We start from the raw sequence: 72,089 nt of genomic DNA, 5'->3' as shown, positions 1-72,089 counted from the left end.
CAGGCTTTCTGCCCCTTCCTCCAAACCAGGCTGTCTGCTGAGGCCCCGGAATCCCGTGGAGCCTTGTGGTTTCCATGGGGCCTGGGAGTTCAGAGGGGCCTGGGAGCTCTGTCATCCTTGCTCTCAGCAGTGACTCGGTGGTTTCTAGGCCAGGAGACGCTTTGAGGTGAAGTCAATCTTTTTACTCTTCTTCTTCATTGCCCCGTTCATATGCATGGGGTGAGGCCACATGCAGACGTACGGGGCAATGCAGAGAGCAAAACACTCCAATAAGTACCCAGAGACAGGAGCTCACTTTTGGTATCTTTAATAGAAGTCACTCTCAGATTGTGCTTCCTCAAGGGCAATGACGAGGCTGATGGAAAGAGATGTTAGTCCCAGTCTGAGACGTGATCCGATTGACTGCATGTGTTTGTCTGGCTGTCTTGTGTGCCTTCTCGTTGGATTGCAACCTTGTCGTGGTTGGGAAGCTTGTGTGTCTCAATGACCCCTAGAGCTATGCCAGTGGGAGATTTATCTCCTGATAGGGCCTCCCATGCTAGGCAGGTCGAAGGGTAGAAGCGAGACAAAAAGCAATCCACTGGTCCTCCAGGTTGGGGGTTGAGCACAGGGCTAACAACCCTGTCCCGTAAAACAAACCCTGTTACGGAAACAGCAACTGAAGGAATCAACACTACTGGGTGTGATGGACTTCCAGGGCTATCGACAGATGCCAGGATGAAAGCAATGGTGAAAGCCGAAAGGAAGCCACTGGCAGGAAGGTGGAAGTTCTGAATGCCAAACTTAAGACTAGGGTAGGATTTTGGAATGTACGAACTATGTATGATACAGGGAAACTAGCACAAGTAACAGCTGAGATGAGACAATACAACCTAGACATACTTGGAGTAAGTGAAAGCAGATGGACAGGATCAGGGAGCCTTAGGACTAGCACAGGAGAAGCAGTACCGTACTCGGGGAGGGATGAAGAACACCACAGGGAAGGAGTAGCCATCATTCTAAAGAAAAAGAGAGTAGAGAAAAACTTGATGGAGTGGGAACCTGTCAATAGTAGGCTTATGAAGATCAGACTGAAAGGGAAACAAATCAACACAAGTATAATACAGTGTTATACTCCAACGAACGATAGTGATGATACTTTTAAGGACGAATTCTACGAGCAACTGCAAGCTGCATTGGAAGCTACACCTTGGCACAACATGAAGATTGTGATGGGAGACATGAATGCCAAGGTTGGAAATGACAACTGAGAGTATGACAGGGATATGAAAGAGGGCTGTGGTACTATGAATGAGAATGGAGAGAGGCTAGGAGACCTTTGCACCACTTATGAACTAGTAAACATCCACAAACTGACCTGGTACTCTCCAAATGGAAGGGATCAGAATCAGATAGACCACCTGATGATAAACGGCACCTGGAGACGCTCATTACTTGATGTCAAGGTTAAACGGGGAGCTGATGTTGGCAGCGACCATTACCTGGCCATAGCTGTGCTCAAAGTAAAGCTGAGGAAAACGGGGAATAAAAAGACAGGCAGACAACAGTTTGATGTTGGCAAACTTCAAGACCCAAAGGTGAAAAGCTCCTTTGTGCTACAACTGAAGAACAGGTTTCAGGCATTAGCAGATATGGCGGATCATACAGAACCAAATGTAAGTGGTATTGATGCTATTTGGGAACAAACCAAAACAGCCTATGTGAAGACCAGTGATTCCTGCCTGGGGTACAAGCAGAAGACAAGGAAGGACTAGGTGACGGAAGACACATGGCAAACCATAGAGAGCAGGAGAGCATTAGAGAAGTAAGTAATTGGGACGAAGTCTGAACGGCTGAAGGAAAGATACAAGAAACGGTACCAAGAAGCCAACAAAGCAGTTTAAAGAAAAGCCAGAGCTGACAAACAGGCATACATAGAAGATCTTGCTAATCAAGCAGAAGAGGCTGCCAAGAAAGGTGAACAAGGAAAGATCGACAACATTCACAAGATAGTCTGTGGCAAACATTGTCGAACCACTGAGACGCCAATAGTAGACAAACATGGCCGACTCCTGACAACTGAGGCAGAACAAGAAGCTCGCTGGGGTGAACACTTCAAAGAAGTATTGAATAAACCATCACCTACAACAGAAGCTGATATCCAGTATGCACACAACGATCTGGACATTAGCGTTGGGTGATGCGTTGGACAACAGAAGACCAAAGGAGAGGCATACGATGGACCCTCTTCTCGACATTAGAAGACCTTGATTTTGCTGATGACTTGGCTCTGGTCTCCCACACTCACAAACACATGCAAAAGAAAACCTCGTCTCAGTGACTTTGCACAACAAGTCGGCCTGAAGATAAATCAGAAGAAAACTGAAGTTATGACACTAAACATCCCAAACCCCTTAACAATCCAAATAGATGGAAAAGATCTTCCTACAACAGAGAAGTTCAGCTATCTTGGAAGCACGGTAAGACATGATGGGGGAACACACAGTGATATCAAGAACCTAATAAACAAGGCTAGGAATGCATTCAGAATGCTCAGCAATGTATGGCGGTCTCAGCAATACATCACCAAGACCAAACTCAAACTATATCAGAGTTGTGTCCTTTCCACCCTCCTGTATGGCTCGGAATGCTGGAGAATGACAGCAAGTGACATCAAACAGTCGATCTTGCACAAAAAAGTCTGAAAAGAATCTGTAGGATTTTTTGGCCCAACACAATATCTAACCAAGACGTACTTAATAGATGCCAGCAAGACAGTGTGGATAATATCATTGCGAGACGGCGCTGGAACTGGATTGAGCATGTGATGAGGAGAGAGCCAAACAGCATCCCAAAAGTAGTCCTACACTGGACACCAGATGGAAAAGAAAGAGGACGCCCAAAACTACCTGGCGTTGGATGGTCGAGGACGAAATGAGAGCTAAGACCTTGACCTGGGGAAGTGTCCAGAAAACAGCCCAAAGCAGACAGGAGTGGATAACCTTCGTTGCTGCCCTACATGTCAGAAGGCATAATTAGCAGTTAATAAGTAAGTAAGTCAAAGTCAAAGTAAGCCTTTGACCCGATGTCATACTACCTCCAAATGCTATGATGTCCGGTTACAGACTAGGGGAGCGGGACACCCCTGCCTGAGAGCGGAACAGGGGGTCTGGTGCGGTCTGCCTGTATTGAGAGCTTGAAATCTCAACAGCCATAATCAGGAGTTCTGTCCGTCCTGCATAAAATAACCTATGGGCCACAGGAATCAGGAATCGAAGTGGCAGAATTTTAAATAAAGTGAATAGCATTAGCATAAATATGAACAAGGTGGACTACTTACAGAAAAATGTATTCAGATGGTAGGGCAAAACAGACATTCTCTGTCTAGGATTTGGATCCTAGTCTCCACAAGCTAGCTTTGTTAGCTATGTTCATCACATTAGGGTGTATTTCTCCACTCAGTTGAGCAGTTCTCTATTCCAGAAAGCCAGTTAGCTGATCACCTGGCAGACACACAGGTGGCTTAGCACAAGTCAAGACCAACCATTTTGTACCAGAACCAAAGATTATTTTGGCCCATACTTGTGTGCACTTAAAAATGGAATCCTGGGATAGTGGTTTTTAAAAAAGACTGGTCATAGCTTCACGGCTGTAACATGGAGAGACTTTGAAATAAATGTATCTAGCCCTCCCATTTAATCTTGCAACCAACCACAAATGCTTGTTTTGGAACATTGCCACAGCAATACTATTATTATCCCCCTCGTAATTAATCTCCAGGAGTCAAATAGATGGAGCAGTGATCTGGTTCAGGTGCACTGAAAGGTCAAACAGAATTAATCTCTCTGTTTACATCCTCGATGACACAATGCAATTTTAACTAACAACGTATAACGATCAAAGATTGAACAACACCTAAACGATTGAAAGGACAGACAATTACAAATCAACCACAAATGTTTGTGCATGATAATCAACATAAGGATTTGGCAATACCTTGCATAGGTAGCACAAGCTAAATATTTTATGCACAATTGTAAGAAACAGAACTCTTTAAGTACATATTAAACATGAAACTCATTGAGTTTTTCGATAAGTTAGTATATTATTTTTACTGACTCAAACAATGCAACTAGCTTATAGTTCGATAATATCTATACCCCTGCAGCTAGCATGTAGTTCAATGGTCTTGTCAGGGGCAAGTGGTACTATTGCTACAGCTACAGCTCTTTGTTAAGTATAACATGCTCATATAAGTGATGTGATTCTGTAGCTGCTCTTCTGCACACCACTGTTGAAATGCATGGTTATTTCAGTTACTGTTGCCTTTCCTGAAAAAAATGTTTTTGCCCACCTGAATGCCGATCACTGGATTTATTTTGTTTTTCGCACCGTTCGCTGTAACCTCCAGAGACTGGAATAACACTACGATCATTTGTTAGGCTGCAGTAATGAAAGAGAATAGCTAAAGCAATGGCTAAAGCTGACAGGAAGACGACAGTAACTTAAATAACCACGCATTACAAGTGGCACGCAGAGCATCTCTGAACGCACAAGACGTTGAATCTTGAAGTGGATGGGCCTCAGCAGCAGAAGACCATAACAAGTTTCACTAGTGTCAGCTACTGTGTGGTTATGCGATCATGTCAACATGGACCAAAATCTCAGAGCAATGTTTCCAGCACCTTGTTGTATCCGTGCCACAAAGAATCCAGGCTTCTCGGGCAAAGGAGAACTAGAAAGGTGTATCCAATAAAGTGGCCACTGTGTGTGAGTGTATACAGCATAAGTATGTGTCTGAACATGTACAGTATGTGTGGCATTTTCTCGTGAATGCTAATATTGTTTGAATTCAGTTCATGTAACGCGAGTCAGAAGAATTGGCTGGAGTTGTGAATGGAATTTTCTGAAGAATCATTTCATTCTGTCAAAATTATTAATTTTGGTGTAAAGTGTAAATCACTCACATTCAATATGAATGTCAAATGCCTTCACCTTTTCACACACCTTAATCTAATCCTCTAATTATTTTCTGGTCACCGATAGGAGATTCACTTGCTTGCTCTTTCTCTCACCCGCTCACCAAGCTTGTTGGGCACACTGCTGGGCTTCTGGCAGAGACGTGGCTCGCGATTCACAGCTATCATTTGCGAATCAGTTCAGGAGCCATTGCCTCTTTTCAAGACGCACACATGGCTCGTGACTGTTGGCTGTTGGCTTTTTTCATTCGTGAATTGCAAATAAGAGTCTCAGTGAATGCCTGTATGCCCAGCTGCAGTTTCCGAGTTGCGAAGAACACTATTGCTGACTCCTGACTTGGATCGATAAGTGGTTATGCGTCAAAAATAATTCCGACAGTAGCTGCATTTTAAACAACTAAGATCGGACGCCCCAGTGGTGAGGGTAAGGGGTAAGATGGAGGAGCCAGCAGTGTTTTAACTTGTACAGCACAGCTGTAGGGGAGTTGCTCTTCGGTGATAGTGAAACTGTATCTTGACTCCGGAATGTTGATCCCGATAGATTACAAGAGACAACACAGGAGACTAATCACAGGGCTTAACTTCTTTATCACACAGACACAGTGTCAGGATCCTGCCCTTTGTTTGATTTTTATTCTTTTTGTTTGTTATTCTGTCCCTCTATTGCTCACTTTGTCCCTCTCTAGCTCCCTCTGTCGATCTCTTGTTCTACATCCCTGCCACTGCACACCTGTTCTCATTCAGCAATCTCACCACCTGTCTTCACCTTCCTCGTCACCCCCCTTGTATGGTGACAATTTACATGTTTTTCTTCACGGAATTCCAGTGAAGGTAAGCTTGACTGAGTTTCATTCCTGCCATTTGTGATGATGGGAATGCAACGACGATCACATTGTGTGACCAGAATGTCCCTGCACAAAGTGCTGACCGGAAGACCAATGCGATTAGGTCTGTCTTTTGTCGACAAAAGCCCCGTACAAATTACATTACGTAAACCAGTAGTGATCAGATTGTCCAGTTAGTATTTATCACTTATTTATTTAATTTTGTAGATGGGATTTGGTCAGGCAACATTCGAGAAATGCAAAGGATAATGTGAAAACCCTGCATGATTATTGATTGGAAAACATCTTAATTTTGTAGTCTAATCGATATTCTATGGACATTACTCCTACATATTAAACATTGTGATAATATTATTCTGTTGTTACACTACGGTGCATGCATTTATTTTGGTACTGAGACTGTAATTGCCTATTCAACATAACTGTTTGGGAATCACAAAATGATTCCACATTCCCCACTTTTACAATCGTGGACCTAGACCAAACAATGTTGTCATAATGTGTATCTCTCACCCAAGTGTTTAAGCCTATGTGCCCAGGTCAAAGCAACCCTCCCCATCCCGCTTGATGGACCACTACACGACCAGGTGACTGGGTGGTGGTTCGTGACTTCCGGAAGAAAAGCTGGAACTCTGCCCGATTCCTGGGACTTTCAGATCCTCCTCACCAAACGCTCACAGCAGATCTTACACTTTTTGTGGATGGCTCCTGCTTCAGGGATGTGGCCGATCATCATGGCAGACAGCTACAACTGGAAGGACACCTATGATCACCATCCCACCCCACACATACCGGCCCCTACTATGCCCACCCCTGCGAACCAGAATGCTGGCCCCCCCCACGTTCAATTCATGCCCGTTGTGATGGAGAAATTCTCCTGCATGGTCGGTGAGGTTAATCTGCCCGCTAGAGGAAATCAAAACTGAGAGTATTCAAGATATTTATTCTGCAGAATATAGAGAAAGATTCAGAGCTGCTCCAAAGCAGTGTTCTGACCAGTCTACTCCTACTACTGACAAAGAGGGCTTTATACTGATGACAGGTTGTGTAACATTGATTAGCTTGTCATTTACAGGATAATGCCAACTCAATCATCAATTGATCAAATCAAATCAATCAGGAACTCCAACAATGGTTTAACAGTCAAACTCAGGTCACAGGTACAGTCTGACTATGTCATAAAACACACACACACACAATGCTCTGTCAAGTTACCCTTATCTCCACACAAGGTTGAGTGAGGATGGAACGGTATCTGGTTTTTCCAATCGGACAATAGGCATTGTTTAGAAAACAGTCACTTCATATAAACTCAGAGAGACTCAGAGGGTGTTGTGACTAATTAGTAACCTGTTATGGTTAAATTAGTTACCCCACATGAAACATCTACTATATGTTATATGTCAAAACCTTCCACAATACAGAAAGATTAAAATATTATCTCCCAAGGTCAGTCAGGTTAGCCGAGATTGCAAACTCAGCAAGTCAGCTTCTCTGTTTTTTTGGAAGCTGGCTGTTTTGAAAGTTACAAGCAACGCCCTCTCCAAGAGGAGGGAGGGTGATCAGCTATGAAGGCTGCAATTGGCTGGTTGAAAAGTGACATCAGAGGACAGGTAAACAAAGGTTCAGGACTGTTATTGGCTCAAAACAGGATTTAGATGATTTCATGATATAAATTAGATGGGATATGTAAATAAACAGAGCTTCTCCATGACTATTAAGATATGAGAACGAGGGAGATAAGCCAGTTGGTTTCGCGAAGCCTCCGAGTTTGTTGTAGTGTTTGTTTTTTCCAATATGCAATAAAACTACGCATCAGATTTTGTTTCGTTTCAGTGATTTTTTTGAAGTTTTGAAGGTCAGAAAAAGATAAGAATGCCGTGCGGAGAGCCAGCCTTTTTGGTTCACAGGCCCCGGCCTGAATCTCTTTGATTACGAAAATGGCCCAGACATCACAGTGGACCAGTTTTTCGATCAACCCGCCACGTTGGCAGCTATGTCTATGTCTGCTTTCCGGTCCCTTCTGGCCAGGGTCAGAGAATAACGGCAGCTCCAGTCGCTAAGGGCCCGTCTCAAAGCTAATGCTCACCTTTATCAAATGGCATTATACAAAGATCAAGTGGCAATACTCAGTACTGCCAATGACAATCTGCGCCAGCAGGTGACCACCCTCAATCAACAACTGCAGCGTATTCAGCGGCTGCGAAGGGGGACTTGGTGAACTTCACCAGAAAATGCTACCGCAGATAAATCGTTTCTTATGTACCTGTTATATTAAGGTTGTTGTTGTATTAAGGTTGATATTTGGTAATCTTTTTCTGCTTATACCACAGAAAAGATTGTTTCGCATATTTTTAACTATTATCGTGTATAAACAGTTTTTTCTGATAACCCATTATGACTGCTCTAAATTTTCTGCATAGAAAACTTTATATCTGTATTTTCTCATATTTTTCACTGCATATTATTGGACTACATAGATCCTTGTAGTATGCGTGCACTCACTACAGTTGTTTTATTATGCATTTGCTCAAAGGTACATCTATGTTTTCTGCTTGTTTGCATACAACATATCCAGCATGCTCATTGTTACCGTCTAAAAGCCATTGTTATCCAGCATACTCATTGTTATCATTTAAAGTCATATGTTATCCAGCATAACTATTGTTACCATTGTTAATTTGTTAGAATGTCACTTTAGAAGTCACAAAGGAATGTTGTGGTTAATTAGTAACCCCACATGAAAAAAACCATATTAAATGTTATACTAAACCACCAAGATATATGTATCAAAAAAACCTTTTATAAATGTATGCTATAAAACATAAAAAAGGGAAATAATGAAATAATACAAATAACTTAAGTCTCTTACAAAATGTATCAGAAAAACCTTTTAAAAATGTATATTTTAAAACCAAAAGAGGGAACCCAAGTTTTCTACAAAAACAGGAGGAAAAAAATGCAGCTGAAACAAAGACAAAAGCTCAAGGTCATGTCCGACAGTAGGAAAGAGAAATGCCCATATATGGTGAAATCTGGCACAGGTGTTCCATGAACACTCTTTCCAGGAAAGGAGATGTTGCCCAGTAACAAGGCTGTGATTGGTTCCGTGGAAGACCACTCCAAAACGCCTGGTGACAGGACTGAGAGCTGTGATTGGCTCAACCCCACAAGGAATGTGAGTGTGGTTATTCAACTACCCAAAGCAAGCCCGTGCAACAGGATTGTGACTGGTTCACGGCGCTGAGAGGGGCAGAACATGTAATAGGAGAAGGGTGCTTTTCAGATATAAAGAAGCATGAAAGGTTTGGTTAGTCAGTCTGTTCTACGGAGCCTGCTCAAAGTTAATTGATGTATTTGACTCTGATATACAATAAACTTTTTCGCATCAGACTTTTTTCGGTTCCAGTGTTTTTTCTTTCAAGTTTTTTAAAGCCAGAATAGACAGAAACGTCGTCCAGAGATCCATACTTTTTACCGGCCTGGACCTTTTTTAACCACGACATTCTTAGCAGAATATTTCAACAATTTGTCTGATTTAATAGTACTGTCTACCAGACTGACTTATCTCTTGGGAGTGGCATTGAGTGAGAAAGCTATGCCTAAAACACTATTTAAATATCAAAAACAATGTGTCACGCTTAGCACATTCTGGAACTTTAACACTGCATAATTCCCCCAGTTTTGGCCTGCCAAGTCCCAAAGATTAATTTCCTGCAAAGCAATTGAGTACATATCTCCTGAAGCAAGACTTCAGGGGCTTCTTTGCTTACATGATGACCAAATATGAACCTCACTGATGGCAGGTGTGTGTTTACAATCCTTAGAATATAGTGAGTACAGGCTGGATCTCTTTTGAAACATGTCTTCTTGAATACAAACTGGAACTATTTTGACACTTGGTCTATGGGATGTAGAGAGGCTATATCTATACCGATATGAGGTTTCCTGTAAGATTAATTAGTCCATAAAATCTTGATTTTACTCGCCGTCGGCATTCCAACACAGATCCATCATTGATGACACAGGATGTCTGTGGGAGTCTCTGTCCACAGGTAAGGGTAAAGGGAGGGAGATGGAGTATTTCTGGCCCTGGTGCACCAACATGGCGAGAGTTTTTATTGTAACCTTAAACAATAAGGTACGCTGGCCACAAGTATCTATAACAAATATAAATGATGAATGATGATTATTGAAATACCGATGATGATGGGGATGATAATGATAATCTCGGACACGTTTAACAGCTGGGCTGCTGCTGCGCTGACCCCCTCTGCAAGACAGACAAACATCAAGAAATCTCCCTGTCTGTCAGTCGGACCGTTCAAGGCATCTTGGCGGCCGCGGGAAAGGGAATTGTGTTGTTGTCCGCAGCCGGTGCTTGACCACGCCCCTTTGTCCACAAATCCACACAATGTCCTCACAATGTCTTCCTGAATGTCACTTCGTTGGAGCTTGGCATGCTACTGTCAGTGTAGGACACTGCTTCCATACTCATTTGGTTCCAATGCAGCTGTAGGCTCTACAGTGGGGAAATGTAGATTTCTTTACTGTAGAGTGGGGGCAGCGTTCAGCGTTCACCCACCGTAGTCTTCCTCAATCGTCCATTGAAGACTAGGAAATCAGTATTATCCAATCTCTGGATCCTAAGGAGTATAACTCCAGGTAGGGTTTACTGCTCCATCATGAACGGTCTAATAAGACACTATTCTTTAATCTTAAGGAGTTGCCTTCCGTCAGGAATATCTGTTGTGGGGTGAAAGGAATCCATCTGAATGGTTAGGTCACTGGATCACTTCCAGGTGAGTTTTGTAACCATGAGTTGGAAGTCAGTCCACACGTTGAACTAGTCGTATTGGGGCCCGGTGCAAAACTACTGGGTTTTCTCCGTAGCTCCATCTTCTACATGTTTTTCCCACTTTCTCCATGGGCTATTGCCAACTGCTGCAGTTGTTCAGGTGGAACTCTGCGTATTCTATCTCTAGTATGTAGCCTAATAGAGTCAGTCATTCTCCATTAGCTTGTGAAGTTCCGGTGTCATTGGCGATTTATCTAGGTTCATATTGCCATCGCTGTCATTATCAGAAACCGGCATTGGCACCCAGTCAGGTATAGGCTACAAGCCAGGGAAGTTGTCGACTGAGACGGCTCCTTGTATCATCATCTGCTTGGTCAGGCTTCTCAGTACAGGGATACAGCAGCAGAAAATGATCCCCACTGCCAGCAGGCAGATTTCCGCTGCTGCTGATATCTTCAACATGGTGGCCACCCATCATCTAAAGTTCAGTTCTACCCAGGTGAACCAGTCTTTCTCATGCCTTGCATTGTCTTTTACTTCCTTTCTGATATTCTTAATTTTGTCCATGGCTTTCGTGAATGTTCCTTCCAGGGAGGTGTTGTCGGGAATGAGGGTACAACATAAGTCTCCTATCAGAGAGCATACTCTGCCTTTCTCAGCCAGCAGCTAGTCTAAGGCTTGACTATTTTGCCAGGTCATGGCACTGGTTGCAGGTTGCAGACTGGTTGCCAGAGGTTCGCCTAAGGCTGAGAGAGCTTCATCTGTGTAATTGATGAAATTCTGTTGAATGTAATAGATGTAATAGTTGATCTAGTCTACGTTTTTTGCTGGGTGATCCACACCAGGATGGATTTGAATCCTGCTGCTAGCCTTCTAGCTTTGAATTTGTCTGGGATACCCCTGGGTTGTCCTATGCTATCAATGATCAAGGGGATGGTAGCTCAGGAGGTAGAGATGGTGGTCTAGTGATCCAAAGGTTGCTGGTTCAATCCCAGGCTCCTCCTGCTAGCATGCTGTAGTGTCCTTGAGCAAGACACTTAACCCCTAATTGCTCCTGATGGCTGCGTCCGTCGGTCTTTGACAATTGTAAGTCGCTTTGGATAAAAGCGTCTGCAAAATGACTAAATGTAAATGTAATGATGACTTGGGGATCAGGTTTGTACACTCTCTTGGTTCTCATTTTCCTGTGGTGTGGTGTCTTGACCAATCCATCGGCGGGGAATGAAGCTATTTCCATAATCGCCTGTACTCTAGCGCATCTACCTGACCAGTCTTCGGGGAGGGTTAAGCTAAATTTGTCATCATCACACAACCGATATTGGGCTGTGACGGTTGAGTTAGTTTATGGTAGACGCATGTAGGTGGCTGAGGGTTCGTTTTTTTTCCTTTTAATACTGGGGCTACCGGACTCCCTTCCTCGCAGTTTGACTCTGAAATGTTCCAAAAGGTTGGGCAACTGTCTGACAGGGGTTTGTCCATTATGTAGTTCATAACACTCAAATTCTCCTCCTAACCATAATTCTAGACCCGTACTGGGATTATAGATCGTCCAATCTTGGGGCAAGCTGATATCTATAGCCTTACATTCTTTTCCTACCCTTGTGTCTGGATGGTCTGGCCATTTAAAGATGCTCAGACGTTCAGGGGATTCTAAATAATTCAGTCACTCGACCGCACATGCCGGTTGGGAATGTCTAGCTCTAGTGGAAGTTGACTCCATCCCCTTTTTTGTCCCCCCTAGTTGGTTTACAAAGTCAGCAGAAGCATTCTTGACCTCTACTAGCGCTTGTTTTATCATGGAGGTGAAGTCCCATGAGAGGCCAGAGGTCTCAGTGGGAGTTGCTTCAGCAACCGAGGTCCATGTCCAGGTTGTTGAAGTCAATTGTTGGGAATTTTGAGGAGAAGCTTTGACCATTGTTGTCATTTTGAGTAGTTGTCCCATCAATAAGATCAGCAGTGTTACTCGTGGCACTGTTCCCGTCTTACCGTATAATTTCAGTTGGTTCTTTTTACACTCCTTTTTTCTAGTTTCTGGTTCTTGTTTCTTGTCCTTTCTTCTAGAGTTCGGGGTCTAAAGGAAATCAGATCTATCTCGTTCTCTGCTTCTTCGGTGCCCTTTACACAGTGGTTTAAGTGATTCCATGCTGCCAAGCCCTCCACTTGGACTGCTGTGGTGGTGACTCTGACGACCCTACAGGGACCTTCTATTCTTGGATTGCTCCACTTCCTTCTAAATACCCTAACAACCACCTGATCTCCTGCTTTAATTGATGGATCTGGATCTTTGTTGATCTCTTGTTTTTTTCTGTGTAGTGACAGTAAATGATCATAAGCGTCGGGAGAGGGTTGGTGATCATAAATTCTTTTGTGCACATTAGTCAAGTCAAGTCAAGTCACACTTAATTCATAAAGTGCATTTCATACCAGGGCAACACAATGCGCTTCACAAAGAAATACAAAAAAGAAAGAGAGAGCGTAGTGGTCAGCTTGTCATGACAAAAGAATGCCCCTGAAACAACAGCAACAACAAAAACAGCAGCAACAACAACAACAAAGACAACAAAAAGAACAATAAAAGCAACTCCAACCACAGTAGCAACAGCAATAGCAGCAGCAACAGAAAACAACAACAGCAGCACTCCCAAAAAGGTCATCATGTCCCTTACTGTGCATGGTTTTGGGGCTTTGGAGATTCCTTCTAACTAAGAGGGAGATACTTGTTTATGTCCCTTTTCTATAAGTCTTCCTAGATATTCAACCTTATCCTGGCAATATTGTAATTTCTTCAACGAAGCTTTGTGCCGTCGTTGTGCCAAAAGAATCAACAGAGTTTGTTAGTCTTTGTGGCATGTGTCCAGATCTGATGAACACAAGATGATATCATCTAAATACTGTATTGCTGTACGTGTGATTTTTTTCAAGCAAATCCTAAATCCTAAATCTAAATCTTCCTTCAGTGCTTTGTTAAAAATGCGGGGACTATGCTTAAAGCCTTGGGGCACCCTTGTGTATGTATAGGACTGGTTCCTATATGTGAATGCAAATAAATGTCTGCCTGAAGGGCTAAGCGGCACATTAAAGAATGCTGAACAAAGATCAATTACTGTAAACCATTTGGCATCCGGGGAAACATTTCAAAGCATTGTGTGTGGGTTCGGTACTTCTGATTGATAATCTTCTACTAGTTAATTTACTGCTCTTAGGTCATGCACTAATCGGTACTTGTATTTGTCTGCTTTGAAGACTGGTAGTCCGAACGGGGTGGGGTTCAGGTAGAAGCACTGCAGCTTTCAAAAGTCCCTATGTTGTTTTAGCAATTCCTTCCTCAGCTTGTGGTTTAGGGAGGTACTGTATTTTCCATGGTGGCCTACAGCCTGTTTTTGGCTTGATTTAAAAGGGTTGTGCGGATTTAATTAATCCTATGTCGGTGTCATGTTGTGACTATAGGTTAGCAGGCACCAAAGCCATAATTTCATCTTTCAAATTCAAGGTTTGGTTTGAACATTCAGAGACCTGTGGAAGCCTTACCACTTGGGGTTACTGGGCCTGATGCAGAAATCATAATCCTGATATAATTCCCATCGACGCTGTGCCAGATTTGTTTATTCTGAGTTGGGTTATATGTAGTCTGAGAGGCTTCTTTTATCACTGGAACCAAATGTTTTGGTTTGTATCCTGGACTTAGGTTAAGAGTAATGTATGGACTACTATTATTGTGGAATTCCTTCATCAAATAAGAAGAGTTTTATACCACCATGGCTGCTCTTTGTTTACCCATTATAAAGGAGCTGGTCACTAGCTGTAACTACTCGGGTTGGTTTGCTAACACAGTTGGTTCTGGTTGGACCTCGCTTTCATTCTTGAAATACCATAGAGTGCAGTGAAGAGGATCGCTGGGTGGTACTGCTTGAGGGAGATTTGCTTGAATAAACCTCTCCCATTTGTGTATTTCTTCAGCAAATTGTTGATGTCCTCAACAATGTCCTCTTTATCTTTTCAAATAGCCATTATGCCTCCCATAGAATGCTGCATATCCAGCAGAAGACCTTGAGGGGTACATAGAATGGTACAGCCCAGTTTAGATATAGAGCATCTCTTCCAAGGAGGTTAAAATGTGTTTGGTGGGATATCAGTACAGAGAAGGTGATAATCAGATCTTTATATTTATAGGAACTGGTCTGAATGTCGGTATCAACTGCTTCGTCCCTGAGAATCCTACTGTCTTGAAAAATTGTCCCAATCTGGGGAGGTGCACGGCATCATTAGGTCCCACACAGGTGTATGCAGCTCCTGAGTCTGCCATTGCCTGCATGGGGTTTTCTGCCAAGTGTACCTGCAGCACCTCCACCTCTGCACACACATCAATGTCAAATGTTCCTTCCACTGGCCATGGGGTAGGGTGACAGCTAATTGTCGCTTTGTCATCATCTGCTGTTTTGAAGACTGCATAATGTAATGGGGCAAACATCAGATAGATTAGTACACTATTCTTATGCACATGAAAACATTACATTTACCACCGTAACACAGAGCATTACGTTTTAGGAATAATTTAGTTTCAGTTAGTTAGCTCGGTAGGAATTAGGTTAGCTATTATGTTCGGTTTAGTAGCTCTTGAATAACAAAAAAAAAAAAAGATACAGTGTATGTGCTATCACAGTAAGCTCACAAATCCATTATACTAAGGTGATGTTCGAAAATGTTTTAAAATAATGATAAAATTGTCTTAATATCATCATTTTACTTACTCTCCAAAACCGTGCTAATTAAATTTTACCATATTTTATGTTACATTGCTGATGGATAAGGTAACTTTGCTTTAACAGCAGTTTTGGCAGAGAGAGACGATTCTGAGTTTACCCTGTTAAAGCAAGCCGGAAGTTCCAAGGTTTGGAATTTACCAATGAAAACGTGTTCAGATTGACCAATCACAGCTTGGTGTCGACACGCCTACTTGTGTTGACACGCCCATTTATGTCGACACGCCTACACTCCAGCGCCATGTTTGTCAGCTACAAGCTGAAACATCCTTTCAGGACACCACCGTTCTTCGACAAAGTTTCTGTAAATGTTTCCAATCATCAACACTGTGTACAGAAATACAAAACTCAAGGCATTTGGATGCTAATTTTGTACGTAAATAAAATAATTATTTAAATACGGAGGTAGATTGATTGATACATATCTATTGTAAATCTGAGCACACCTTTGCATTGTTGTTTTACCTGTTTACATTAAATGTCTGAATTCAGAAATCTCAGCGCAAACAATCACAGCTCGCACTGTTTGAAATTAATTTTGTACTCTGTCAACATAGAACAGTACTACACTTTCATATTGTGCAAATATGTGACTCATTTGGTGGCTTTCGACTTTTTTCCCCGCATCATTTGAAAGTGGAAAATCAAAGCTTCCAAACAATGTGTCACTTGTGTAAATCAAGCAAATATTTTTAAGGCTATGACTTGTTAATGACAAGGGTGTGGCAAACCGTGTTTCTGAGATAATGACCTTCAAAGTTTCCCCCACACTTGGTTCATTCAGCTAGCTCCCAGAATGCAAATGGTGTTGGCGGACAAACAAAGCTACATGGCTACTTAAGATACTGCTGAATCGGGCAATCACTGCTTTGTTCTTGTGTTTTGAAGGAATGTTGAACAGCGTCATCAACACACAACTATTTTTGTTTTTAAAAAATATTTTATTTAACAGTAAGAATATACATGTTTTATAAAAGTGGTATTGTTTTGGAGTTTAAAAGTATGGAAAACAGAACAAAATGTAGAGTCTATCAATAATATGGAACATCGGAAAATCTGAAATCTGAAAATCTTCCAATCACCAATCTCAACAGACTTCATCACGTCATCAACTTCTTCCATTGTAACAAAAACGGACGTATCGTTGGTCTCCTCCGGTGGCTCTTGAAATATTCCATTTCATCGTCACATTCAGGTTGAAACCCGCTGTTTGAAATGTTCTCCAAGGCCGGGATCATATCAGATTCAGCAGTGCTGTCGTTCGCAGCGTCGCTGTTGGAGAACTGACTATAATCGCGAAAATGAAGTCCAGTACGCGCTGCTTACACTGATTTGGATCTATCGCATTGGTCAGATTAAGGTCCGCAATAGGATTTAGATCTTCCTTCCCCCGCTTCTGGTCATCCATTACAACAGAGGGAAATTAAAGTTTTCACAGACAAGTGAAACCGGATCCTTGTCTTGTTTACGGAAGCGACGTCGGTGACGTCAGGATTTCTTCTCCTATGGTAGACGTTGGTACATGCCCCCTCCACAATGATGTCTCCGTGTGTGTATAAAAGTAGTACAATTAAAAGGTTGAACTCTATCAAAACGGTTTCACATTGTGACTTCACATCACATGGAATATGAATGAATGATCTTCACCTGGACGGTCGCTTGCCTGATCAGTGGCAACCCCCTGTGCGCTGACCACATGTATCAGGAATGTTGTCTCTCTCTGGAATAGATGGCACTTTTTCAGGTTAAGCCTGAAAAAGGCTGCCATTCGACAGGCCCCGGCCTGTCAAATGGCAGCGAAAACCTCCTGCAAGTTGGCCAAGGCCCCCTCGAAACTGTTGGGATGTGCCAGCAGGTCATCCAGGTACACCACACAGCGATTGCGGGGAACGGCTGCCAGGACCCTCTCCATCAACCTCTCGATCGTGGCTGGTGCGTTACAGAGTCCAAATGGCATGAGTCAGAACTTGCCCTTGCCTGATGGTGAACGCCGTCTTTGGCCAGGCCTCTGCTGCCACATCCACATGCCAGTAGCCACTGCGTAAATCCAGAGAGCTGGATTGTAATCCAGGGTGTTGTCAATGCGGGGCAGTGGGTAGGAGTATTCGTCGTTAGAGCATTCAGACGCCTATAGTCCACGCAGAGCCTCCAGCTGTCATCCTTCTTTCTCACCATAATGGCTGGTGCTGCCAACGCGCTGGCTCAATCTGAAGGCTCAATCCCTCCCGCAGCAGCCATCCTCCGCTACAGGACACTTGGCCAGGTGGGACCGTAGGCAGCTGGGTTGGGATGAGCCAGTGTCAATGGCATGCTCGAACAACCCCGTCTGTATGCACTCCTCATCCTTGGCGGCGTAGAGGTCGACGTTGTAGTCGAGGAGATCCTTTAGCTTCTGATGCTGTTGGCGATTGAGTCACTCACGGCTACGTTCCCACAGCTCCTGGACTACCGCGTAGGTCTCAGGTAGAGGGAAGGGAGGTAGGCGGCGTAAGGGACACCCTGGGTTTTGGCGGCGATGTAGAGGGCCCCTTGGTGGCTGGTGGCGACGTAGAGTGGCTCGCAGTGACGTGGAGGGCCGCTTGGTGGCTGACAGGGGTGTCGAGGACCCTCTGGTGGCTGGTGTGGCTCGGGCAGCAGCTGTCCACCGGTGGTCTCGCTGAGTCCTCCTCCTTGGGCCCGGGTGAAGCACTACGGTCTCCGAGCCAATGGTGAGCGTAGTCCGGGACAGGTCGACCTGGGCGCCCCAACAGGTCAGCGAGTCATGTATGTGGGTTAACCAGAATTCTTGCACCATCTCCTGGTCTCCAACGTGAATCCACACTGGTTTCGTGCCCTTCATACTTCATACTTCATACACCTCCAATTTTCCCTCTGCCACAGTCCTCATCTGGACAGCAGTAGGGGTCCACAGGCTGAAGAGGGTACCCCCCCGGTGCCCTGCAGGATTCCTGGATGGACAAGGGTAATGTTGGACCCAGTGTCCACAAGGGCTTGGCAAACCTGGCCATCGAGTTCACAGTCCACGTAGAGGCCCCTGGTGTGGCCAGTCACAGTGATAGCAGTGGTTGGTGGCCTGTGGTGGTCGTCGCTGGGGCTGGGGGACTGGGGGTGGCACCCAGCAGACAGGCTCTCGGTTGTCGTCCTCCGGCTTGCTGCCCTCACAGTTTCCTGCTCTGATGCGTGGTTGGGACAAGGGACAAGGTTTTGGTGGGGTGGCTCAGTCGCCAAAGATCATCTCAGCCCCCTCCACCTCCTGTAGTGCCTCGTCTAGCGACCAGGGCGCAGCGAGGTGCACATGCTGGTGTAGGCGCTCCAGTCACAGTGTCCGCAGGAAGGTGTGCAGGGAGAGGTCCTCCAGGTCTTCTGCGCTGAACTGTGGGGAACTGCACATCTGCTGCTTTCCTTCCTGCCAATAGCAGCTGGCCGGCAGCGCACTGCTCTGCTGGTGCAAGGTCAGAGCCAGACCTGCAGAGCCATTCCCTCCAGTGCCAAGGCCAGGAGGATGGCGGCACGGTACAGCCTCGTCTCCCCGTCGGCTGTACCGTGCTGCAAGCCGTAGCTGGGCGAGATAGGGCTCCCATGGCCATTGGTTGACGGAACCCCAGGTGTAGGTGTCGCTCAAGGATTTTCAATAGGCAGTTGGCAGTGTTGCAGTTTGTCTCTCAATTTATTTGTTCCATATGCCAATTCTGACACAAATGAATTCAGTCAAGACAGAGCATCCTTTTATAAGCCAGTACCTGCTTCCCATACCCCACACGACCAGCAGGAGCAGATTCCATTTATTTTCACAGACAACAATAACATATAAAACCCCTGAGGCCATAACTGGCTACGTCAGTCAACGTCACGGTCCTGTCCTAGTCAACAACAACAGTCAATTCAGTCTGAGTCACCCCCAATACAAACAACATAGCCCAACACCAAACAGAATGTCCCCAACGACTGAAAACCAGAACAAATATCCAAATTTGCTGATATTGTCTGAGTGACACTGTGTCAGTGCAATTTGTCTGTGGAAATAGGAAGTTCTAATTCTAATTTGAAATCAAACGCAACACAGCTCATATATGACATTTTATAGGGCTTTTATAGGACTTTAATTTCATATATATATATATATATACACACATACATACACACACACACACACACACACACACACACACACACACACACACACACACACACACACACACACACACACACATATGTGTACAGTGGTACCTCGACTTATGACTGCATCTACTTACGACTAATCCAAGATACGAGTAGCGATAGTCGCGAAAATTTGTATCGACTTGTGACCGACTGCTCCAAGACTGTGGAAATTTGCAATTGCCATGTCGGCGGCCAGTCAGCAGTCAGTCAGCAGTCAGTCAGCGGGCGACTTACATCGTGTGCGCACGTAGTTCGTGGCTTATCTGTATTTTTTTCATATTTACTGTGTTTGTGCTGTGTATTTTGTTTATTTTCAGCCTTCATGATTTCATAAATCACATGGGAAAAATTGCTTCGACATACGACTGTCTTAAGATGCGGCCATTATCATAGAACGAATTGCAGTTGTAAGTCGAGGTACGACTGTATATATATTTTTGATATGTTTGCAACGCCAAGCCACAAGAACGGAACTTTATCTCGCGCGAGTGGATGTTCCCCTTTTCTAACCCGAACAAAATAACACGTCGCACAACCCTGTGACAGGCGGGTGGGTACCTGTGACTGTGCATGCGGACGTTACATTTTTCTCGAATGTTTTCAACGGCGACTTTTGATCAAAGAACATAAGTAGGATCGTGTCGTGTGCTTTTCCTTTTTTTACCTCAGCGTTTCGTAATATACTCAATGAAATGATTCCACATCGTCGAATTCAAGGGTTGAGCGTTTCAGACCCGAGTGGACATTTAAAAATAACCAAAGCGAGCAATAACTGAGGTACACGCATGCGCACACGATACACAAACACGAACTAACCCGTAACTAGTAATGCACCTTTAAAGTTCATAAATCGAAGACACTTTAAGCGGTGCAAAGTACATTATACGGTCCCTTCTATAGGAATAAGTGTTATCAGCAAAGTCGGTAGAGGAGAGTAAACGAGGCTAGAGATCCTTATGATATAGACAGGTCAGTGCAAGTGGCTTCCAGGTGTTGAGGCAAAAATCAATTTTATGCTTAGTTTTTGGATTTAACCTGCACTAAGGTAAACACATATACATTGTGTGTTGTGGCAATTTAGGTGTAGTCATAGCTTGGGGTAGAACCTCTTGCTAAACCTGCTTGTAGAGTCAGATGGTAATAGTGTAGGAACAGGCTGTGGCCGTGGTCTCTAATCATTTTCTGGGCTTTCTTCCTACACCTCTGGGTGTAGAGCTTCTGCAGGGATGGAAGCTCAGTCCTAGTGCTGTGCTGTCTGTAGAGCCATGTGCTCTACAGAGGGTAGTGGCAGTGAATCTGTAGAAGTAAGAAGACAAAAGAGTCACTGTTTTGCCGTTTTGAGCAACAGGGCTGGTGTGGTGAATGTAGGTCAGGTCCTCGCTGATTTTTGCGCTGAGGGAACCTGAAGCTGCTGATTCTCCACTACTGTCCCTTCTGCTACTTCCTGTCCACTCCACTATCTGCTCCTTTACAACCATGTCCTCCCCCGTATTGCTTCCTGTAGTCCACCATCATCTCTTTAGCCCTTCTGTTGTTGAGATGGAGGTTGTTTTCCTGAGGCTGACACCATGCTGTCAGGGTTCTCACCTCATCTCAAGATTCAAGAGTTTTATTTGTCACATACATATACATACATTCATACATATATGAAGTGAAATGTCTTTGCAATGCCCCCGGAGATTATGCACAATAGTTACTAAACCGAACCTAATAGCTAACCTAATTCCTGCCTAGCTAACTAAATCAAAATAGCTGATTACTGAAACGTAATGCAGTTACTGAATAGAATTATATAAATAAAAGTAAATTAAAATTAAATAAGACTCAAAAAGATAATCAAAGTGGGGCCACAAACTTGAAGTGAAGGGAATAGAGTTATGTATATGGGATAGGCTATTTGTATATATAGATATGTGCAGTCAGGTGCATGTGAATTAATAGAGTATGGAGATATGAAGAGTCATTATGCCTTGCGGGAAGAAACTCCATCTCAGTCTCTCTGTCCTCGCTGTGTGACTCGAACGCCTATTCAGGAAGCTGCAAACAGTAGGCTGACCTCTTGTCAGAGATGTCGGAGGAGGCCTATGATGGTGCTGTCAACATCATAGGCAAAATTTGACTATGGTGTCAGAGCTGTGTGGCCACGCATGAACTGGGAGTATCGGAGATGGCTCAGCAGCCCTCGGGGCTCTGGTGTTCCAGTGCTACTTGTTATGCAAAGGTAGACAAACAGCGTGAACTGTGATTCTGAAAAGTGTGACTCAAATTTTGATCTCTTAAATGATAATAATAATAATACCCTTTATTTGTACATCACCTTTCATACATGACAATCAACTCAAAGTGCTTCACATTAATAGAAGGCCATCAAATAGTAACAATAATAGCAGAGCTAACAAGAAAAATGCATTTCCAAAGTAGAATAACTAAAAAATATATTTTAATAATTAAATAAATTAAAAACTGCATCTCGAGTCGATTATGCACATTTTAGTATTTTTTGTATTTTAAGAGCTTATAGAGCTTATTTTGCGTAATCACCGGGTGTCATGACATTTCACTGCATATATGTATGACCGTATGTATATGTATGTGACAAATCATCTCTTGAATTTGAACTTGAATGAAGAAGAAAGCTAATAAAAGTAGATATACAAAATTGCATTAAAAGAAAAATATCTGACAAGCAAAATGCATTTCATAAATAAGGTAATTATTATAATTCCTCAGCAAAGTATTTTCCTATTTCAAGGGAGTCTTTGATTTTACTTTCATGATAACAAGCTTGTTAAATACAGTGATCGAGACGAACAACTTCTTAATTTCCCGTTCTCTCTCAGATTGCGATGAAATGTATACTCTCATATCAAAGTTATCTTGTTTTAAATTTCCAGGAAAGACTTCAACGTAGTAAATGTCTTTTAATAATTTCCAAATAGGCTCCGACACCTGGAGGCCGATTAGTAAATCCTCACCATTAAAGTATCTTGGATTTTACTGTCGGACAACAATAAGCTTGTTAAATCAGCAATCAAGATGAACCATTTAACACAATCATTTGGTTCTCCTGTTGGAATGGGATCTCCAAACTTTTTATGAGTGAAATATAAATCAATTACAGGATAAGAATATGCAACTAAAAGAAAAAGTACAAAATTGCATTAAAAGATCAAATAAAATAAAAAAAAATTAAAAATTGCGTTTAAAGATCAATTTAAAAACAACTAAGAACACTAATTGAGCACCTACAGAGTCTGCCTCTCTAATATTCTTTTGTAGGTTGTTCCATGGTTTGGGAACATAGCTAAGGTGTGCACTTCTTACAAGCAGTAGAAGACCTGAGGGCTCGAGATGGAATGAAGAAGACCAGTGATTCTGTAATTTCGAGCTTTGTTACAAGTAAAAGGACTTAAAATAAATTCTAAAGGAAACTCAGGAGCCAATGCAGTGTAGCTAAAATTGGAGCTCGGGCAGGGTGTCGGTCGGTCGCTGGGGGCCGGGATCCGGGCCTGCTGTCCGTGCCTTGCACCCGCGGCACGGTTCTGTGCCTGCGGCTGCGTCTTGTGCCTGCACCTTGGGTTGGTTGTATATGTGCGCCCCTGGGGTGCGGAGGGTCTCCTCGTGCTCCCTGGGACTGGCTAATGCTCCTCGGGGCTGGTTGTGGGGGTTTCTCCACAGCCCTCTGGCTTCCCTGGGGGCCCGGGAGTCTTCTGTGGCCGCAGGGCAGGGTGCTTGGGGCTTTCCTGCAGCCGTAGGGTGTCTACAAGGCTGCGGAGTTCAGAGTCTACTGCTTGAAGGCGCCTCAACATAATACTGACCTTCTACACCAGTACCAATGGGGATAAGTCATGTACACTCACTGGTGGACATCTTACACACACACACACACACACACACACACACACACACACACACACAGCAAATTTGAGCTCTTGGGTATATGATCGTCCAAGGGAGGCCTTAACTACTGATGACAAAGGAAATGATCTGTTCAATGTAAAGCTAAATAAGTGGAGTGAGCAAAGATTAGATTCTACAGTAGCCTGCAGAAAGGTTTTCTCACACACACACACACACACACACAGTACAGGCGGTCCCATCACACACGCACACACCACCACACCTCCTTCGAGCGCACCTCAGCACCCTCCTGGTTGCATTCCTCTCCTTTCCTCCCTCATTTACTGCTATAACTATGACAGGAAGAGGCCACGTAAACAGTTGTAGTTCCAGTTTTCCTGGAGCTAATTAACTGTTTTTCAATACATGTTGTCGTCCAGTGTTTATGTTTTTGTGTAAATGTTGTTTATTTCTATGTTTATTTGTCTCACCTGTGGTGATTCTCCCCCTCTTGGAGTAGTGATCAGTTGTTTATAGACTCAAACATGATAAACAGAGGACCCCACAGTCCAAGTGTGGTTTCTTCAACAGCGGTTTCACAACAGCAGTTTTAAGTCTCAAGTGATGTATTAACGATTTTCAAAGCAGAGCACTATTTACAACTGCCGTCGCATTTAGGACATAGATTATGCCATAATCATAATTTATGACACCTTTATGACATAGATTATCTAAATTTAAGTAGATCACAATGAGATTAATAATCGGGTTTTGTTCATTTCATTTTCTAATGCCAGAATGAACCCTGATGAGTACCCGATTAACTAAGGCTGCCTATACTGAAAAGCACTATTCAATCAACCCACATCGGCCTATTTTTATTAATGTTGGGTTTCGTGTCTCTGCCTATTCTCCACAGGTATCCAAAAGCGTGTCACCATACCTGTCCTTGGGTCATGCCGGACAAGCTATGGACCGCATAGTTTTTCATCACGACACGGTGCTGTCAGATGTACACCTGCTGCTGCCCAACACATGCCACCTTATGGCACGCCTAAACCGCGTAGGACAGCCAGGTACTTACATTAAAACTCTAGTGTGTTTGATCATGTTTATTTGTGAACACTAGTCTATATATCGGTCTAACTCCCTTGTGATGCAGTTTTTGACCTTTTAGCACTATATTGACAAATTGGAAGGTGAGAACATGTGATTGCTTTGAAACTAGGCTTGGGCGATGGTACATCGCAATTCTACAATTCTATCGGGGGGGGGGGTTTCTTTGCGTGTGTGCAAAGAAAACTGGAATGGGAGTCAGGAATTGGCACACCCGCACGCACGGTGCACATGCGCACCGCTGTCTGGAGGAGAAAAAAAAAATAATAATAATTCCACACCAATTCTCTGATACCTCTTTTCCACTCCGGATGTTGGCTTGTAAATAGACAGGAATATCGGTGTGTCATTCAATTATTTCATATCAAATTTAGAATCCAAAATCAGAATTTATTGTGGAAGTTACAGCGGAAATGTACATTATGCTAAACTGGCATTCTGTACACATGCTGTGTAACAGGCATTGGTAGTTCATCCTTGGATTTATCCCTAACCCTGGTCTTAATCTGAGGTAGGGCTTTGGCCTTAACTTGTTTGTGTTGACCACACCCCCGGCATTTATTAGAGGCCGGGGTTTTAAAATATTGGAGGAAATATGGTATCTCAAACATATGAATTACCTTATCTTCTAAACCTTACAACCTTACACTGCTATTATGTACATTATCACCTCATATTTATATGTGTGTGTGTGTGGGGGGGGGGACGGTGTTTGACCCACCGTCAAAAACCTGCATTACCTTTCTGGAAGGAAAATTATATTTTTTTGGATTCGTGTTCCTTTGTGTTTTTATTTTATCTCAACAGATTTTCAAAACTGAGTTTGATTTATAGATAGAAGAAAAGTTTTGAACCTTGGAGTTATATATTCCTGTTAGATTACATGGGGAAACACAGTTCACTTACCGAGACGCTGAATCGCGGAAACGATCGATCGGTTCCGCGATTCCACGGTGTGAGCGTTTCCTTTAAAGCGACTGTCCAGGTGTAAATCATGCCTCCATATTCCATGTGATGTGAAGTCACAATGTGAAACTGTTTTGATAGAGTTCAACCTTTAAATCGTACTACTTTCTCACACACACACACACACACACACACAGCCTCACAGACACACACACACAGACACACACGCACACACACTCTATTGTGTAGGGGTCGTGTACCAACGAAGAAGTAATGCTGACGTCACTTCTATAAACAAGACGAGGATCCTTCGGTTTCACTTGTCTGTGAAAACTTTAATCTCCGTGTTGTTATAGATTATGAGAAGGAGGTGGCGGAACATCTAAATCATATCGTGGACCTTAATCTGACCAGTGCGATGGATCCAAGTCAGTGTAAGCAGTCCGTACTGGGCTTCATTTTCCGCGATGATAGTCATTTCTCTGACAGCGATGGTGAATCTGATATCCCAGACTTGGAGAACATTTCAAACAGCGGATTTCAACCTGAATGTGACTATGAAACAGAATATTTTCAAGAACCACCGGAGGAGACCAATGATACACCCATTGTTGTTACAACGGAAGAAGTTGATGACGTGATGAGGTCTGTTGAGGCTGGTGATGCAGATTATGAAGTAGCAATGGACAAGATTCTCAAGTTTACCCGCAAATGCAGCCAGGGGCCAAAAGAAAATGAAAAGAGGCAGCTCCTAAGAGGCTCTCAGAGTGTAACTAGGGTAGGGTTGGGGTTGGCCCACAAAGAAACTCTAAGGACTTTGAGGATATTTGACAATACGCACATTTATATATTAAATGACACACCAAGGCTGATATACAGAGACTCATATTATTGATAGACTCTACATTTTATTGTGTTGTCCACACTTTAAGCAGCAGAGAAAAAAAAGTGTCATTTAAGCTTGAAGACCAAAGGGAGGAGGCGTGAAGAAGGGGGAAAGTAGAGCAGATCTGGGAGGAAAGTGGGTTCACAGTGGAGTCAATATGCCATGGCAATTAAGGGAATAGAGAAAATGGCGGTTCATTCGTCAGGGTTGTTTCTCACACAGGGAGAGGCGGGCTTGAGGTCTCAAAACAAACAAATTGACGTTTGCAGTATTGGTGTAACGGAACGTAGTTGATCCATGATCCGTACGGATCGCCCCCCCACGGTTCAGCACGCATGTGAACCGCGGATCAATTGCAAAATTTAACATCATGGTGAAAAACAGAAGCCCGAGACGCAGGAGCCAGAGCTCAGCTGGAGCGCAACTTTTGCCTTCTAAAAGTTTAAAGATAAAGTGTGCTCCAATTCAATAAAATAATTCAATTTAAACACAGATCATCAATACTATTATATAATTATATAACCCAGAATCACGATTGTGGTGGCCACCTGCGCGAGCGCCTCATGTCGATTACGCGCATTTAGTATTTTTAGTATCTAGGGCTTATTGTGCGTAATCACCGGGTGTCATGATTTCACTGCTTATATGTATGTATGACCATATGTATATGTAGCTGACAAATAACCTCTTGAATCTTGAACTTTTAAACCTTGTGGTCGCCTGTGTGAGAGCCTTGTGTCGATTACCTACATTTTAGTATTATTACAGCTTATTGTGCGCAATCTCCTGGTGCGTTGCAATGACATTTCACTGCATATATGTATGAATGTATGTACTATATATGAATGTGACAAATAAGCCTCTTGAATCAATACGCAAGTTGCTTTACATTTTGAACCACTGCTCCCCTTCCACAAATGCAGCATGGGGGCGTTCCCAGGCACCCGCACAAAATTACGTCATCGAGGGGGATATCATTACAGCCAAGATCAGAGCACGGACCTGACAGGGTCCCTGCATGGGTCAGCCACGCCCCAATCACGGATCTGCCTATGCCCTGTCATGTTCCAGCTGCACTCTTCAAGTGGCTCCTACTGAATGTAATTATGCCGTAGTAGCTCACATGTGATGCGATCAGCCTCATTAGGAGACGGCCACAGTGTGAATAACTGATGGAGTAATTTAGCTGCAATTTTCCGCCCCCACTCCACTTGAGGAGTGGGGGCGGAGAGAGCAGAAATCCCGCGCTCTTAATCGATCAGAGTGGGGGATCAGTTTCAGAACATGGTATCAATGTATGTATATGTATGTGACAAATAAACCTCTTGAATCTTGAATCTTGAATCTTGGTAAACTGTACTTACACCGTTTCAATGCTCAGATTTTTCCTCAAAATATTTCCTAAGGTTGGCAGGTCTGCAAACTTCTAACCTTCAAAATGAAGGTTAGAAGGTTAGAAATGCCTCTTTTCCTCTTGCCTGACAGCTCCATCTTCAGCATCCTTCTCCCAATGTAACGCTCATCTCTCCTACACACATGTCCAAACCATCTCAATCTCGCCTCCCTCACTTTTCGACCAAACTGTCCAACCGTGGCTGTCCCTCTAATGTACTCATTCTTAGTCCTGTCTGTCCTTGTCACTCCCAATGAAAATCTCAACATCCTCAACTCTGCTATCTCCAGTTCAGCCACCTGCCTTTTTGTCAGTGCCACTGAACACTCTTCTCCACCCACTCCACCCTGCCTGTACTCTCTTCTTCACCTCTTTCCCGCACTCTCCGCTGCTTTGGATGGTCAACCCCAAGTACTTGAACTCATCCGCCTTCTCCACCTCCACTCCTTGCATTCTCAGCTTTTCGCCGCCCTCCCTCCCATTCAGGCACATGTATTCTGTCTTACTCCTGCTGACCTTCATCCCTCTTCTCTCTAATGCATGCCTCCACTTCTCCAGGCTTTCCTCAACCTGCTCCCTATTCTTCTACAGATCACAATGTCATCCGCGAACATCATAGTCCACGCAGACTCCTGCCTGATTTAATCTGTTAACCTGTCCATCACCATTGCAAACAAGAAAGGGCTCAGAGCTGATCCTTGATGCAATCCCACCTCCACTTTGAATGCCTTCATCAGGCCTACTGCACACCTTACTACTGTCTGACTGCCCTCATACATATCCTGTACCACTCTTACGTACTTCTTTGCCACCCCCGACTTCCTCATGCAATACCACACTTCCTCTCTTGGCACCCTATCATATGCTTTCTCTAAATCCACAAAGACCCAGTGCAACTCCCTCTGGCCATCCCTGTACTTTTCCATCAGCATTCTTAAAGCAAACATTGCATCTGTAGTACTCTTTCCTGGCATGAAACCATACTGCTGCTTGCTGATCCCCACCTCTCCTCTTAACCTAGCCTCCACTACCCTTTCCCATAGCTTCATGCTGTGGCTAATCAACTTTATTCCCCTGTAATTACTACAGCTCTGTACATCTCCCTTATTCTTGAAGATGGGTACACTTCTTCTCCACTCCTCCGGCATCCTCTCCCTTTCCAGGATGGTGTTAAACAGTCTGGTTAGGAACGCCACCGCCATCGCACCTAAACATTACCATGCTTCCCCAGGTATGTCATCTGGGCCAACTGCCTTTCCACTCTTCATCTTCTTTAATGCTGTTCTCACCTCATCCTTGTCCTCCATCCTAATTTGCTGCACTTCTTGATCCACTATCCCCACATCATCCACTCTTCTCTCCCTCTCATTTTCTTCATTCATCAACTCTTCAAAGTACTCCTTCCACCTTCTCAACACACTCTCCTCACTAGTCAGCACATTCCCATCATTATCCTTCATCACCCTAACCTACTGTACAACCTTTCTAGCTTGGTCCCTTTGTCTTGCCAATCTGTAAAAGTCCTTTTCTCCTTCCTTACTGTCCAACCTCTCATACAACTCGTCGAATGCCTTTTCCTTTGCCACTTCTCTCTTCGCCTTGCGCCACATTCGCTTGTACTCCTGTCTACTTTCTTTGTCTCTCTGACTATCCCAATTCTTCTTCGCCAACCTCTTCTGCTCTATGCTCTCCTGTACTTCCTCATTCCACCACCAATAGTCCTTGTCTTCCTGCATGATACACCGAGTGCCTTCTTGGCCTTCTCCCTCACCACTTCTGCAGTTGTTTCCCAGTCATCTGGTAACTGTTCATTCCCACCTATTGCCTTTTTCAACTTCCACCATTTTATCATTGGCTTTTTTTTCCACTCTCTTCCTCTTCTTGGCCTCATTGGAGTCATCCTACAGACCACAATCCGATGCTGCCTAGCAACACACTCCCCTACCACCACTTTGCAGTCACAAATCTCTTTCAGATTGCACCTCCTGCATAAGATATAGACTACCTGTGTGCACCTTCCTCCACTCTTGCAGGTCACCCTGTGTTCCTCCCTCTTCTTGAAATGCGCATTCACAACAGCCAATTCCATCCTTTTAGTGAAATCCACCACCATCTGTCCTTCCATATTCCTCTCCTTGACACCATACCTACCCATCACCTTCTCGTCACCTATGTCTCTGATCCCTTTGCCAAAATGCCCATTGAGATCTGCTCCAATGACCACTCTCTCCCTTGGGGACGCTCTCCACCACTACATCCAACTCACTAAAGAATTCTTCTTTCTCTTCCTTCTCACACCCAACTTGGGGAGCATATGCACTGACCACATTCATTATCACCCCATCAATTTCCACCTTCATGCTCATCACTCTTTCTGACACTCTCGTCTCCTCCAAAACACTCTTGACATCCCTACCCCATTTGTCTTGCCATCCTTTCCTTGGTAGAACAGTTTGTAGCCGGCACCGATACTCCTGGCCTTACTCCCCTTCCACCTGGTCTCTTGTACACATAGTACATCTACCTCCCTTCTCTCCATCATGTCAGCCAGCTCTCTCTCTTTACCCTTCATAGTGCCAACATTCAAAGTTCCTACTCTCAACTCTACTCTCCTACCCTTCTTCCTCTCCTGCTGTCTCCGGACACACCTTCCCCATTTTCTTCTTCTTCGGCCGACAGTAGCACAATTTCCACTGGCACCTTGTTGGCTAACGGCACCAGTGGCGGTTGTTGTTTACCTGGGCCTCGACCGATCCGGTATGGAAATTAGATTTGTTGTCCACATGTTTGATTTGGCATGGTTTTTACGCCGGATGCCCTTCATAGTATGAACGTATGTATATGTATGTGACAAATAAACCTCTTGAATCTTGGTAAACTATACTACACCATTTTAATGCTCAGATTTTTCCTGGCAGATTACTTTTTTTTTTTTTTTTTTTTTTTTTATCTGCCAGATTGGCGATTTAATTGTCAAGAGAACCGAAATTGGCGATTTAACTGTCCAATCCACCCAAGCCTATTAGAAACCATTTCTCGTAAGACTAATGCTTAATTCCAAGACTAAAAACATGCGCTGCATCGATTTTTCTGTTGCAAATGATGCCATGCATCACACAATATTATTGTTTTGCATTTTTCCCCCATTCCGAGTGTTATCAACGTTGGCTTGGTTGTTACCAGCATGGTGAAATATCTTCCTCCAATAAATGAGTTATTGCTGGTAACTTGTGTTATAACTTAATACAACACAGAACGTAGAATTTATTTTAGCAAATTGGCAATTGTTTTACAATTTTTAATATTCCTAATACAGTATATCTGGTTTGTTTTCGTATGTTGCTTGTCCTTAAATCAATATTTACCAATTCATAATTCTTAAAATGACCAGGAACTTTAATTTCACCTTCATTAGTTGTACTTTTTATTCGGCATTTCAGCAATATGCAATGGGAATGTCTTCTCAATTTCTTTTTGGTTATTTTTATTGATTCTCACCAAACAATTTCAGGTGAAGGGATTTTTAAAAGAAGACCAGACAGAATATTGGCAAAAATATCTGAAATCCTCGAACTCTTGGTGAAACATCTTTTTAGATTCTTTGCTACATCTGGTTTCATTCGGGTTCTTTAAAGCACACTATATAACTTTTTCTTTTTTTTTACCTTAAAATAACAGCATCACACTGATGACTGTACACTGATTTGTTATATAGAGAATGGCCTCTCTTTTAGTCTAGGAAAATTGGAACAGCGATTTGGCACGTGGTCTCTTCAGGAGAGGTCAAAGCAGGTGATGGTGATGTGTGTGTGCCTGTGAGGAGGCTGCCTGCCTGTGCGTGTGTGTGTGTGTTTGTGTGTGTGATTCTGCGCTGTTTGAAATGGCGATCTAATGTAGCTTGGATAACAATGCAGACCCTATATTTTTATTGTCATTACTAGCTAAATGATGACACAAAAGCACGTCTATTGCCATTGTAGTCATGGCTGAGTTCTCACCTCTGCTGTTTTGCATTTCGAGGTGGTCCAGATGACAACAGCTGCTTGCAGTTGTAAAATCCATTGGTCTATCATTGAAGTGGCCGTATACTGCACAATGTGTGTCCTGAACCGTCTTTGGTCTCTTTCACAGTTAGTTCATAGTTATCTTCAAGTGGAGAATGAAGAGAGTTGTTTTAAAAACCTACTATCACCTGCATGTACATGTACCTGCATGATTGCAATTATTGTAATTACCACAAACCAGAGATGTTACTTATTTCAAGACTGATTAAACATACATTTGGAGAGATTTTATTGTGTACCACCTCTTTCAAACCAAGAAAGCACACCCATTAGAAAGCACACCCATTAGAAAGCACACCCATTAGAAAGCACACCCATGGAAAGCACACCCATGGAAAGCACACCCATTAGAAAGCACACCCATTAGAAAGCACACCCATTAGAAAGCACACCCATTAGAAAGCACACCCATTAGAAAGCACACCCATTAGAAAGCACACCCATGGAAAGCACACCCATGGAAAGCACACCCATTAGAAAGCACACCCATTAGAAAGCACACCCATTAGAAAGCACACCCATTAGAAAGCACACCCATTAGAAAGCACACCCATTAGAAAGCACACCCATGGAAAGCACACCCATTAGAAAGCACACCCATTAGAAAGCACACCCATTAGAAAGCACACCCATTAGAAAGCACACCCATTAGAAAGCACACCCATTAGAAAGCACACCCATTAGAAAGCACACCCATTAGAAAGCACACCCATTAGAAAGCACACCCATTAGAAAGCACACCCATTAGAAAGCACACCCATTAGAAAGCACACCCATGGAAAGATTTTTTCGGAGGCCAATAATAGCAGTGATTCTCAAAATGGAATACATCAAAGGCACATCAAAGCATCCATCAGATGTCGGGATGGAATAAAACTGTGAATCAAAGGGAAACTCTTTGGATACATTCTATTGATGCTTTAAATCAGTTGTTCTCAAACTTTTTGAACCAAATATCACTTTTATGACAGATAGAAGCACCTATAAGCCTCCTCCTCCCTACCCGCCAAAGAAATGAAATAACAAAATCATGCCTCTCTAATTGGCTTCTATATAAAGTTGGATATTTGAATACTTGAATACATTCTTGAAAATATAATATGGAAATATTTGTCCTTTCAGCCATGATATAATGTTAGATTTGGAAGCTTCTTGAGAACTACGAACTTAGTGCTACAATGTCTGGGATCAGAATGTGGCTTCTGAACAAGTGTAATTTGTGTGGCCTTTGTCAATGTAAATTGGCTACCTGAACTGCACATATAAAAACATTGTTTACATTTTACTTTATTTATATTTTACTTTATTTTAAATGTAAAACCTGAGAATTATGATAAAAAAAAGTATGTCACAACATATCCTCTCTATTATACAATTTGCCCTTAATGATATTAGGTCTTTGAAACATTCATTGTTTTTACAATAAAACATATGCATTGAAACAAAAGTCAAAAACAAAACCTAGTCAAACTATGGAAAAAAAAAATAGAGACACAGAATCGGACAATAGGAGAATAACAAAACAAAGCAAACCTAAGCACTTTGAATATATACCCAATACTGCATTTAATTCCCTCTATTAGAGTAGTAAATACTCAATTATTACACTACTTTTTTGCCATACCCTTTAAAATATCTCCTAAATCACTATTACTTGATCAAGCTATCTATTTATTTATCACAGAGTCAAATTTGCAAGTGTCTTACAATCTATAGGATTCTGATTTGTCAAATTCTATGTTAACCCCCCACCAAATTTTCAAGGATTGTAAACAGAGTTGAACACATCATTCCCAGAGGGTTTTTAGGTTATTAGTAGATTATGATACCATTTAATGGCTCTAGGTGTTGGACTTTGTTATTTGATGTACCATCCTCCAAGACTCCCCACCAAAAGCTATTTTATCGATAGTTTAAGGGACTGTGGCAGTTCGGCCTACCACATGCGTTTCCAGGGCCCTCCGGCACAGAGACACAGAAGACAATGGGTTGTGGACACCAGTTTATTGTAGAGAGGGGGCTAGGTGGAATTAGCCAGGAGCAGATCAAACATGTAATGACAGGGCTCCTATCCTGAGTGTGTGTGTGTGTGTCTGCTCGTTAGCCCAACCAATGAGCAACAAGTATGCAGCCACCCTGACCCAATCACCTAGAGCAGACCTGGGCATTTTACGGCCCACAGGCCAAATCCGGCCCTTTGGGAATCCCTGTCCGGCCTGCGTGAGGTCAATCGTAAATTAGAACATAAATGAAACAGTATTTATGCTGTGCATGCAATACAACTATGTTGCTTTTATTTTGAAAAGCGTTTTTTTTTTTTTTTGCGTAAGGGCACGCATGCGTTGGTTCACAGCTACAAGTGATGCTGGCCAGCTATCCCTCAAAATATCAGCTCACGCCAAAAAAAGAAAAATTGATGCAGAATGCCGTGTTTTGAACAAGACATTGACTGCTAAAAATGTATTTACAGAAGTCAAAAGGTAAATCCGTGTGCATAGTTTGTGGTAGACAGTTCGCTGTGTTCGAGGATTATAATTTGAATCGCCACTACGTGACCAAACACGAGGAGAAATACAAGAACTTGTCTGACCAAGAGCACGCAAGGGAGTCCGATGCTTTGCTGGCTAAGCTGCAAAACCAACAAGGACCTTTTACTAAACTTTACACATCCAGAGATGCAGTTGTCAAGACAAGTTATGTCATATCCCACAAAATCGCTAGAAAAAGTAAAACGTTTTCTGACGGACAGTTTATTATGGACTGTTTGTTGGACTCTGCAGTACTAATATGCCAGGAGAAAACGGGAGCATTTGAGAACGTGACCCTCTCCCGACGAAATCTGGAGCTTCAGCTGAAGAACAGAGCGGTCAACTTTGACTATTTTTCCCTGGCTTTGGATGAGCGCTGCGATGTACGTGACACTGCCCCGCTACTCATCTTCTTACGTGGGATAATTACAGACTTTAAAATCACGGAGGAGCTGGCAGCCATGCAGTCAATGAAAGGGACAACAACTGGGAGTAATTTGTTCACGGAGTTAAATGCATGTTTGGACAAGTTAGGACTGAAATGGGACAAGCTGGAAGGTGTGACAACAGATGGTTGTCCAAATCTGACGGAGAAAAATGTTGGACTTTTGAAGAGAATGCAGGATAAAGTGACAGAAATAACCCTGAGCAGATATTGACATTTTTGCATTGTATTATACATCAGGAGGTGTTGTGTAAGTCAGTGTTAAAAATTAACCATGTTGTTGATGTTGTAACTAAAATAGTTAACTTCATCAGGGCAAGAGCATTGAATCACAGACAGTTTGTTGCACTTTTGGAGGAAAATGAGACTGAAGATTTTGACATAAGCTACCACACAGCTATCAGGTGGCTCAGCCTAGGAAAAGTGCTGAAAAGTGTCTGGGACCTGAGAGAAGAGATTCACGAGTTCTGTGAAAAGAAAGCATCCCACAGCTTTCAGATGCAGACTGGATGGCAGACCTTGGTTTTGCTGTAGTTGTGACTGCACTAATGAATGAACTAAATGTCAAACTGCAATGCAAGGGCCTTTTTGTGCATGTAATGTACAGCGCAGTGAAGGCTTTCATGAGAAAGTTGCAGGACAACATTCTCACCTACTTGCCAACACTGAAGGAAGCCACACCATCAGCTGATCACCTCCACAGGTACTCAACCATGTTAGAAGCACTGCATGGTGAGTTTTCAAGGCGATTTCAAGACTTTAAAACAGTTGACAGTGAAATGCACATTGTTTCTTCTCCCTTCACCTGCAGTGTGGATAATGCACCCAGTGATGTTTAGATGGAACTCATTGACCTGCAGTCTGACACATTTCTGGCAGAGCACTTAAGATCAGTCTCACTGCTTGGTTTTTACTCTTCCCTCAAAGAGGAGAACTTCCCACACATGAAGAGACATGCTCAGAAGATTCTAGTCCTCTTTGGATCTACCTATGTATGTGAACAGACATTCTCAATGATGAAGTTCAACAAATCCAGATACAGATCCTCTATCACCTCTGATCACGTCTCAGCTGTCCTTCCCATATCCACCTCAGACATTCAGCCAGATTTCAATGCACTTGTTCAAGCCCAAGACGGACTGGATTTGACCGAAGAAGTAAAATGAACCAAAAAACATTAAAAGCACTTATTGCTTTTTGTATCAAGTTGACCACTTGCTTATCTTTAACATACTGCAAAACACTTTTTCAGTGTTTGTGAAGATTAACATGTTAAAAAAAAAACTAAACACTGATGTAATGATTGTTTTTGTTTTTACTGTTTATTACTTCTGTAGGAGTATTTTCCTATTTGACCTATACCACTATTTCATATATTTATATACATTTTTACAGAATATCCTTATTCTTCTGATTACCAGTAGCAGCTAATCAAAATATATAATTTGCTGCTTTTTACAATGGGAGAAAATTTATATTGAGCAGAATGAAGTTATTGTTGGTTCGGCCCTCCAACACAGCTCAGGTTTCTCATGTGGCCCCTTGTAAAAATTAATTGCCCACCACTGACCTAGAGCCAGGTCAGACGTGGCTGATCAAACCATCCCATCCGCACACCACATACCCCCAACACTAAACTGAGGCCAATTCCTGGCCGAAGCGTTGAATTCTACTTGCAGACTACTAATGGGGATGGTAGCTCAGGAGGTAGAGCTGGTGGTCTAGTGATCCAAAGGTTGCTGGTTCGATCCCAGGCTCCTCCTGCTAGCATGCTGTAGTGTCCTTGAGCAAGACACTTAACCCCTCATTGCTCCTGATGGCTGCGTCCGTCGGTGTTTGAATAATTGTAAGTCGCTAAGGATAAAAGCGTCTGCTAAATGACTAAATGTAAATGTAATGTAATGCAGACTCTGTCTTAGATGCAATGACTCTGTCCTAGATGCAATGGCATATTTGATAACTTTACTAGGTTCATTCCGCCTACCAAAGAGATAATTTTTGGAATACAGTATGGACACTTGCAGGGTACGATTTGTAAAAAAAACTAAATAAATAACAGGAGGGGAGACATTTTCTTGTGTTTTTATTTTATTATTATTTTTTTTTTAATTTAAAAACATTTTAACGTATTGAAATGGAACAAATTTGAACATTAGCCATGTATCCCGACAAATCCATAACGTTCAGCATGGATGCCTCTTGGTCCAGGATAGCTCATATGCAGCTTTCACCAGCAGGCCTAAGCTGTAAGGCTGAAAAGAAAATCTGGAAAACAAGATGAAATAAAAATGTGTCTAGGTCTGGTGAAAGAGAGGCTGCATTGGTGGCAGCAACAATACGCTGCCCTTACTTGATAAATATCGCCTAATATCGAGGACGAGAATAGCAAAAAACAATTCATGCTGACAACTGGCCGCTTATCAAGCACAATAATTGTATTATAAAATAAAATAAAACAAAATGTGTTCTTTCTGACCAGCACGTACCCCCACCATTACCTCATACTTTCATGAAGCCTAATCTTTGGAAAACATGTTAGTAAAGTAGAAGTCATCTTGGAGTTGTTTCTATCTACTTCAGTTTCCCATTTTCAAAAAGGAGTTTTAACATTTTTTTAAGGCTTAAATAATTTTAAAAAATTTGTTATTTTGAGATAATTTCTTTTTCTTTCGGCTGCTCTCTTTAGGGGTCGCCCCAGTGGATCATCTGCCTCCAATACCTTCTGTTCTGTGCATCTTCCTCCCTTACACCAACTGCCTGCATGTCCTCCCTCACCACATCCATAAACCATCTCTTTGGGCTTCCTCTTTTCCTCTTGCCTGGCAGCTATATCCTCAACCTCCTTCTCCCAATGTAACTCTCATCTCTCTCACACATGTCCAAACCATCTTAATCTGGCCTCTCTCACTTTTTCACCAAACTGTTTTGAGATAATTTAATGGTCTCTGTTTGTGTGATTAAACAATAGATTGTATTTTTTGTTTGTTTTAGATGATTGAATAAATAAATGGATACAGTAGCTTTAGTTATTGAGGGGGTTTCCTCGCCGATGTTGCCATAATTTTCTATATAGGCCCTCCGGAAGGGACGAAATTTAACATTGGGGTCAACTCCCCCATCAAATACCAGTTTAACCCCTGTCAATAATAAATATCTTTGTGGGAATTTATGTGATGAAAAGGAACAGCATCCTTTTGATGAAGTTCAAGACCCCTTTCCTCTTTTAAGAATGCATTTTGTAATGGACAATCTTATAGAACAATGAGATCATTTGTGTCACATTCGTTCTATTTTTCTTCATATTTTAAGAATTTTTATTAAGAAAGTTTTCTCAACCCTTTCTTCTTTATGTAAAAAAAAAAAAAATCTTCATTCTTCAAGTGTATATGTTGTGAGGCCTTACACAAGATGACTGATTACAATCATTTCAATTTTTGATTAGCCTGTCAACCACACTTTCTACCACTCATCAACGGGTAACGGTACAACTCGCAACCAAGCTTTCATTTTACCCCCCAGCTAATCAGTACAGATCATTCTGTCATCAAAATATTTTTGAAACTCCAACATCTCCTGTTCAGCCTTTGGTTTTCTATGATTTTCTCTGGCCCTTTTCTATCTGTGGTAGAAATCAGTTTGAAATCAGGCTTTGACTCTTTGATGCAGATGCTGTTCTTTCGCAAAAGTATTTTGCTCAGCGTACTTGTAAGCTTCACCTACTTTCACTGCTTGGTCTTGATTTTTGAAGGAAAAGAACTGTGCGCAGAAAATGAGTGCTGACTTTGAGCCAGACACTTGTGTCCAAAGTGGCTACAGGTGCTGAAAAATGGGTTAGTCACATTTCCACACCCACTAGTAAACAGGGTGGACTAGAAAGGTCAATTTGTGAAACTCAGCAAAGACAGAGGCTGTTTCTCAATACCAAGTACGCGCAGTCCAGACTTGCGGACTTGGTAGTTCAGACTTGGCAAGTTCGACTCGCGAGTACAGACTCCCGGGGACGGGAGGATGCAGGACGGTCATTCTGCAAAATGCATTGTGGGATACTTGGCTGTCCTAAGTCCATACAAATCACCACCGATGCATCCTCGATAAAATGGGCGGAGCAAGTCCACATCCGGGCATTTGGACTGGACTTGGCTTAATGGGTACTTTGATTTGGAACAGTACTTGGGCTGCGATTGATGACGTCTCACAAGTCCACAAGAACACAAGTACAGACAAGAACGCAGATTGAGAAAGGGCCAAAGTAATTTGGTAGGGCCGAGTGGTTGGCGATTCAAGGTTCAGAAATTCAAAGTCCTGCCTTATTCTCACTCCACCCCTGCACTGAGCCAGTTTAATGCACTCTGTTGAACCTCTGGCCTGTGTTAAGCTAAGGCCACATTATGTGATTTTCGAACCCGATTTTGCAACCATTTGAGATTGGGCCGAGGCCTGGGTAGTCCTGGGTAGACTTGCTGCAGAATCGTAGCCATCATCTATATGTGTGAGTGAAAAACTAAAATCTGTCTCTATACTGTCCCAATTGGCTAGGTCACAATTCAGTCAAACATGTTTGATTTAATCGGGTCTAGTCTTTTCAAAATCCTTTGGTGTATGTGCATCAAAGCCACAAATCGTAACGGCAATGACTTTTCAACAGCCAATGATACCTGCACCTGCATGATGGCGAAGCCAAAGAAAGCGGTCAGTGGGTGAATGTGGACTTCTGAAATGGGGGAGCAACTTGTGTGTCTAATTAATATATAATGTCATCGATGGAAGTTTGTTGAACAATCAACCACAGTAACGATCTGAATGGCATCCATGTTTGTTTTGATGTCAAAACATTTCAAGATATTTGCCTTTTGCGGGAAGATACATTCTCGGCTTTAGATATGTGCTCCTCAAAGACAGCAGTTGTTATGTCTGTGTGCAGAGGAGACAAAATCAGTAAATCTCAGTCGTTAAATGTGCGCTGCTCAATGTTTTTATTGTCGTTCGCGGTTGGAAAAAAATCACGTAATGTGGACAAGGCTTTGATTAGCAAACCCTGGAGGTTGCTATACATATGATGACAGAGAAATTAAAATGCTGCATTAATAATGTCTAGCAGTTTTGCACTACAGTTAGCCGTACCATGTCGTAGCTGTTACACCGTTACCTCCCAGTTCAGACATCAAGAAAGGGGTTCAAAGCTGTTTGAAGGTTTTACAACCAGGGGCCAATCCGCTTTATTGCATAATTTGACCATCATCACAAGCTTTGGTTTGGAGTGCCCTTTTCATAGAAAATGTCTACGCTTTGAGACATTAAAGAAGACTAGTAACCAACAAAGACAAGTGCGGAAAACAGTTATTTGTCTATGGTCATTACTGCGACCTCCAGGTTGAGAACGTCTGTTTGAGTAAAAGTGAGTGTCGATGTATAAGTACATGTATTGTAGAATTTGTAACTAATTACTACCCACCTACTGCTATCGCACCTGGTAAAATTGAAATTTTTCTATCCCTACGTTTGGCTGCCTATCTAGTCTTCATCTCAAAATTTAAGATCCTGCGTGACAGCCAACTGCCTGATGCCACAGAGTCAGTTCCCATCAGTGCAGAGGAGACACTGAACGAGGGGGTGGGTGAGGAGGTCGAGGCCCGAGCAAAGGAAAGGGAAGCCATCGCTGTCAATGAACCGTCCTTAGATGAAGATGGTGACCTCGAGGTGATGCGCAGGTAAATCTTGGGGGGGGGGGGGGGGGGGACGCAACAAAAAAACACACGTCTCTCTGTCATAATTGATGATAAAAGGAATTGTACACAATAATAGTGATGTCCACATTATATTTGTTATATATATTTATGCTGATGTCAGTCAACAAAATGTCTTATTAGGAGCTATTTATTATATCAAGCTGCTTTTTGCATTGCGAGGGGGTGGCATGGTGTGTCAGTGGTTAACTGACTCACCATGCAAGTTGGGTTCTGGGTTTGAACCCGACTGGGGCCTTCATGCCCTTCCACATGGGCTTCCTCAGGCATTCTGGTTTCCTCCCACCCTAAAGAATTGCACTTTAGGGTTAGGGTTAGAAACGCCTACCGATGCAATTTAGCAAGGCTTTGGCTCTACAGCAGGAGTTGGTGTTGGTGTTGGTCCTGCATGGCCATCGCTACCCACTGCTTCTAAATGGTAAAAGGATGGGTCAAATGCAGAGAACAAAAAAACTTCAAGATGGATGGGGAGGTCTGGCTTTATGATATAGCGTTAGCCACACAATGTAGCTGGGCCCAACGTTTGTTATTTGTGGCACGCCACAACAATATAGCACCACATTCTTTTCCTTGACTTGCTGTGCAAACTCTCTGGGTTTTTCTAAAGGGATATACTGTATTCCTTTTAACTTAAAATTATTCAACGATTGATTCAATGGTTAACAGTTTCTGTCCATTTCAGGACAACATTGTTTATGGGGAGGGGTGGGAGCGGGAGAGTCTGGGTCGAGGAGGAGAAGAGACACGTTTGACCGCTCAGTTTTATTTGTATTTCCTGTGGCTTTAGCGCTCCATTGTCACCGATTATTCATTTGAGTAACAAGGTGTCAACAATCTCCCCCAGACCAGGAGAAAGTCTCTGGGAGCGTGCGACGCGGAACAAAGTCTGCCCCATAATCCTCAGCCAATCCTCAGCTCTGTCAGATGATGAAGAGGAGGGCGTTCTTGAAGACAAGGACAATCAGGGCTTCGGGGACGTGATCAAGATTGGTAAGATGAGACGTGCTTTTTGGTTCATCGCTCCATACAAGAATGCTACAATTCAGAATGTCTACATTACAGATTACAGATGTAGCCTATAAGGGGAAAACCTGCTACACTAATTGATATGTATGTGTGTAACTTTTGTGTCCAATCCCTTGCCAGAGCACACTATGGCCACTCCCCTGGATGATGTAGGCAAACAGGTCAGTCCAACTTGTGACTCCGATATAGAATAGAGTGAGTTGAATACCTTGTCAACTGTTTTGTCACGTTCATCTACCAGGAGGTGCCAGGTTATACACCGATCAGCGACAACATTAAAATCCACCACTAATAATCAATAATATCGTGTCTGTCCCCCTCCTGCCACCAAAACAGCTCTGCCCATCAAGGCATAGACTCCAAAAAAAACCTCTGGAGGTTTCCTGTGGTATCTGGCACCAAGGCATTATGGCCATCCACATGATGTAAAAGAAAAGGTGATTTATCAGAACAGGCCACCTTCTTCCATTGTTCCATGGTCAAGTTCTTACACTCACGTGCCCAATGTAGGCGTTTTTGGCGGTGGACAGGAGTCAGCATGGGCACTCTGGCCGGTCTGCTTCTACGCAGCCCCATACACAGCAAGCTGCCATGCACTGTGTGTTTTGACACCTTTCTATCATAGCCAGCATTAACTTTTTCAACAATTTGTGCTACAGTAGCTCTTCTGTGGGATTCGACCAGACAGGCTAGACTTTGCTCCACACGCCCATTAATGAGCCCATTGGTGCCCATGGCCCTGTCGCCGGTTCACCGGTTCACCGGTTGTCCTTCCTTGGACCACTTTTGGTAGGGACTAACCACTGCATACCAGGAACACCCCACAAGACCTTTCGTTTTGGAGATACTTTGACCCAGTCGTCTAGCCATCACAATTTGGCTATATATAGGAGTGGGAATGAATGAATGATGAATTAGGTGAAACCTTCTTGTTGCGGTTGGCTTGACATTAAAAAAGGTGTAGCAATTCCTGACAACAAAGTAAAAGGTGTGAATTCCATAGGATGTGTCACTTGAGCGAGTTCAGTTCCGCACATACACAGCATTTGGTTTCAACAATGTTTAGGCTTGGACCTAGTCACACCATAGGTTACACAGAGATATATTTCTTACATTGTCTAATAAAAATTTGGGAGAGTTTTAGTGATGATAGCAACAACTCCATTCCAAGGCAATATCAAAGAATTGCTATCACAGTATCTGGCACCAAGATGTTAGCAGCAGATCCTTTAAAGTCCCTGCAATGTATAGTCATATGTTTCTAAACACATTATACATGTGAGAAAACCATTGCTGTAAACATGTCAAAAGACTGAATGATTGTAGTACTGAACTGTGGAGTGAGACCGTTTAACTGTTTCTCGCCATTTTTGTGGTCCGGATTTTTGGGTGTGGTTAAATCATGACTTGATGACGTAAAGCGGTCATAATTGGCATGGCCCCTGCCCTTACCACAATTTAAACACCAGGTCGGAACGGAGCATCAGTGGTGAAATAAGCTAAGCTAACAGCTTGGAGTTTGAGATAAAACGCTGTTTTGGGAATAAACACCTGGATTAAAAGGCGTCCTCAGGGAGACCGTGAACTCATGCCAAGTCTTGCACTGATCCTGTAAGCGCCTCCAGGTGCCCCCCAGCGCCCACCGGCAGGAATATAAATGGGTGCATATGTACCCGGAACAAAAAGAAAAAGAAAAGAACCGTTCTGTTGGTTTGAACATGCAGGATTTGGTTACGTTAGCATTAGCTGCATACAGTAGGAGCCACTTTGAGAGAGCAGCTGGAACATGACAGAGCCCGGGCAGATTCGTAGCTAGGGCGTGGCTGACCCATGCAGGGTCACTCCTGGCCTCCTGTCGGGTCCCTGCTCAGATCTTCCCTGTAATGATATCACCCTCGATGATGTAATCCATGCGCCGGCACCTGGGAACGCCCCCAGGCTGCATTTATGGAAAAGCAGTTGCAATGCTTTATCTGTCCACCAGGGGTTCAAACTGTAAAGCAACTTGCGTATATGGGATAATCTTGCGTTTGTTTAATTAAAAATATGCATGTTTTGGAATGGAACATATGTTCTGTACATCTAATAGAATCAACATATACATTTCTGATTTAAAAGAATGAATGATTTTAAAGAAGTCTGTGTTGTTTTTTTTTTAATGTAGATGTATTTAATTGAATGAAGCAAATGAAAACACTATGCCTGTGTAACAGGTGTTTTAATTTACATTATAAAATGTGAAATATCGCAACAAATTTGATCGCAATACTTAATGTATCGCAAAACTCACTATATCGTGTGTTTTCGCACCGCAGGAACCTTTTCATAGTTGTAAGGACTTCTTGGAGGAACCGTCCCTTTTATTGTGTCTGCACTGCATGCACTACTGTAGGAACGATCGTAGTTCTCAGAACTCAGTTTAGAGCAACTTATTTATCTCCTACTCCAGGACAGGGACTAACCGGCACAAGAGGAACCTTCAGTGATGGATGCCAGTAATAGGTCCAGACCTAACACCACAGTCCCTTGGACTGAGTCCGCCCAGTCGAGTTTCATCGCTCTGGGTGGGGACCAGTCCACATACACTCAGTGGTAATAAAACACATGACAAATAAAAAGAAAATAATATTTTTATTGTCGATGTATTTATTTAATTTTAGGACTTAAATTGAATAAAACAGAAAATCCCGAGCGAGCGAGCCCATGCTTTATGAAAGTGGGAACAAACTTTTAAATTATATCTTGTAGATCTAATATGAGTGAAGATTAAGCAACTGGATTGATTATTAATCGCCTCAAATTTGTTCAGAAACAAATTTTAGTGGACCTGTAAGGTGAAATCATTGAAAGTTAAGGAGTAAATACAACAGGGAACTCGTGCTGAAACCCTGTTGGATGATGTCAAATCAGCGTCACCAGCTCTCTCAGGTCCTAGTTCCCCTCAGGTAGTCCCCACAACTGTTTGGTGCGAAAACACTGCGTTGTATTGTGAGGTTCCAGATGATATATATTCCCACTCACATATATATATATATAGATATGTGTGTGTGTGTGTGGACATATATGTTTTGATTTCTTTGTATGTGTGGATAACTTCGGTTGTTACCGACAACTGGTGAAAATTTCATGTCAATAGCCCCATCAGAAATATATTTGCTGAGAAAAATGTTGACGTGTTCAATACTTATTTCCCCAGCTGTATATAAAGTATATACATGTATATAGGAGTGGGTGTATATATCACCTCAGACCTCACAATATGACGCGGTATTTTCGCATATATAGAGTATGTGTATATACACTCCCCGGGCACTTTATTAGGTACACCTGTTTAATTGCTTGTTAACACAAATAGCTAATCAGCCACCCACATGGCAGAAAATCATTGCATTTAGGCATGGTGAGGATGACTTGCTGAAGTTCAAATCGAGCATCAGAATGGGGAAGAAAGGGGATTTAAGTGACTTTGAACGTGGCTTGGTAGTTGGTGCCGGACGGGCTGGTCTGAGTATTTCAGAAACTGCTGACCTACTGGGATCTTCACGCACAACCATCTCTAGGGTTTACAGAGAATGGTCCGAAATAGAGAAAATATCCAGTGAGCGGCAGTTCTGTGGACGAAAAAGCCTTGTTGATGTCAGAGGTCAGAGGAGAATGGGCAGACTGGTTTAAGACGATAGAAAGGCAACAGTAACTCAAATAACCACTCGTTACAACCAAGGTATGCAGAATACCATCTCTGAACGCACAACACGTCGAACCTTGAAGCAGATGGGCTACAGCAGCGGGTGCCACTCCTGTCAGCTAAGAACAGGAAACTGAGGCTACAATTCGCACACGCTCACCAAAAATGGAATAGAACACTGGAAAAACGTTGCCTGGTCTGATGAGTCTCCGCTGCAACATTCAGATGGTAGGGTCAGAATTTAGCGTAAACAACATGAAAGCATGGATCCATCCTGCCTTGTATCAACGGTTCAGGCTGGTGTTGGTGGTGTAATGGTGTGGGGGACATTTTCTTGGCACACTTTGGGCCCCTTAGTACCAATTGAGCATGGTTTAAACGCTACAGCATACCTGAGTATTGTTGCTGACCCTGTCCATCCCTTTATAACAACAGCATACCCATCTTCTGATGGCTACTTCCAGCAGGATAATGCACCATGTCACAAAGCTCAAATCATCTCAAACTGGTTTCTTGAACATGACAATGAGTTGACTGTTCTCCAATGGCCTCCACAGTCACCAGATCTCAATCCAATAGAGCACCTTTGGGATGTGGTGGAACGGGACATTCGCATCATGGCTGTGTAGCCGACTAATCTGCAGCAACTGCGTGATGCTATCATGTCAATATGGACCAAAATCTCTGAGGAATGTTTCGAACACCCGACATTTTGGAGATGCTCTGACCCATCAACTAGCCATCACAATTTGGCTCTTGTCAAAGTTGCTCAGATCCTTGCGCTTGCCCATTTTTCCTGATTCTAACACATCAATTTCAAGAACTGATTGTTCACTTGCTGCCTAACATATTCCACCCCTTGACAGGTGCCATTGGAATGAGATGAGCAATGTTGTTTACTTAACCTGTCAGTGGTTTTAATGTTGTGGCTGATCTATATATCTGATCTATGATAATATGAACATGAAATCGATATTTTAAATTCATACACCAAACCGACAAACGATCAGATAATTCTTACATCTGTACCTGGACCCTAGCTGTAGCCTGTATGCAAAATAGTCCAGTCAGGTGAATTCATGGGGGGCCATAAAGCTTTGGCATTTGCCAAAATAGGTTCTTTTGCATCTTTCAGCCTGCAATAGCCTGTTGACTATTACAGGAATTCCCAAACCTTCCCCCTGCTCTTCCCATCCCTCTTCTTAAGGTGTGGCGGGGGGCATTCCTTTTGGCCGACTACATCTTCTCTCAGCCATCCATATTCGGGGGGGCCACGGTCCTGGAACTGGGAGCAGGAACTGGCCTGACCAGTGTTGTCATGGCGACCACAGCCACAAAGGTTTACTGCACAGGTAGAGTGTAAGCCGTCTCTGCATCTCAAATAGTGTCCTACAGTACATACTACATATTACATGTTGGTACTATCCTCCAGCGGACTTAAGTAGGCTTTCTTGGCGGTGATTTGCCCGCTTTGCATAGATTTAGGTCACATTCAAATTCTCTGACTCTAATATACTGTTATCTAAAAATACAAATAAAAAATGGCTAGTGGATTTCAGATTGCGTAAGAGGATTGGCAAATATGCATAAACCGTGAATGTGTGCATACATTTGTAAACTTGATTTTCATGGCCAACATTACAGACAGTATATGATACTATCTTATTAATTCATTTCAAAATCGTCATGTCAATGGGCGTCATTCGCGAATATGTTCATAGAAATGTTCTTGCTTTTGCACAAAAAAGCCGGATGCGCAAAGTCACCACTGTTTGTTCTTGACCACATGCTGTATGTTGATGAGTTTGAACCACTGAACCACTAAAGTGATGACGCCATTGTCACAACTGCTTATAGATTCATATGAATCCTTTACAGCCTATGGGTATAAAGTTAACCAATTGCACATACAACAGAGTTAATTTAAGGATCCTAGAAATGTGTTAGAACCTCGGCCATGGCCGATAACAAAACACACAAATAAAACCAAGATAGTTATTAGTAGTAAATATATATATCTTTATATTGTAGTGTATTGAATATTTACACATTTTTATTATTTGGGATTCCTGTTGGAGCCATAGGACTCAGGAAATAAATTATATGAAAATTGATTTAGAATACAATTATTAGGTATTTAACCCCCTTATTTATAGTAACGTACTTTCAAACATTTCTCATGGTAAAACTATTTAGAGATTTTTTGGCTATTCCAGCTGACAGCTGCTTGGCGCCGGCTCCTGTGGTTGTCTGCGCAAACGCTTAGTTTATGTCATTTCAATTCATATATGTATGCTTGTATGTATATGTATTTTACAAATAAACATCTTTAATCTTGAATCTAGATGCTAGATTTAACAAAGCATGGTGTCAAGCGCACAGCTCACTCAGAAGTAAATTCATATATTTAGCCTGTTTGAATAAAACAATAAATACAATATCCAACTATGCACTGTGTTTACAGGTTGAGTAGCAGAAGAACTGCCCCCCCCATGTCCTTGTGTTCAAACAGTTAAATGTATGAGATATACAGTATATATTAATAGAGTCGTATAGCTATATTTATTATGGCCTTGGACATAATCAAAATACATTTAAAATCCATTGCATTCAAGATTTCAGCCTTAAACAGTTTTTAGATAAACAGATTTAATTTTATTGATTATAAGTTTAATTAGAATTTCGAACTCCAGCACACACTATAAGAGCCAAGTCTCAAGACTTGAAATAATATAAAAACCAACCCTATATTCTCACAAGAGTACCTGATTTGTCTGGGACTGATTACAAGAGTTCCAGTCCTTCTGAATTGGAGCACTTAAGACAGTTCTCCTTGTGATTCTCTCAAGATCAGGAAAATTTGTCTGGGACTCAAAAGTCTTCGCAAAAATCCTTTGGTGTACACTAGGGGCTAGCCCACTACAAAGCCACAGCATCTGCTTTTTCGCATTCATGATTAAAGCCTGCAAGTAGCAGAACCAAAGAACATCTGACAGAGTGAGTGGTTGTTCTCAAGCTGAGACAACCTCTCCGGTGCAGAACCTGAAAGCAGACCTGTTCCTTTGTGAGTTTGAGCATTTCAAGTGTGTGTGTGTGAGAGAGTGAGAGAGACCCTGGGTACTTTTTATTGTATGTAATTTTTTTTTGTTATCAGATTATGGTTCGATTTAATAACACAGACAACACGCTAAATAATGAAGTTAGTTAATTCACTGGGAAATAAAGCCTGCGAATGGACATCAAAATAACCTGTTTTTATAAATAAGATGGCACCAATGCCAGGCTACTTGCTGGCATCAACAATGGAGAGTGAGAGTGTGTTCAAACTAAAAGTGTTGAGGTGGAGAAAGGTATTAAAAAAAATAGTGGTTCTTAATGAATTAATTAATTAGACAGAAACCCACGCAATTGAGTGTGGAATCAATTTATTGCTTTAGTAGATGGTACCATGGAAAAACAACATGCAAAGAAACACTGCAGGGTGGCCTTCAGAGAGGAGATTCTTCTTTCTCACTCAATAGAAAGAGCAGCATTAATTGCGTTTCCAGAAAATAATGAAATTGTTGACTTTTTATTAACTGTTTCCTGCCCGGTAAATGTAAGTAGTTTTTCTAACAACTAACAAAGTAGTTGTTAGAAAAAGGTGCATACAATAACCATGATTCTGTGTTTTTGCTGGACTCCAGTGGCTGCAGGGCAAGTGAAATCTGAATTATTAAAGGCTTGTTGACATAACGGATAGGTTTTCCAACAGCTCTATCTTTGATTAAATTGCGTCCCAGCAAATTCATGCTTAGTGTAGTTGCACTTTGGCTTTAGAGTAAGAAATTGCCTTTGCCTTAAATACCTGCAGCAAAACTTATTTTAATAGGGGCTGATATCAGGGACTTATTTCACATTTTCGACTGGCACTTTTATTTTGCAGCTGTGGAGTGGTCCAGGTTCGTCATTTTAAAGGTTTGCCATTTTTCAAGCCAGGCCTTTTAAAAATGTTTGGTCTCATCATTTATAACTCTTGTTATCACAAACCTGCTGAACGCTTTACTATTTTTCAAAAAACAGGAAGCTCACAATATATTCAGACAGGTTTTATATGTTACACCAAAAATAAAAATGGTCGGAAACAGTGTATTATTTTTTATCAGGTTTTTCAAGTTTGTATTGACTCTTTTGCACTACGGCAGATAAGCTCTTTTGGCTAGATCCGTGCAAATTGATAGGAAGACTACAAGAAACAGGAATTCGAAACTGGAACTTCCTACTGTAGCCAACGTTGCCCTTTGGATTTACTGTGACTATTGCACAAATTCTAAATAAATGAAATATTACTGTAATTCAAGACAGGTGACTATAATGTTAATGTGAGTGTTTCGACAAGGATATTCAACATGTTTTTAACATTGTTTTCATGTTCCCCATTATACTACATTTAAGCATAGACTGCAGCAGAGTGGTACGTTTCTCAATAGGAAATCGTTCAGCAGGGTTGTGCTATGGAAAAGTAATGAATGATGGAAACCAACATTTTAATAAGGCTTGGGATGGAAAAATATAGAGAAACATGTCCTTGAAAAAAACAAAACATTAGCACTTACCTTTGTTTTTCAGGCCACAATCATTGATCTTCTTAAGTGGAGTCACCGGGGGACCAAAGAAACAGAGCTGTCTGTATTCTCTTGTACTCTGTGATATACAGTACACGCCATTGTGCCCTTTCCTTTTCTTAAAACAACAATCTAATCTAAATCAGATGGTCAGTGCCACATCTGAACGGTTTGATTTGACATTCATAGTCGTTGAACTGACCAAAGTCGTCAAAGCCGGTTTTGGTTGTAACTAGCCGTTTTCGGTGAATCTTAACTTTACATGAGCTTTAAAGAGTTTCTCTTAGCTTCAAAGCAACTTCCTGTTTCGAGCCAATTATGTCCTGCTTTGTCGATAGCGGGGATAATCTTCTAAACTCGATATAAATTCACTCGGCTGATAGACAGCTTAGAAAGTATTTCTATCAGTGTAAAGCCATAATTGTAGTAAATTATAGTCAAATTAAGGTCTTAAGAGATGGACCAACACAACTCACGTTTGCTTCAATGCAACGTGCACACAACCAGCTGAACCTAGGGTTTGAGACTGCTCAGCTTTAGCCAGGAAACCAACCCAAGTCTAGACTACAGCATTCAAATGGAAAAAGAGAAATCCAGTTGGACTGAGCCCAGGGTAGCGGTTGCCGTTGACGAAACGCATAGTGTACTGGATCTAATGTACCCCGCCCATGCTGCCCTACACCACCTCCGACCCCCTCGTTTCCATACTCACCCCAGGAGGGAGCCGGCGCAGCTCGCTCTCGTTAGAGGGTGTCTGGGGTGACATTTAGAGTGCTGCCCTTTTTAAAAGTTCAGCTCCCTGGAAAACACAGTTGAATGGATTGGTCCTTGAATATTCTATATGTTATTTTCCTTCCCTACTGTTTAAGCGTGTGTGTGTGTATGTGTGCGTGCGTTACAGATGTGGGGGAGGATTTGCTGAGCATGTGTCATCGGAACGTGACCGCAAACAGACATCTTCTGGAGCCTCTGGGTGAGATTAATGATTTGAGACTGTTAATTAGACCTGCAGACCTAATGTCTTATAGTTCAATTAGATTTGAGTTGTCACTACCAAGAAATTGTGTTTTAGGTCTGAAATGTCCATAATGAGGTGATTATACTTACTTATACTAGTTTATCGCTGTTGAATGGTACACTGTACACCATGTCACAGGCTCCCAAACGTTTTCATGGCAAGGCCCCCTTGGAAGCACCAGATGAGGACCCCCTTCTTAATACAAAAAATAGTTTGTGAAAAATATATATTTAAAAATGCCAAATAAACCAACAAATAATGAATATCAGTATTTTTACAAATTAATAATTTTGTCTTTGAGGTTTCGGAACGCGTGTACTATGTTGAAGTAAAATGATTCAACGGACACAAGAGCGTAGCAGAGATCAATAAACAAAAACAATCCTGACATCCTGTCTGTTTTTTCACCCATTAAAGTACAGGCGTGGGATTTTTGGAAGTTCATCCCTTTTATATGCTCACCGATGATATCTGTAGTATGAAGGTAGGTTTCTGAAATGTCAAGTGCATTTTTGCTCAGAAGACAGATGGTGGATTTGACCCCCATTACATTATGATGTTGAATTGGTGGTGGGGGCGGGGCTGCACTTCCAATATAGAGGAAAAAGATGGTGTTACAGCTAGCTATGTACTACATGAGTGGTGAAAAAGGGTTAAACTTCAAAAACCACAAAACTTATTTACAGACTGCCATTAAGCTCTTACGATTCAGCCATTTCCGCTACAAGATGGGTATTGTCTTCATAGTTGGTGGATTATATTTTGACCTCAATTTATCAACTTTCAAAGGCTTTTGTGCTGCCGTTGAAAATGTCCAAATTTGATTCAACATCACAAAGGTCACCGTCTCTCAGAGGGCCTGTTTACCCCTATAAAATTCCAGCCAAATGGCTCTGTCCACTGGACCCGACTGGAGGCAGCCTTCCGGGTGAGGTCTGTTCGGGGACCGGGAAGTGCTAAAAAATTGGAAATAAAGCACCTGTAATAAGCCTGCCATCCCCAAAAATCTACTCACCCAGAGGTGAATAGGCAGAAAATCTCATAAAATAAGGCTTGTAGAACAGGGTACAAAATATTCTTGGTGTACGTAGGGAAAACTGACAAACTAGCAACCAGACTAACAAAAGTTAATGCGGAATTGCATAGTGGACACTGGAGGTCATTTGGGAATACGGAGGACATCAGGTGGACAGATGAGGAACTTCATTTGAGGCTGAAGCCCAGGATACAGCTGTGACAATGCAGAACTACAACATCAGTGATCAGAGTCTCCAGTTGCGGATGTGGCATGGTGGCTCAGTGTACACGCACAGGTACACACTCTTAGCAATACCCTTGATCAAGGCACTGGCACTAGAACAGGAATGTGGATGCCCACTGCTCGTAGATAGATAGTACGGGTCAAATGCAGAGGAAAAATTTACACTCGCTACAAGTAGAAAGGCTGTTATTCCACTTAATTATTTATGCATCAAAATAGCATTGTCTCGTCTGTTCACCAGGTGGCGAAATTAGGATTCGACAACTGGACTGGCTACAACACAACCTTTGTACAGGTACTCACACAAACACGTTCTACAAATTTCTAACATTGCTAAGAACTGCTATGCTGTACGCCGTTATGAAGAGCTTGTACACTGCATCTTATTTTGACAATTGGTTTAGTATTGTCTGGTCTTAAGTCTAATTTCGGTTTAGTTACACATTGTTTGTATGAGCAGGTTCTGTCTGCGTGGTGCGATTATGAATATTTTTACCCTGTTTATCTGAACCTCACAGATCTGAAGTTACCGGTCAGCCAAACCAGTACTTTTTGCCATTGTGAAATGCATATTTAAAACTTCATGTCTTCTATTAAAGGAATTATTCAGTTTACCAATGCCTCTCAGGTGGCACTGAGTAAGATTGACAAAAAGCTATTTTTCCCTTTAATGTGACTAACTAGGATCTTATGCCCGCGAGACACAATTAAAGCTGCATGTAAATATCGGATGTCTAGTTCAGATGTTGCTGACAAAGTAAGATGTATTAATTTTATGGTACATACTGAGCAAATTAGTTAAAATATGTAATAATCCAATTTGGGTTCATAATTACTGCATTCAGCTATAAGACGTTTCTCTATTCTGAGGTCTGTCTCGTTCCACATTTGTGTCTTCCCTTCACAGACACCAATGTTGAGTTCAGTTGGACAAAAGACGAAGTGGCAGATCTCCACGACAACACAAGTTTCATCATCGCTGCTGACAGTAGGTAACCGTGCTGTGTGGAGCCCACATACACTCTCAGACCAGACGGAATATTCCAGAACGGAAAGTGCTAAAACAGCATAGGTTAAGCCCAGAAACTCTACTCTGATACGTACATTGTTAATAGTCTGTTGCCGTACCATGGAAATGTAGTCGTACGAGTGTACTTATGTGAGGAGTGTACGTATCTTTTTAGATTATATGTGTCCCAATCAAAGTTTTGACCAATCCTCATCTTCCCCATGCAGTTTGCTACGACGAGGATCTAACCAATGGATTTTTTAGAACAGTGTACCGACTCTGCAGTAGCTTTTCCCGGCCCTGCATACTCTACCTCTCCTTGGAGAAAAGGTAAAGCAGTGTCCTCTATTCAGATAACTAAAATGATAAATTTACATTTTCCTCCCCTTTGGGATCTCGCTGGCCCCTCGCACCTTCACCAGGTGCATGGATGCAGTCCTTAGGCCGGCACAGCAGGAAGAACTCAGAATTCTAAATTATCTGGCTGATATGTGCCCGGACAGAAGAACAGGGTTGTTGCCATGTGGTCCAGCTCCTAGATCACATTAAGGGCCTAGGTCTTCACCTCAACCAGGAGAAGAGCAGGCTGGTATCATGTCAAGTCACACAACTTTTGGGCTTGGCTATAGATTCCAGGACCGCCACTGTATCTCTTGCCCGGGAGAGGCAGGAGGCTCTCAGGGCCTGCCCTCAGGTAAAAGTGTGCCACTTTTTGCCTGGGTGCAAGGGTCACCTGGAAAAGGTGCCTGCGGCTCTTGGGGCTAATGACGGAAATGGTCCAGAAACAGTTCCATTGGCCCTTCTTCACATGCGGCCATTACAGAGGTGCCTTCTCAGCCTTGGACTGCACCCAGGGATACAGCTGCAGGCCAGGGTTTGAGTCACCCACAGGCTGTGACTGGCCCTCCCCTGGTGGGGACACCCGAGCAATCTCGCTAGGAGGAACAGGCTGGGTCTGGTGACCTGTTGAAAACTAGTGTCGTGAGATGCATCCCTGGTCATGGCTCCTGAAAGATCTGGCCTCTTAGCAATGGGTTTGCCACACGGTGGTGCAGACACTGCAGGGGGCACGGGCTCCATCTACGAGGGTAGCATACTCATACTGTTGGAGGATGTTTGAGTTGTGGTGTGGAGTGAACCAAGCAAACCCACTCACGTGTGGGTCTCAGGAGATCCTGCATTTCCTGCAGGATCAGTTGGACAGGGGGAAGCCTTTGTCGACCCTTAAGGGTATGGTGGCGGCCATCAAAGCAGCCCAGATGGGAAAGTGCAGGCGTTCTGAGGATTGTAGTATCGTCATTGCACGGTTTTTGAAGGGCGCCCTGGGACTCAGAGCTCATGTTAGAGCCTCTGCAGTTCCGCCTTGGGACCCAGAATTGCAGTGGAGAGATCTCTTCACTCAGAGAACCACAGTTACAATGTAACCTACAGTTCAGCAAGGTCGTTCCCACAGTCGAATACCACTCTGATTATTGCAATATTGGTGCAATTTTTTTTCCAAAGTAGAAATGGTCATGTTACACTTAAACAAACCACACAGCCCAATAATTCTACAACGGAAAGGTAGTGTTGAAAGTTTCAGTTCCAGCTTTAATTTCATTAAATTTAGCACCAGTAATATACTGTACAAGTAACATTGTATACAGACACTATCACCAGCTCACAAAAAAATCTCTCTCTCTCTCTCTCTCTCTCTCTCTCTCTCTCTCTCTCTCTCTCTCTCTCTCTCTCTCTCTCTCTCTCTCTCTCTCTCTCTCTCTCTCTCTCTCTCTCTCTCTCTCTCTCTCTCTGTGTGTCTGTGTCTGTGTCTGTACACCCCCCCTGCCAGGATGAACTTCACCTTACGACGCATGGATGTGTCCTGTGAAGCCTACGATCACTTCCGCCACTGTCTACGCCAGCTGGAGGCCATGGAGGACGGAAGAAGCAGCTTCATGGTGGAGCGTGTCCCCCTAACCTTTCCCCAGTGGCTGCAGTATGAGCGCATTGAGCAGCTGGTGAGGCAGGCATCCAGATATTGTAAAAAACAAGCTCTCCAGCCATGTGTAAAACAGCACTACCCATCCAGGGGGGGCTATTAAAATCCATTTTTAAATACGTCAATGTTATATTACTATATTCCATTAGTCAAAAAGAAACAAAAATACTCTATCATTATTATAATAAGTGTTGGGGGTAACGCACACAGGGATCTTAGGCTTGTGTGCAGATGCTTGGCCATAGAAACCCAGTTCATGGAGCTCACAACAAACAGTTCTTGACGTTGGTTCCAAAGGCAGTTTTAAACTTGCTAGTGAGTGCAACAGAGGACAAACAATTTTCACGTGCAACACGACAGCACTCACCGGTTCTGTTCTGTGAGCTTGTATGGCCTACTGTTTCTTTGGTTGAGCTGTTGTTCCTCTTAGACGTTTCCACTTCACAATAACCATTGTTGGGGCTAACTTGTTACAAAAGTAACCCATTACAGTAATATATTTTTAGCAGTAACAAAGTAATGTAAAGCGTTACTAATACAATGGAGGACGACGGGGGGACACAGACAACGGGGGGTTGTTAACACCAATTTGTTGTAGAGGGAAGGCTAGGTGGAATTAGCCAGGAGCAGATGGAACATGACATGACACAGGGCTCCCATATCCTAAGTGCGTTTGTGGATGGGGTTTTTAAACCTGCCACATGTTAGCCCAACCAACGAGCGTCAGGTGTGGCTGCTCACGCCATCCCATCCACCACACTACGCTAGTACAAATTGCTGAAAAATTTATTGCTGGCTATGATAGAAAGTTGTCAGAACACACAGTGAATTGCAGCTTGCTGAGTATGGGGCTGCATAGCCACAGACTGGTCAGAGTGCCCATGCTGACCCCTGTCAACCGCCAAAAGCGCCTGCAATGGCGTTGTTTTACCTTGGGAAGAGATGGCACCAGGATGCACAAACCGGTGGAGGCAGTGTGATACTTTGGGCAATGTTCTGCTGGGAAACCTTGGGTCCTGGCATTCATGTGGATGTCACTTTGACATCTACCTAAACATTGTTGCAGACCAAGTACACTCCTTCATGGCAACAATATTCTCTGACGGCAGTGGCCTCTCTCAGAAGGATAATGTGCCCTGCAATACTGCATAAATTGCTCAGGAATGGTTTGAGGAACATGACAAAGAGTTCAAGGTGTTGACTTGGCCTTCAAATACCCCAGATCTCAATCCGATCAAGCATTTGCAGGATGTGCTGGAACAACAAGTCCAATTAATGGGAGCCCCACCTCAGAACTTCATCGAGGATCTGCTGCCAACGTCTTGGTGCCAGATACCACAGGACACCTTCAGAGGTCTTATGGGGACTCCACAAATCGTAGACAAACAAACAAACAAACAAACAAACAAACAAATCGTCCATAAGTTGTGCTGCCACAGCTCTGGCCATGCCTCGATGGGTCAGAGCTGTGGCAGCACGACAGGCACTTACATAATATAAGTGGTTATTAGTGGTGGTTTAAAAGTTGTGGCTGATCGGTGTGTATAACAATCAATAGCGTTGTCACTCTTAAGGGTGGGAATGGAACTGTTGGGTAAAAAGACGCCCCGCCCCCAATGGTTTATTTATGAGCTGCAATGACTTGAGGTTTTTAATTTGAGTAACACAAAAGTAGTATGAGTTACGGGTTACTCTACACACAAAGTAATATTGTGAAATAATAGTTACTGTCAAATTAAAGTCATATGTAATATATTACATTTTGAAAGTAACCTTCCCAACACTGATTATAATAAGCCTATGATTATCAAAAATGTCATACACTAATACCTCAGTTAGAAATCTCCATAAACCTGCTCCAAATGGCTGAGTTGAGTTACAAGCTGCGAAAACCGCCACCACATCTACCCGTATGAAGATTTCACAAAGTTTATCAAGTAAACAGCCTCTTTCATCGATGTTTCGTTAAGTTAGGCGTCAGCTAAATATCACTGGAAATTGTCTGTATGAATCCTGTCTGAATCCTTCAGCAGCAAAACTATGCTGTTCCTAATTTCCCCTATTAAAACTCCAAGCCACCAACCCAAATGTCAGTGCTGCAACAATTCCAATTCACTTCTTAAACCCTCATTTATTTATTCTCCAGGAACTCTGGAAGGTGACCTCCATGCCCCTTCAGTATCATCAGGGATCAAGCGATTCTGAGCTGCCATTCTCAGCCTGACCTGCTCGTTGGGCTGTCCTGACCTATGGGATTTGAAACCTGAAATGTAGTTGTTTATTTAAGTAAGGGAACATATTGCCAGCAATGATTGGGTATTGTTTTTGTTTTTTGGAGCTTATATGTTGTGTGGTTTAAAGAGCAACTATCAGCTTTTTTGTTTATTTAGGAATTTACCATTTTGAGCTTTTTCTGGAGAAAAAAAGTATTTTTTACAGGGAGAAAGGGCAAAAATACAGGAACATTTGAGGTGTTTTACGTTTGTGGGGAAAGACCCTTCTTTTTATTTATATTTTTAATTTTACATCTGGTCGGTGAGGTCACAGGTTGTGAGTCGTCTCTCTGCTACAGCGCAGTAGCAGGGTGGCAGTCCGTCATCATGTCAATAAGTTAAGTTTCACAGCTACTTAGGATCGTTAAGTACTGTGTTTAGGATTTGATATTTAGAAGTTAATAGCATTTTTTGCTAAATAAAGTCCCATTCTCCAGAAGCACATTGCATTCACTAAAGAAAAACAAATTGACACCTTATCTCGTAATTACAAGATATTATCTCATAATTACGAGATCAGGATCAAGACCTCTTAATTATGGGATAATATCTGAGATATTATCTCGTACTTACGAGAAAAGACCGCGTAATTACGAGATAAGTTAAGGACCCAAAACGGGGTGTACCACACATTCATGCACACACACGTGTGCATCAGGATGGGGGACAACCCACCCTAAAGTGTTGCCATAGGGCAGGGTTGGACTGCTCGTTGGACTGCAGTGGTCTGTTGTGTTCTGGGAGAGGGAGAAAATAAAGTTGTTGATACCGAACTTTATCCCGTGATTGTAATTGTGTTTGTGTTTTTCCAATATTCACTAACAAATTGTCCCAGTTTTCACAATTAAAATAATATTATAATTATACTTGCCTTTATACGGTACAGTAGTTATTTTATATGTATATACACATGTATATATGTGTGTGTGTGTATATATATATATATATATATATATATATATATATTACATAATAAGTGCTGAAATAATTGTCCTGCATCCTGATGAAAAGGCCGATGGTGTGCGTGCATGAACGTGTGCAGCGGTACCTCCCGGTTTTGGAGTCCTTAACCTATCTCGTAATTACGAGAAAAGGTGTCTAGTTTTCTTCTTTTGTGAATGCAATGCGCTTCCTAAGGAGACCATGGTAAAGTTAACGTAAAGACATGTAGAGTGCACAGGTTTTGTTTGTTCAAGTAGGAAATTAAGGAAAACTAATAAATCTAAACTAAAAATACACTCATAAAAACAGTCTTTTTAAAATTTGATGTTCAGCAGCAGAACCTCTCGGCTGCCCCCATCATTACAAGACGGGCTGTATCGCCTCTTAGTTATGATCGTGTTTTTTGTTTCACAAAAGTAGGAAACTCGGGAATAAATCTAAAATAAAAACACATCTCTCCACATCCCCTCTATTTGCCACTGTAGCAGTAGCTCTGTCCTGTCTCACACCTGCTACGTCACATACAAGTTTGCGGGCAATGGCCGATTTTTAGGTGACCGTGGCATGACAAAAGTCCAGCTGTAATTCTAACTTGGAATTACTTAATACATTATAACATTTTTACTTCGAATTTAAGTAAAACATGTATAATAATTCTCAAATGAAATTGCTACATAATTTCCCCACATATAAATTCACTGGGTATGCTAACCTGCAAGTTGCTCTTTAAGTTGAAGTTTATCATCCTGAAATGTGTAAATTCTGTGGTTTGGTTTTAATTTATTTATTTTTATTTCTTTGGTGTGTTTTGAGTGGATCCAAACTATTTGAAAGATGAGCTTGTGGTAACAGTATTTATTAAACTGGCTATTAGGTACCAGTCTTAGAATATATTTTTGGGTTTAATGTCAGAAACCGTCGGATATCACTTTTAGTTAAATTGTGAAAGGGAAAGATTTTGGACTACAGAGGCAAATTATTAATTGCCAAATATAAATACAATTTAAATAAATGTTCATGTTTTGACAAATCGTGTAATTTCAAATAATGTGTGAATGTCCTGTTTAGCCCTCCGCAGGAAGCGGACGTGTTTTGCTTTGCGCTCAGCTTTGCTTCTGAAATATTTGCCAATTTCAGTACTTTTTTTCCTGCATGCTGCAATGATTAAAGAACATTACATTACATTACAATTCAAACACTGACAGACGCAGCCATCAGGAGCAATTAGGGGTTAAGTGTCTTGCTCAAGGACACTACAGCATGCTAGCAGGAGGAGCCTGGGATCGAACCAGCAACCTTTAGATCACTAGACCACCGCCTGAGCTACCATCCCCAAGAAGAAACAGTGGCTCCATTTAACAACTGTTCTTAAAGGATTAGTACTTATTTTAAACCAGCACTGGCTAGCAGTGTGTGGACAAGGTATGGAGAGTCTTGCATAGACTGCTCTCGACTGTTACAAGAGATCACTTTGGAAAATGTGAGACACACTACCAATGTCTCCTATCTGAGCTAAAGAAACCTTGCACAGCTAGGCAGGCTTAAAATGAAGAACTGTTTAAAAATGAGACTATAAACCCTCCACAGCTTGGTAAAACTGGAGCCAGTACAAGTAAAGCCCTCTAGGACAAGAAAAAAATTCCTGGCACATGTTGGGAGCCAAGCCCAAGGACAAGAGCAGAGCTGAGGTCCAGCGTGGAACACTGCTAAGGCCAGCTCATTCCACACTGGGCACCAGCAGACCACATTGTATCAATCATTGTTCATGTGGGGACTAATGATACATGAAGAAAGCAGTCAAAACTGTCATGACAAAACAGAAATTGCTTGACAGCCTTGCCCAACTGAAGATTCAGTCATTTATCAATGGTCCCCTAACATCAGTGTACAGAGGAATAGAGAAGCTCAGCAGACTCCTGGTGCTGAACTCATAGCGACAACCTGCATTTCAAAAAGACTTGAGTTTTATTGATAACTTTGTAGTGTAGGGTGAACACTCCGGTCTGGGACACATGTAGTTGATAACTTTCACACTTGTTTTCATAAAAAAAAAAGTAAAACTAAAACTTCTGGCAGCAAAGTTTACAGACGGATGCTGTGAAATTAAAGTAAATCACCGTATCTCAAAATTACATGTAATAAACTAATAATACAGAACATATTTTACAATGAATTAATTTGATAAGATTAATTTCTGTAAATTTAGAGCATTTGTTACTTTATGAAACTGCCCAGTCTATCTACAGTATTTTCCTATTGAAATAGTTTTCATATACAATATCTAAGAAATAATGTATAAAAAAATGCAATAAATACAGAAAACTAAAACCGATGACAGGAGTACAGTAGGATGACAGGAGTACAGTTTTTTGTTACAGAGAACCCAGCCCCCTCTTTGGTGAACTATTTACCATGTTTTGGTCTATAAAAAATGAATCACTACTCCAAGAGGGGTAGAATTGCCCTGGGTGAGACAAATAAACATAGAACAACAAACAACATGTACACGGAAATATATAGTTATTTAGCTCCAGGAAAACTGGAACAGCAACTGGGCATGTTACCTCTGTGTGTGTGTGTGTGTATGTGTGTGTGTGAGAGAGAGAGAGAGAGAGAGAGACACGTGTCCACCGGTGAGTGTACAGGACTTATCCCAATTGGTTCTGGAGTATAAGGTCGGTATTATGTTGTGGCGCCTCCAAGCAGCGGAAAGGGCCCCAAAGCCACCCCTGAGTCCAACAGCAGCATAGACACCCCACGGTTGCAGGAAAGCCCCAGAAGACTCCCCGGACCCCAGAGACGCTGGAATCCCACGGAGCAACCCCCACACCCGGCCCAGTGAAGCATAACCCAGTCCCAGTGAGCACAAGGAGACCCCGCACCCCTGAGGCAGCAGGCACGAAGCCAGGTCCTGCACAGATAGACTGACACCCCGCCCGAACTGCCCGCCCCGCACCGAAAGCGCCAGAGGACAGGTACCCAGGCAGCCCGATGTGACAACAGGACTCCGCCCCCCACTGAAGGAGACCACTTTGGGATCACCGCGCTGAGCACACTCGGCCAGGCTCAGGTCCCCGTCCAGGTCACAGGACCAGACAGAACGTCTAACTAGCCCTTGCACGACAGGCCGCCCCCCTACCCCACACCATGGCAGAAGGACATGCAAGCCCCAAGGTGCCCCGCGCTGGGCACATGCTTCTACGTGTATGGGCACTTAGCACTCGTGCCAAGACGCTGGGTGGGGCATCTGGTCGGCTGCGGTGGGGCCGGCCTCCCCCTTGTGTGGGGAGTGGGTGGGCATGGGGGTCCTGCCGGTTCGCCAGTGGGGTGGGCGGCTCGGGCGGGGTGTCGGTCTGCCGCCATGGGGCCGGGATCCGGGCCTGTGGCCCGTGCCTTGCGCCTGTGTCGGTCTGTCGCCGTGGGGCCGGGATCCGGGCCTGTGGCCCGTGCCTTGCGCCTGTGGCCTGGGTTCTTTGCCGGCAGCTGCGTCTTGTGCCAGCACCTGGGGGTTGGTTGTATGTGTGCGGGGTGCGGGGTCTGCTCATGCACCCTAGGACTGGGTCATGCTCCTCGGCGCTGGGCGTGGGGGTTGCTCCACAGCCCTTTGGCTTCTCTGGGGGCCGGGGGTCTTCTGTGGCTACAGGGCGGGGTACTAGGGGCTTTCCTGCAGCTGTAGGGTGTCTACAGGGCTACAGGGAGTTCCGGGGGGTTTCGGGGCCCCTTCCGCTGCTTGGAGGCGCTGTGACATAATACCCACCATCTACAGACACACACACATACACACATACAGGCGGTCTCATCACACACGCACACACCACCACACCTGCTTTGAGTGCACCCCAGCACCCTCCTGGTTGCATTCCTCTCCTTTCACCCCTCATTTACTGCCATAATTATGACAGGAAGAGGCCACGTGACCAGTTGTAGTTCCAGTTTTCCTGGACCTAATTCACTGTTTTTCAATACATTTTGTCATCCAATGTTTATGTTTTTGTGTAAATGTTGTTTGTTTCTATGTTTATTTGTCTCACCTGTGGTGATTCTCCCCCTCTTGGAGTACTGATCAGTTGTTTATAGACCCAAACATGATTAATAGATCCCCAAAGAGGGGGATTGGTGGTGGTTCTCCATAACAAAAAACTGTGCTCTTGTCATTCTACAGGTCATCCACAGGACAGAGTAATTGCAGCAGTTCTTGATGATTTAAGAATTAATAAAGAGTTGCATTGCAGGTTGAGAAATTGAACTCCACTTGCAGACTAACTCTGTCCTGGATGCGATGGCATACAAGTACTCTGTGTTGTATGCCCAGCATGCTGACAGCACAGGTTAAAAAAAAAAAAAAAAAAAAAAAAAAAGTCACTGAGGAAACATACAGTCAGATAGACTGGAATGCTGCAACCCAGAAGGGTTGATAGCTTCTTGGTGATGTTGGTCCAGAATGTTTGGACAGGTGGGCAGAGCCAGATGGCATAAAGTAGTCATCTCTGGTATTAAGGGAACAATGACAGCAAACGTCTTTATCCACAAAAACCCATTTTGAACATTTTGTCTTGAGTGATATGAGCTCTGTGCAGAATCTCATATTGGATGAGTTGCATTTTAGAATTGCGTGTCACAAAAAAGGTGTTGCAAATGAGCTTCCACTGGCTGATATCGAAAAAGCAAGGTCTCTTTCCCATTCCACGGTAGGTAAAGATAAAGTGTCATCTGTTTTTTATAAAAGTTTGTATATTCTGGAAAAGGGATTTTTTAAAATGACCTATATGAGTAAGATGTTCAATCATCGGAGGTGGTTGTAGGATGTTGTTCGTCAATTTGATTTAAACTTTTAGAGACTGCTGGAGTTGAAGAAATTGAAGGAAGCTTCAAGAAGAATTTTTATTTATCCCACTGCAACATAAGTATTCTGCTTTTAACCCATCATGGCTTTTCCTTACTCCGGGGAGGAAGCCAGGAGCAGTGAGCAGCATACAGTGACGTGCCCGGGGACCATTTACAAGTGTCCATCTGCATGTTTTTGGTTTGGGGGTCCTTACTGATGTTACAAGGAGGAAACCCCATATGAGCACAGGGAAAATATGCAAACACAGAAAGGCCCCTAATAAGGATATAACCTGCCAGATCTAAATAACCCATTTAGCTTTGAGTTTGAGGTGCTCCGATGCAGTGAGGTGAGTTTCTTGCAGTAGACAGAAGCTGGGGTTCATTCTATTGAGGTGATTTAGGATTTTGCTGTGTTAAGCTGGTGAGCTCAAGCCTCTCACATTCCAACTAACAAACTTATTGGGTGTCATTGAGGTTAGTTAAGGGGTGATGGATGTGGATTTGTAGTGTTCCCATGCAGCAGCACTGTGCATCCAAGGCAATAGCTATACTACCATGCCCATGTTTTCCCATCGATAATCCTGAGTTTTCCCTCATTTATCATCCCTTATTCCACCCCTTATTCATCCCTTATTTATATTCATTTTTACTGTCCTAGTATATTGCAGGAAGATTGTAGGGATACATACATATGTCCACAAAAATGACAAATAGAAAAAGATAAACATAGAACATTGCAGAGTTAGACATACATATATTGAGAGAATGAATAGAGTGAGAGTGATGAGAGAATTGGGGAGGGGGGGATGAGAAAGGTGAGATGATGAGAGAAGTAGGGATAGAGGGATTAGGAAGGTGAGATGATGAGAGTGAGCAATATTTATAATCTTGACAGATAGGATGCTAATTTCTACATCTCACATATCAGAATTATCAGAATAACCAGGCTGTTGCGGAGGAGTGTCGGAATATTAGACCATCTATTTAAAGTTTATCAACAACCAGTGATACCCGTTTACCCTTCTGCCAGTTCTCCTTCAGGATGGGGTACTGCACCTTCCGTCAGTCGTTGATCTCCTGGAGGAATAGGTCGTTCATACCCAGTGTGGTTCCTTTCACAGATGGTTCCCCATGCGGTGCCCCAATCGGTGAATCAGGTTGAAGGTGATCTGGTTCACGGTGTCCGTGGGGAGTTTCAGGGCAGTGTGGAGGAAGTCTTTCAGCAAGTTTTTTGGGGACTAGGTGTTGTTCTCTGGGATCCCAGAAAAGATAAGGTTGTCCCATATACTTCTGGATTGGATATCCAAGCTAGTCTCTTTCATTATTTTATTTTATTTTTTTACAACCTCCATCTCCCTTGTGAGACGCTTGCGTTGTCTTTTTGCATCTCGCCGACCGTGTGGTGCAGGAAATCAAAGCTGGCTTTGATTTCGGAAATGTCTCGGAGAAGTGGACCAAGCGTGTCCACTAACATCTACAGCACTGGGGATTAGATAGTCTGTGTCGGTAGCAGAGTCTGCCTTCTTCCTTTTAGCTGGATTGTTCCGGTCGTGGTCCTCTTCCATCACGTACTTGTTATAATAATAATTGACATAATCCTCAAGGTCCTCCACTTTGTTTCTGTTTCTCTCTCTCTCTCTCTCTCTCTCTCTCTCTCTCTCTCTCTCTCTCTCTCTCTCTCTCTCTCAAAGCGAATTGCAATATATATATGTATATATATGTGGCACGGTGGCGCAGTACATTGCACTGCTGCCTCACAGCAAGAAGGTCCTGGGTTCGATTCCCGCCTGGGGCGCTGTTGGCACCGTGCTCCGGCGGGTTATCTCCCAAATAGGAGCCTTTCTGTGTGGACTTTGCATGTTCTCCCTGTGCTCACATGGGGTTTCCTCCACCTCACGTCAGTAAGGACCCCCACCAAAAACATGCACCCATCATCGTCTGACCAGCGATGGACACTTATCACCTGGTCCCCGGGCGCGTCCACGTATGCTGCCCACTGCTCCTGGCTGTGCCCCCGGAGGAAGGACAAGCCAGAATGGGTCAAAAGCAGAGGATCCATTTCACCGGCCACCATCAAAAAGCATGTGCGTGTGCGTGCGTGTGTGTGTGTGTGTGCAAGCATGTGTTGTGGTGTGTTGCGTGATAAATAAAGACTGTTTCTTCTTCTTTTCTTTCTTCTATATATATATATCTCGAATTGCAATATTTTTTGCAATTCGCTTTGTTATCTGTCTGAGTTGGAGCAGATTGTCGGTGTTTAAGTTTGTGCAGCCGGGCGCCACCATGTTTGATCTGTACGCACTTCCATCTTCTCGCGAGATCACAGCATGCTCTCGTCTCAAAGCGTGGGTGTTATAATAATAATAATAAAAATAATAATAATAATAATATTGCTATTATTATTATACTTGAAAATTCTGCGTTCTGCGCACACTGCAAGAGCATCGGTCGCGCACCGTGGAAATACCGACATAAAATATAATACTAAGACGGCCAAACATAATAATAATAATAATAATAATAATAATAATAATAATAATGATAATAATAATATAAACGCATACATACGGAAAATGTAACTACCTTAAATAAAAATATTAAAAAAAAAATATCTAGAGAATATAAAGATTCTCTCGTATTTTACTCTCTTTTTTCGCTGCCCTCCTGTTTTTTTATTTTCCCGTAAATAATAAAAATGTCCCGTATTTTTAACCTTTCCAAAAAAAATAAAAAATAAAAAGTTGGCGGGGGCGGTCGGTTTTCATTATTGGGAACGTGAAGAACTGGCGGAAACAGGTCGAGGCGGTGAGAGCCCGTCTACATTTCATGGACACAGACTGTGGAAGTATTAGACGGTGTTCTGCAAGCGTCGCCTCACGTTAACCCTCTGCTGTGTTTCCGTATGTGAACCGAACGCCAGATCCACCACCCGCTGCTAGTAGATGCTCAGTAGCGTCGTCTAAACACGAGGTAAGTTTGCTATTACTGATCTTTTCTTTAATTGTATTTTTTCCTCAATCATTACCACAAATGCTTAACGACGGCAATCGTCGTGCGATCTCCGGCGCACAGTTGGCAAATGTACACGGGGCTTTTCTGTCGTGGTAGATTTAAAAAAAACCAGTGAATTGCTGAGTAGCTTGTCTGGTTCTGGTCTGACGTGGGTTCCATTGCGTGCTTTGCTGTGCGATCCACACTCATAGCTGCAGCTACCAAGTACCGCACAGCCGATTGTGTAATTTGCTCCGTTGTATCCAGTTGGAACCAGTCGGTTGACTCCACGATGCAAAAAAAACAGGACTCACTCTCTTATCGTTGTCTAGCCTGTTTGCCAGAAAGACCCCCCCTCCAATATGGGCACTAATTGTTCTGATGGCCCATTATTCCGAAACCCCAATAGCCCGTAAAAGTCGTGTTAGTTATACCATGAGAGACCCTAACCGTAGAGATGGTTAGGGTCTCCTCCACGTCCAATGGGACATCAGTCGGACAAGATTCAAGATTCAAGATTCAAGATTTTTATTTGTCACATACATATACATACTTCCATACATATATGCAGTGAAATGTAATGCAACGCACCCGGTGATAGCACACAATAAGTCCTAGGAAAAAGTACAAAAATAAAATAAAATAAAAAGTAGAAAATTCCTTTCTAATAGACCGACTAACTGACTCCTAAAACGTAATACAGTAAGTGGAATACTTATAGAATAAGATAAAAAATATATAGAATAAAATACAATAAAAAATAAATTGAAATAAAATGGAATAGGTTGAAGGAATATGCCTATGTATATACAGATATGTGCATTTAAACATATATATATAATGTGTGTGTTTTTGTGTATAAGATGCGTCGTTCATTGCGTTGTTCAAAATGGCTTTATTTTCTCAAGTTGAGTAGGAAACACGAAAGCAGTCCACTGGTGGTTTCACAGGTGAGAAGTTAAGGCAAGGGAGAGCTCTTCCGCCGGTTCAAGAAGCAAAGGCTTTTGAGTGGCAATCTCGCGAGATCGTCCGTGAAACCGCAAATCATAGAATTATTATTATTTTTATACTTTTTTATTGATCGCAACCAGTTATGCTGGTTTATCACATTCGCCTTCCCTGCTGCCTCACCACCAACAATACAAACAGCATAAAGGAGCACATAACCTTTCTTAAAAAAAAGGCCGTTTTTTTGTTAAGAAAAGTATTTTGCAGATTACCACTTTAAACTGAAAAGTCATTCAATTGCAACAGGCAATTTCGTATGGAATGTGTGGTTCGGCAGAGCCATGTTGCATATACCTGTACATGGAGTCCGGCTCCAGTGCCTTGACAGCAAAAAAATAAATAAAAATATGTCAGCTACGTGACTACAGTCTTGGAAAATATGGCCCAGGTTATGTGTGAAGGGGAAAAAAAAAATTGCATCAATTTGTTCAACAAAGCGGATCAGTTGATATGATTGAATGTTAATATGTAAATAGTTTATAGTTAAAATGTTTGAGTCATGATCAATTACCGGCAAACAAATTGTGTGTCAAACATGTATGAAAGTGTTGTTGCTATAAATGAAATGCAATCCAGTCATTGCATTCATTTTGGCAGCTTTGCATATATGTATTTGAAGTAAAATGCGAGATGAAGAGACAAAGATGGTTCAAGTATGGTTAAGTTAAACTGTTTCAGACAAAGTGGTTTGTTTGCAGTTTTTAGACCTGCTCAGGCACCACCAGTTCAATAATGGCCTCGCTGGCAGTACAGTTATGCAACAGCCTGAGAAGAATGGGGCGGGGGGCAGTGGGGAGCGACAAATAAACATACTCCCTGTCGTAGCACTAATTCAATTTGTGCTTAGAGAGAATTATTTTTCCTGGACATTATGACCAGAGATATTTAAATATTGCATTGAAATGCGTAAAAAGGATGCAGCTAACTCACTCTAAGCAGAATAATTAAACAAAGAGATCAGTGCCCAACCAACATCAACTGACATGAGCTTCCGGGAGTCCCGGGCTTACTGGTTTTGCTTTCTGCTGGGAACCAATGGGTGGGTTCCAGAAAGTTGTAGTCTTGTCTTGGCTACCGGATAATACCGCAGATCCCCACATACTATTCTGCCTGGAACGGCAAGCTGCAGCAAAGGTTCTTGGCTGGAGTCTCCAGGGGCTCAATATTATTGTAGGTTGGTGGATGGAGTCAGCAGATTCAAAGAATCGAGTAGGCTTCGGCCAGGTATTCTCCCTGGCCTCAGTTTGGTGTCGGAGGTATGTGGTGTGGGGATGGTGTGGTTTGAGCAGCCACACCTGTCCTGGGTCTAAATAATTGGGGCCCAGGATCAGAGTGGCTGCATACCTGTTGCTCGTTGGTTGGTCTAATGAGCAACAGGTAAAATTTGATCCCCACACACACTTAGGAGAGGAGCCCTTGTCATGACACATCTGTTCCTGGGCTTATTCCAACTAGCCCACTCTCTACAATAAACTAGTGTGTCTACAACCCCTTCGTCTGTGTCTCTGTGCCGGAGGTCCCTGAAAACGCCATATGGCTGGCGTGTGGTGGGCGAAACCGCCACAGAGGGTTTTTAAGGCTCGGCGGGAGGGCCGGTGTGCATACAGCTCTGCATCAGTTGAGGTAGAAAACTGATGGTTTAAAAGTATAAAAAGTGTCTTGGCAAAGTTGTGGGGCGTAAAATGTGGTTTCAGAAAAAAGACTGAAAAATAGTTTTGTGGCAACACGTTAAGGAAAGTAAAGATAAGGTGAAGAAGACGGTGCGAGAGAGAGCAGACAACGGTGTTGTTGACTTCTTGAAGCAGGACCGGACCACCAACTCGGCCACGGAGGCATTGAATATCCTAGTGAACACCAGGGCTAGCCGGTTAGCACTGATCTTCAGTTTTGCCCAGATATGCCATCTGGGCCCCCAGCTTTCCTGGTGTTCACACGCATCAGAGCCCTCCTGACGTCATGCTCGGACACTGACCGTGCACACTCATCTCCAGCGGTGTAATTGCAATTTGCCGGTGAGCTAGCGGTGTTGTTGCCATACTCAAGCCGTGCAAAAAAGGAGTTCAGCTCGTTGGCTAGGGAGGCGTCCACACTCGTGGCTGTTGTCGTAGTTCGTAATTGTCTGCAGCCCCTGCCACAAGTGTCTGGTGTCCTGTTTTGACCGTTTCTATCACTATGTCGCGAATCAGCGGCTGAACTGCTTCACAGCAATATGTGACATAATTTGGAGTCACCGTGCTTTAGGTTAACCGCACGTAGGCGCGAATGTAAACAAACATGGAGGAGCGTGGCGTTTCACAGACCAATCACGGACCAATCATAGCACACAGAGCTTATCACGGAAGAGAAAAAAACACCGTCCCTTGTTTACAACTTATTACTTTCGAAGCACCAACTTGTGTTTGATAAGGAAATCTCAAATTGCACGATGCCACCATTCATGGATTACTACAACATTTGGCCATCTTCTACCCACCTGCACATAAGCCCAGAATAAGGTGAGGGGGACTTATGAGAGCCGAACCAAAAAAGTACCTTTTTGTTTGCTGGTCGTGTTTTAGTTGGTGTCAGTGAATGGAAGTTAACACGAACAAAGTCATTTGGGTCATCATGTCTCAAGACAAGTCACGTCACGTCATGATTCTTTAACTTCTAAGTCAAGTCTCAAGTCATTTATTTTCTGTCAAGTTGCAAATCATCAAAACAGTGACTCAAGTCCAAGTCACAATGAATCGAGTCCACATCTGATATTTTATCTATTGAACCTTTTTAAGGGGTTTTGATTTTAGCCCTGTATGTATTTCGGTTTAATCTTTTTGTGTGTGAATAATTATTCAATCAATTATTTGTTGTTGTTTAGCCTTGAGTAAAAGGTGTCCGTCTGTCTTTTTTTTTTTTTTTTCAATGACATTCCTCTTGACCTTTCATTTGTGTTGCCCTGATTTTTGCGTTGGACCACCTGGATAAAACTATAACGTTCTATGATGGTGACCTACCCATGAATCCCCGAAACCCTTAAAATGAAAACAACTGCTCCCTTCAACAGTGTCTGGTAGGAATGAACTGAACTCCCCCCCCCCCCCCTCCCAAACTCTGGACTCTGGAAAATAAAATAACTGAAAAGGCCTATTTTTGTATTTGTTGTTTATCAAACTATTACAAGACAATATCTTCTTTATTATAATGTTAATTTTTATTTTATTTTTTGGAAAATCAAGCAAACAACTTGTACTTGAAAAACAAACATCGGACAACAACATGTAACGAAAAAACTGAGTTAATTAGGTCCACAGCAGACCCCCCCCCCCAGCACCCAGAGAAGAAGACCGTGGAGCAACCTTCACGCCTGGCCCGGAGGAGCATAACTCAGTCCCAGGGAACACGAAGTGACCCCGCACCCCTAAACGCACACATGCAACCCGGCCCCAAGTGCAGGCACAAGACGCAGCCGTAGGCGCGGGTGCCATGCATGGACCACAGGCCCAGAGCCAGGTCCTGTGCCATCAGACTGACACCCTGCCCAAACTGCCCGTCCTGCAGGCGAGCTGGCGCTACCCCCATGCCCACCCGTGCCCCGTTTAAGAGCGAGGCCCACCCCACCACAGCCGAGTGTGCTCCACGCAGGGCATCTGGATGTGAGCCCGTGGACGCCAGCAGGCCGCCAGATTTACGGGCCATCCACCACCTGGTGCACCCACCTCAGAACAACACCCCAACCCACACCCACAACAACAAGCGGCTCAAGCATTGCAGTTAAAATTGTGGGTTGTGGGAGTGCGAGTCTTCCAAGCAAGTCGAACCCAAATCACTTGCACCCCTCCTGTCCTGCAGATCCTGATCTGGTGGAATTTCTGTTCGGAGTAGGATTTGGGTATGAGTGTATGTGTTCTAGGCTAATATGAGTGGAATTAAAATTTCGGGAAGGCCACTCACCACATCCCCACCCACATAGCTCGCACCCCACCAGTCCTGCAAACCCTAATTGTGTGGTTTATTTACGGAGTATGAGTTTTGGCACTGGGGAGGGGAGGCTGGGGAGTGGCCACTCTTGCCAATTGTTAAGGCGATCAAAATGGGTTGGTGGTGTTTAAGTGGTGGGTCAACTGAGGAGACATACAGTCGGGGAGATGGGAATGCTGTGACCCAGAAGGGTTAATAGCTTCTTGGTGATGTTGGTCCAGAATGTTTGGATAGGTGAGCAGAACCAGATGCCATGAAAGTAGTCATCTCTGGTATAAAGGGAACAGTGAGAGCAAACGTCTTTATCCATGAAACCCATTTTGAACATTTTGTGCTAGTTGATATTGTTACAGAAATTAAAAGGTCGCTTTAATCTGCAGTTTGTCAGTCGGTGGTTTTAAATAAAGAGGCAGACAAACACTGGTTTTTACTTGTACAATGGTCGGGTCAGAGATGTGCTAAGGAGTAGCTCTCTGAGTCGAACAGTTTATTTTCAAGGAGTCAGAAAATATATGGTCAGTTTGACGTCACAGATTTATACGTGTTCAATATAAGTCTTGACACACCAAGGACAGTGAGGTGTATTCTTGCTCTTGGAGCTGCATCAGCGGGGAGAGGCCGAAAAGACGATGGCATACAGACTACACCACGTTCCAAATTATTATGATAATTGGATTAAAGTGTCAAACATTAATTTTTTTGCTTTCAATTATACTCATGGATGGTATTGTGTCTCAGGGCTCTTTGGATCACTGAAATCAATCTCAAGACACCTGTGATAATTAGTTTGCCAGGTGAGCCCAATTAAAGGAAAACTACTTAAGAAGGATGTTCCACATTATTAAGCAGGCCACAGGTTTCAAGCAATATGGGAAAGAAAAAGGATCTCTCTGCTGCCGAAAAACGTCAAATGGTGCAATGCCTTGGACATGGTATGAAAACATTAGATATTTCATGAAAACTTAAGTGTGATCATCGTACTGTGAAGAGATTTGTGGCTGATTCAGAGCACAGACGGGTTCGTGCAGATAAAGGCATAATTAGGGTCCCTGAATGTGTGAAAATG

At 42.9% G+C, this 72,089-nt stretch overlaps 2 protein-coding genes across 2 annotated transcripts in view; both read left to right on the top strand.

Annotated features, from left to right (window-relative positions):
• The first annotated feature begins 20,058 nt into the window (after window positions 1-20,058).
• Window positions 20,059-59,242, top strand: mettl22 (methyltransferase 22, Kin17 lysine). The gene is made up of 12 exons (XM_080009653.1): window positions 20,059-20,072; window positions 24,282-24,438; window positions 40,216-40,408; window positions 41,289-41,434; window positions 41,591-41,631; window positions 46,363-46,507; window positions 50,661-50,732; window positions 52,280-52,333; window positions 52,946-53,026; window positions 53,275-53,377; window positions 54,876-55,044; window positions 57,172-59,242. The coding sequence occupies exons 2-12, from the start codon at window positions 24,333-24,335 to the stop codon at window positions 57,247-57,249; spliced, it is 1,188 nt and encodes a 395-aa protein (XP_079865779.1). The 5' UTR covers window positions 20,059-20,072; window positions 24,282-24,332; the 3' UTR covers window positions 57,250-59,242.
• Window positions 59,243-65,876: 6,634 nt separating this feature from the next.
• The window catches only part of abat (4-aminobutyrate aminotransferase), a 73,475-nt gene continuing 67,262 nt past the window's right edge, over window positions 65,877-72,089 (top strand). Inside the window, exon 1 of the mRNA XM_080009077.1 lies at window positions 65,877-66,037. The gene's annotated coding sequence lies outside the window, so the exon portion shown is untranslated. The remainder of the gene's footprint in view (window positions 66,038-72,089) is intronic.

This window comes from Zeus faber (assembly GCF_960531495.2).
Source record: "Zeus faber genome assembly, chromosome: 11".
Lineage (NCBI taxonomy): Eukaryota > Metazoa > Chordata > Actinopteri > Zeiformes > Zeidae > Zeus > Zeus faber.
This window is presented reverse-complemented; position numbering and strand designations above follow the sequence as displayed.

Coding starts and splice junctions, on each gene's coding strand:
- mettl22 (XM_080009653.1), top strand. CDS start 24,333: ATGGACCGCATAGTTTTTCATCACGACACGGTGCTGTCAGATGTACAC. Junction 24,439..40,215: donor AAACCGCGTAGGACAGCCAG/GTACTTACATTA, acceptor CTGCCTATCTAG/TCTTCATCTCAAAATTTAAG. Junction 55,045..57,171: donor ATGAGCGCATTGAGCAGCTG/GTGAGGCAGGCA, acceptor TTTATTCTCCAG/GAACTCTGGAAGGTGACCTC.